Source organism: Syzygium oleosum, unplaced genomic scaffold, assembly GCF_021117445.2.
Source record: "Syzygium oleosum isolate NSW1041296 unplaced genomic scaffold, Sole_v2.1 Sole_v2.12, whole genome shotgun sequence".
Taxonomy (NCBI): Eukaryota; Viridiplantae; Streptophyta; class Magnoliopsida; order Myrtales; family Myrtaceae; genus Syzygium; species Syzygium oleosum.
This window is the reverse complement of record NW_026607496.1, coordinates 7,648,108-7,719,956: the sequence shown is the minus strand read 5'-3', so window position 1 is coordinate 7,719,956 and position 71,849 is coordinate 7,648,108. Positions and strand designations below refer to the sequence as shown.

The window sequence follows — 71,849 nt, the reverse complement described above, 5'->3', positions numbered from 1 at the left end:
CCATGTTGTTGTTCTTGATTTTGACTGGACTTCACACTAGGGAAGCACGTCTGCTAGATTTCGACATCATTAGATAAAGATCACTGAACTGGCGAGTTTTCGTGGGTCATATGAGAGTTCGGACAAAAGCAAAAACTTCCCCTTGGATGTACAAAGGGAAACATCTACTTGCTTTTCTCCCAGCAAGAGTGTTGCCTGCAGACGCATCTAGATTCCGAACAGAAACCCAAGAACCGGCCTTCAATTGATGTATAAGATCTTTTAGTAGATTTGATCTAATCAAAGACCGTGCTCGCGCGCTGTGCGTGTGTATACCATTAGCATTTGCGGAACAAAGATTAATTAAACGGACTTTTGTTGAGGAAAAAGAAGCAGAATTATTGCAAAAATGGTGTTTTGAACAGATTACATTACTGCCTATAAAAGATCAAGAAAAACGATCTGCACAACCTTGTACAGTGAAACATGACACGGGTGGCACTGCTGGGGCCGGTCAGCAACTGGAGCATGTGGGCAATGTCAGGAAAAGATTCATTCATGGCATCAACGATAATCTTTTCTACGGAGACATATTGGGAAAAAGAAAGAAATCTGCAAGTAAATTGTCATATCCACACTTTATTCTGGTGCCAATGTGACACCACTGTAAAGTAAAAGCTAGGAGAAAGCTGATCAAAGAATATATTTCCTGTATTTACTATTTCAGTAAATTCTCTCTCTCTCTCTCTCTCCATCTGTGTGCAGTGGTTTCTGGGCACTGCATGGCAGCATTGATGAATCAACAGGGAAGAGCCAACGAAACCATTTTCTATTGCATGTCACCAGAAAAGCTTCTCTCTGCACGTTGTGTAATTATGCTATTTGTTGATACCTAATTTTTAGCCGACGTGTCATTAAAAGCAGAAAATTCGAAATTATGATTTTCGATAGCGACGGAACCCGTTTCTTGAACAAAAAGTGGCGTTTTTTTAATTCTGTTTGTTGGCCTAGCTTCTGTAAACAATTTTCTATTCATTTCATACAAAAACCCGAAAAGTCAAACGGTTGACTTTCGCGTTGACTTTTTGGTCAACCCTTGATCAAAAGTCAACCCCGGGTCAATTTGGGGCTTTTTGCATAAAAAGATTCCTTTCAAATGCAATTTCACTTTAGAAGTAGAAATTTCAAAAAAATTCAAAGATTTGATCATAAAATCAAGCTCCTAGTGAAAGGCCAACTAGGGTTTGAGGTTTGACCAAAAAAATTGAAAAATACAAAAATCCCAAAAATCATCTTATTTTACATTCAATTTGACTTTGGCATTTGAAATTTTACAAAAATCGATTTAGAATCAACTTTTTCCCAATCTGCGGAATTTGGTTCAAATTGGCCAAAAATGAAATTACTTTATTTCTAGTCATTTTTTAGGTTAGTTTCATTCGTGACATTTGATCTAGAGGTTGTATTACTTTCAATTTTGGAACCAATTTTCTGATTCCAAGCCAAACGCAAAAACCCCCAATTTAGACCCTAATTAGTGATTTTGATCAATTCTTCATGATTTGTGCAATTGAGACACGAATGAGCCTAATTTCTTATATGAAATCCAAATTCGAAATCAAAATTGAAAGATTCACATGAATTTGAGCTAATTCGATCAATTTAGTGAACCAACGATTGAGAAGTCTAAGAGTAATTGATCCAATTAGTGCAATTCAACTTGACCCACTCTAGACTAATATTCAATTTGATGAATTGAGACTCAATTTGGCTAATTGGACTTCAATTAAATTCGTTAGTCTAGCTTGGCCATGCAATTAACTCAAATTCAAGAACAATTGAGCTAAAAAAGTTAAATTGGATCAATTTGTGCATGAATTTCAAATCGGTTCAATCCAATTTAATCGAATTCAATATTAATTGCGTCAATTAATCATGATAGAGATCAAATTGTACAAAATTGGAACAAATGGAACCAAGGATTGAACCAGTTCAACCCGGCCAAACTCGGGACAAACCGGTTCAACCCGGTTTGATTCGAATTGAACCGGTCTGATCGGATTGGCTATTTTTCAGTCAAAAATTCGGCGATCGGCGGTCTATTCCGACCAGTCAAGGCCGGCCACATCCCTTTGAGCCAAAAAATGACAAAAATGCCCTTAACTGAAAATTATGAAAATGCCCCTAAGTGAAATTACCAAAACGCCCTTCATTAAGGATTAAGCAAATTAATTAGATGGTAAGCAAATCAATTATGGCCATTCATTTAAAATTGATCATGACCATCCATAATGCCATGTCACCTATCCTTAGCCCTTAAGGAGTGTTCTTGATCATTAGGAATGCATTCTAGGCTATTGGATCAATCTAAGGGCTATGATTCAAAGTTAAGGAGAGTATATAGACTTTTTCCCTCCAAAATTTTGTAAGGTCTTACATTTTCAGATCTGAATTCTCTCTCTCTCTCTCTCTCTCTCTCTCTCTCTCTCTCTCTCTCTCTCTCTCTCACGTATCTCTCTCCCTCTTGCTTTCTCTCTCTCTCGGCCGCGGGCCTTTCCACCTCCCGCTGGCCATTTTCCGGTGAGTCGCTGCTTCACCGCTGTCCTCCACGACTGAAAAGGTTGGTCACAAGACCAGCTGTTCTTGTTGGTGGCCGGAGTTGCTATGTCCGGCGTGATCTCCTTCACGGCAACATCATCGGCATAGGCGCCGGTGATTGAATCAGCCAGTTCAAGAGGCTGAATCGGCCGATCAGCGATCCTTCCGGTGATCTCGAGCCTCCAGCAACTTCCCTCAGTGTTCTCACGTGGCTGTGGTGGCCAGCTTTCACCGGAAAAGCCACCGGAGTTCAACTTTGAGCTTGATTTTACTTCTTCATCTTTAGATCGCAATTTTACGCCGATTTTCTTACCTTGTGACGTAGATATCGGGAGCTATATTTGGCGCCATTCCGGAGTTCATCGGTGGCCAAAATAGCTCGTTTGAGCTCAGCAACACTCTTGAACAAGGTAGGTATATTTGGATGTTATTCTCTGAAATCGTGTACAGAGAGGCCTGCATGTTCGAAATGCTGATTTCAGCTCGTAAAGGTCGAAATCATGCAAAGTGATGAACTAGAGAATCGTAAAACTCATCTCAAGCTTCGATTTGATATGTCGTATGCCTTAATCGGACTTTGTTTGCTAGGTGAAAATCACTTTGTAAGCTAGGATCAGAATCTGGAATGTGATGTTCTATTCTGTTTTGATGATTTCCTGATTGACGTCATGCTGTTCTACGATTTTTATAATTTTCTACGATCGTTTTTTGAAGAAACTTTCTTCATGAAAGTCATAGAAAACATCCTAATCTATTCATCATAAAATTTTCATAAAATTACAAGCATGTTAGGATAGGACGATTTACAACGTCATTTACGTATAGATCTGATGATAGATGAGTTTCTGACTAACCTTCATGTATTCTTTGATTTTTATAAATTCGTGTGTTCAAAATATGAAAAAATGTTCTTCATGAAAGTTCACATTGAGATCAAGAGCTTTCCATTAATGCTAACTTTATCAAGATCTAAGTTCATTTGGGTCTTCAAAAAGAATTTTCACGATTCAATCAGTATCTGTGTTCAGATATGATTTTCATTCCTCTGAAATCCAAAGTATGTTTCTCCGAATTTGATAAAGTTAGAGTCCTCCTTTGCAAAAACTCAAAACTACAAAGTTGTTCCTTGGGGTCTCATTATGTTGACTGGAAATTTTGAGGGCCTAATAGCAATTTTTAGAGGGTCAATTTGCTAAAAATTTCATATAAGGTCTTCTCGGGTTAAAATTTGATTTGCAAATGAGTCCTTGGTGAAAAATGAATTTTATAAAAAATTTGGAGGACTTTATAGCAAAAACTCAAAAAATTAAAGTTGTCACACACGGATAATCCTAACCAAGGGTGTGCAACCGGACCGGGTTTACTAGGGAACCGGACCGGCCCACCTGAAAAACAGGTTCGGGAATCGGTTCCTGTTGGAACCGGTCCGGGAAACGGTTCTATTTTTTCGGAACCGATTGGAACCGGTCCGGTTCCCGGGTCTAAGTGAAAACCCACCCGGACCGGTTTTAGAACCGGTTTTAAGTTACTGTAAAAAAACCCTAGCATTTGTTACTCTCAGTCGCTCCCTCCTCTTCCAGTTTGCGAGTCCCCTTTCTTTTGGCCCTTCTCAGTCTGCTCGCGAGAACTTGTCGCTACGACTGCTCGCCACTCATCGCCGCGGCTGCTCGTCGCCTCTCGTCGCCGCAACCCAGCTCGTCGTCGCGGCTGCTCTCCGCAACCCAGCTCGTCGTCGCGGCTGCTCTCCGCAACCCAGCTCCTAGCATCTCGTCACCGCGGCTGCTCGCCGCAACCCAACTCGTCGCCACAGCTGCTCGCTGCCTGAGTCGCCGTAACGTCGCTCGTTGCTGCTCGTCGCCGGAACCCAGCTTGTCGCCCCTCGTCGCCGCCTCAGTCGCCACAACCCAACTCATCGCCACTCGTCGATGCGGCTGCTCGCCACCTCAGTCGCCGCAACCCAGCTCGTCCAACCCTTACGCCGCCGCGAAGGTCAGCTCACGGTTTCTCCCCCTCCCCCCCACCCCCGATCCCGCTCCCACTACTATTGTTGTTTTTAGAGCGCGCAATTTCTGTGTGACGGCGAATCGATTTGGAAAAGAGACGAGAACGATCGAATCGCTTGTGACGAGGAAGTGTCGTGAAAGAGCTCGAAAAGGGAAGGGAATTGAATGTTAAGTGCACGTCGCATATTGTATTTCGATACTCTCCCCTTGCCTAATCCGAGTTTCAGTGACCCCAGACCTTGGATTATTTGCCGCCGCTTGAAATCTTGTGCTTTGGTTCTGTTCTCGAAGTGAATCGGCAACGGTGGCTGATGTTCCCATCTTCCCCTTTGCCAAAAAAGCAGTTGAGATGACCTTAGACCAGGCCCCTTCTTTGATTAACCAAGCCTTGTGTTTGAATAGCCTGGCTGGTGAGGATGATTTGCAAGATTGGAGAGGGACAACATGGATCTTTAGATCTGTTGTCACTGCCTGTCGTGTCCTTCATCAAAGCCGCTCTTTTACTTCGAGAAGTTTCCAAGGGGATGGGTTGGGATTTTGGTGTTTAGGAAGAAGGTGCTTGTGGATTGTTTATTTTGCTCCAAATTTCTGAAACCAGAAAAATAAAAAAAACAGATTATCGGGTAGACCCTGGAACCGGACCGGAAAAACAGGGTAGGTTCCAAAACAGGGTCTAGGGAAAACAGGGTAGGTTCCAGGTTCCAAAAACTGGGAACCGGTTGTAACAGGGTAGGTTCCAGGTTCCAGGTCTGGACCCTACCCACCCTGGAACCGATCACCCCTAATCCTAACTTCATAAAAATTTTCACGCAGTTTTGATAAGGTTTGTTATTTTTCCCGCCATTATTTTGAAATCCCTAACAGAACCGGGTCCAGACTATCACCTAATGTAAATTTGTCATTTTCGTGAAAATCGGCGGGGAATCAGAAAAAATGGTCTTCTTGACTTTTGATCCTCATGACATAAGCTTTCTAATGACACCTAAATCACTTCATTTGTACATCATTAGATGGATTAATCACATCTGAACAGAAGTAATCCGAATTAGAAAATAACTGAATAAGTGGTTTCCTTATGAAGCCCACTTTCCATTGCTTGATTGGTTGAGAAATAAGGCTCATGGGCCTGAATGCATGCTTATTTCATTGCTATGCATATGCTTGCTAGATGTATGTTAGGCCCGATGTATGTCAGCGGGTAGCCCATTATGGTCACTTAGAACTTGACTTTAGGGGTTAATCGATATGAGTTGCCATTTTGTGAATGCAAATGGTAGCCCGTTATCGTTAACCATTAATCAAATAATGTCAAATGATTAGGAGGGTGGGTGAATCGAAATGCATGTAAAGCAAAGGCCGACCCCAAGGCCGGTGTTTGATTAGTAAATTTTTTGCACCATTGCTTTTCTTTGATTGTTCCTTTGTGCATTGTTTGTCGTGAATGTATGTTGTGAATCTAAACACTGACACTCAAAAGGCGGTCCATGGAGGGGATAATCCAAAATTGTAAAAGACCAAGGCGATAGACCGATGTCTAATCCGGTCTCAATTTGCATTCACTTGACGGTGGCGATAGACCGATGTCCGATCCGGTTTCAATTTGTATTCAATTCATTCGTCCCCGATCATGTCTCGGGTTTTCAATTTGTATTGTAATAAACACCCGATGAGTTGCGGGTTTTACTTTCTCGCACTTAGAATTAGCTTATCTTTTCAATACTTTGAGTGTTTACTTTACGAAATGTCTTTCAATACAATTGATTGTTTCTTTCTTTTTCTAGACTAAGATAGGATTAGTTTATAATCTTAAATGAAAATACAAAAACAAGATGCATGATCACTTAGTGGACTAAGGCGTTGACGTAAAAATGGTATAAAAACAAATACATGACAACTTAGATAACAACCTTGATAAGTTTAGCGGTACCGAAAGGGCATTAACAGAAATATTAACGTAAGCCAGTCCCCGAACTCATGATCTCTGGTTCTCGCAGAAACCAATACGAAATTTCCGCGTATTGGTTGGGTATTCTAGCCGACCCCTGACCTAGGTTAGTGGCGACTCCTAAAAAAGATAAACTTAATCCGCTGTCACGCGAGGTATGAATTACGGAAGATTCACGTTCATGAATAATAGACTATAAGGATAAACCATTTTTTATGATGTGCCGTATGGACCGTTTTATGAACACTTACCTCTAAACCCGCCTTATCGAGTTCGCCCCTCGAGAGGTAGGTCGCGACACTGCTGAAATATGCGACTGCTGAATCCAGATTCCACTTATATTTACTAGTTATAGGTACAGTTATTCAGCAAAGAGTAGTTGCTGAATATGTTAATAATATCAGCCAAGAGGCAAAATATATTGTAGACTTGGAATGCCATGAGATCCAATCTGGGATTACAGCTTATGTGAAAATGTGCATTTTACTAATCAGCATTCCAGACATCACAATTCAACAATGAAATTGGACATTAAACACAAGGCCCCCATTTTGTGCGGCCGAGCTCAATAGCAATCCTAATTATATCAAGAGAGGCCAAGTGAATTCACTAAAACTTCTCCATTGGAATCATAAGGAAACAATTTCCTGAAACAATTAAAGAATCTGGACATTCATTATCCCCTTGCTAGAAATTTAATCAACGGCTAATCACCACCCCTCCCAGGAGAGACATCATTAAGTATGTTCATGAATCTTATGTGAGCTTTGCATGTGCATAAGAGGAAGTAGGTGACCATGCTTTAGAAGTTGTAACTATCACTGTATGGGGGAATAAGTAGTGGGTCAAATTTGTACACTACTGCTACAGGGCATAACCGGTCTTTGTCATTGCTATCATCGTTTCACGTAGGTGTCACAGTCGCGAGGTTTCATGCACCAAGGACCGTGCAATATCAACAAAGACCCGTCTAGACCCTAAAGAGCTTCCGAAACGTTCCCAGGGACGGATGATACGGTAATTGCGCTGTATTCTAGACTTTTCCTGCATTCCGTAGCGGTAGTTGATAGATGGGGAGATATGATATCAGCCACTCGATCGAATGTCGACCAACGAATATAATCAGAAGGCCTATAATATAAGAAGGGGCGCCCACCCCATTATTTGTAATCATCTGACAATTGAAAACAATAAAAATCACTTCTCTCTCAGAGCTTCTCTCTAGACTTTCTCTCTCTACGATCCGGTAAGCAAGTGAGTGATCGAGAAAAGGCTTGGCTTAGGCGCTCCAATGATCCAAAGAAGCCTAAGTCACTATGGGTCCAATCCCAAACAACCGACCCTTGACAAGTGGTATCAAAGTCAGTAGAGAGAGTCCATCCAAGGAGATCGAGGAGCACATCAACTGGTTGAGATAAACGTCAAACCAAGAACAACTTGCTTCAATTGTCGTGGATGAAAGGGATTCCAAAGAACAGGTTGTCCAAGGAAAAGCTAGTATCGTGAACGGTGAGATGCCCGTTCAAATGGCACATAAGCTGGATGTGCCGAAGCCTAAAGAATTCAAAGGCATCCGGTCCGCCAAAGTGGTGGATAACTTCTTATGGAGCATGGAGCAATACTTTGGTGCCGTTGGAATCCAAGATGGATTGGCCAAGGTAGTACAAACCGCTTCGACCTTCCTAGTTGATAATGCCATACTTTGGTGGCGTAATAGATGGGACGAGACAAAGCGAGGCGCGAAGCCTAAAGAATTCAAAGGCATCCGGTCCGCCAAAGTGGTGGATAACTTCCTATGGAGCATGGAGCAATACTTTGGTGCCGTTGGAATCCAAGACGGATTGGCCAAGGTAGTACAAACCGCTTCGACGTTCCTAGTTGATAATGCCATACTTTGGTGGCGTAATAGATGGGACAAGACAAAGCGAGGCGCGGATCCCATCAATACTTGGGATGACTTTGTAGAGGAGTTTTGGGATTACTTCTTCCCCGAATTTGCTCAACAAGAAGGCCGTAGCAATCTCCATCGCCTTGAGCAACGAGGCATAATCCAAGAGTATATGAAGGAATTCACCGAGCTTAAGCTCCAAATTCCCAACCTTGGGGAGGAAGAGGCTCTCGGAGTGTTCATGGATGGACTGAAGCAATGGGCATAGCTAGAGCTCAAGCGAAGGGACATCCCACGTATCTTGAGGGCGTTAATTGTAGGCGAGTCTCTTGCCGATTTCACCAAGGAGTCCTTGAAGTCCAGAGGGAGTAGGTGGAGATCAGATCGCCACCACGAGGACGATGAAGAACAAGCTGTACGTGGCCAAAAAGACATGGATCGAGACCACAATCGTGGCTGAAGAGACCATGGTGGACGAGAAAAATCATAGGGAGAAGGGTCTTTCAAACAATAAGACCTAAGGTGGAATTGACCTGAGGGGACTACAAAAGCAAGTTCAAGACTACATAGCAATCCCTGTGCTTCATTTGCAGCGGTCCTCATTGGACCCAAAAGTGCCCAAAAAACAACAAGATCTTCTCGCCATAGAAGAGATGATGAGCCGAGGCAATAGAAAGAGAAACGTGAGGTGTGACTCGGGACAGTGAAGGTTCTCAACTCAATCAACACCATGAAGGCCACATCACCGCCCAAGAAGAAGCCCACAAGTTCGTACTTGTCATTTGTTGAGGTCAAGGTACGTGGCAAATCTCCTTTGCCTTGGTCATTACGGATGCTTCGAGCTTTTTCATGTCAAGTAAAGCGGCCAAAAGCTTGGGACTTCACGTGGAGCCAATTGGTCATCGATACAAGGCTGTCAACTCCGAAGACGTGCCAGCCGTAGGCGTTGCCAATGACGTGGAACTCTAATTTGGTGGATGGAAGGGCAAGCTCTCATTCGAGGTAATTCCACTTGATGACTACGATCTCATTCTAGGTATGAAATTCTTTGATACTACAGGGCCATGACAGATTTGAGAACCAATACGATTGTGTTCATCGACCCGGAGTGCCCATCGATGGTGCCAATGATCCATGGAGTGACTGAGACAAAAATCCTCTCCATGATCTGACGCGTGGATGATGGAAGAAGAGTTGAGAAGTCTGTGACCGAGTCCAGCATGGTGCCAAAGTAGAGGTGGTCCATCCTCCTCAACATGAAATGCCGATCCATGTGTTATTCCTAGAAGTGGCGAACTTGCCAACCAACACGGAGGTGGCCAAACCAAAGGAGCCGAGTCGAGAAGCCAAAGACAAAGAAGCCTCGGAAGAATTGGAGGCACTCCAAGAAACCAACAAACAATCCCGAGTCGAGAGCGTCAAGGACGTCTCTCGAATGGGTGGAAGAGAATGTCACGGTCGTGAGGTTTCCATGCGCCAAGGACCGCGCAATATCGACAAAGACCCGTCTAGACCCTAAAGAACTTATGGAATGTTTCGAGGGATAGGCGATATAGTAATTGCGCCGTGTTCTAGACTTTTCTTGCATTCGATAGCGCTAGTTAGTAGATAGAAAGATGCGATATCGGCCACTCGATCAAATGTCGATCAACGGATGTAATCAGAGGGTCTCTAGTATAAGAAGGGGTGCCCTCCTCCTCATTTGTAATCATCCGACAATTAAAAGCAATAGAAATCGCTTATCTTCCGGAGCTTCTCTCTCTGGACTTTCTCACTCTACTCTCCGAGCAAGCGAGTGAGTGATTGAGAAAAGGCTTGGTTTAGGCGCTTCAACAATCCAACGAAGCCTAAGTCGCTGCACGGTCCGATCCCAAACAACCGACCCGTGACACAGGCATGTAATTTACATCTAAAAAGCCATACGCTTGGCAGCACAATCACCAGCAACGCACTAGGATTTGCTTGATCAACAAGTTAAAATTAAGTGCTGGAATTGGATAATCTTTTTCACACCATATAGCAGTGAAGTGGAGCTTCGTGATTTGCTATAAATGAGTCCCTCATTTAATATTTGGGGAAACAAAGCCAGAGTCCTTGTAGTAAACCGTAGTAGCATTTGTAAGGCAAGTGGTCCGAGACTTTGAGTTGGTCCTTAGTTAACTTGTTCTTCAGCCAGAAAAAACAATGATATTTTTACATCACGAGGAAAAAGGAGGAAAACATTGAGGTCCTTGACACAATGAGGCATAGAAACTCTCCTTGATTAGACTTCAACTCGGGGTCTGTGAAGGTCTAATATATTGTTGTCACAAGTGTGGGTAGATCACAAATGATATCACGAACCAGTTCTAAAGAAATACTCTGCAATTCTGACAAGAAAAATACACATTTGAACCAAATGAATAGGCAGCTCCGAACATAGCTATTATGTATGCATAAATATATAGGTAAATAAATTATAAAATTTTTCAAATAGATCGGAATGGAGGTGGATGTATGAAATGTAAAGTTAATGTATAAAGGCTCCGTTTATTTTGTGGAAAATGTGACATTTTTGGAAAATGTTTTCTCGAAAGCCATTTTTCATGAAAATGACAATATTTTTTGGTATACAGCTGAAACCTAAAAATGAACTTAGAAATATTTTATGCTATTTGCTATCTGATTTGAAAAAATTGAAAAATTTTTAATTTTAATTTTATTATTATTATTAGTTTTTTCCTTTTGCTTTTTTCTCAGCCGGTCACCGACGACGGGCCACAGGCAAGCTCGAGCCTTGCCACAAGCCGGCAAGGCTCGCCAGATTCCAACAAGGCCAAGCCTCTCGGCAAGGCTCGGCTTTGCGGCGAAGCTCCGCCTCGGCTAATCTGACGAGGTCAAGCTCGCAAGAGGTCGATCAGGCGAGCTCGAGCCTTGCTTAATCCGGTTAGCTAGGCGAGAGCCTCGCTCGAGGTCACCAGACGTCAGCGAGGCTCTGGTGACCTTGGGCAGGGCTTGAGCCTCGCCCAGCTACCGGCCTATGGTGAGGCTTGAGCTCGCCTGTGGCCCGCCGTGGTGGCCGACGACCGATCGAGAAAGTAGAAAAAAGAAGAAGAAAGAAAAGGAAAAAATAAAAATAAAAATAAACCGTTTTTGGTGAAAGAAAGTGAGGTGAAAGAAGTGGAAAAAATTTTCCCCACTTTTGAATATGTTTTTTCCATTGACGGAAAATGTTTTCCTTGACTAGTTTATTTTCCGTTAACCAAAAGCCGGAAAATCCAAAAAACGTTTTCTTGGAAATTGTTTTTCATCAAGTGAACGGAACCTAAATGTGGATAGATTATAAGAAATCATATTCTTATTTTAAACCAACCAATTTGATCTAACCAACTAAATAAATTACTCCTAAAAGGATCCTCGCGGACAGAATAAGATTACAGTCAATTTGATAATGATCAAGGGACATTGCTTCTTCTGTCCAAACCAGGGAATCCCTTAGATATGATGCAAAATGGATCTTGTCCTATCTTTGATAAGAGATTTCTCTATGGAAAAATAAGAATTGGAGTTTGAAGAAGGGGAAGGAGGAGTCCTCGGCCCGCAACCGATAGAAGAGGACTCTATGATGCGATAGAAAGCTCACATCCAAATTCTTGGTTAGTTAATAGACATGCAAATATGCATATCCAAAACGTATCAGAAGTCCAGAATAACCATAAACACAGAAAATGAGAAAAAATGATAAACATCTGAGGATGATTCGTTCTTTTATGAAACACAGGAAAGGCCAGAAAGTGGGTGAATGGGAACTCTAACATAATTATAATTCATATATTGGACTCTTGATAAATTAATAAGATATTCGTCTCAGCGTTCCTTTCACTAAGGGAAAGTTCTCCATAGTTGTTAGCTGAAAATATGATTACGCTCGAGGGAAACCAAAGTATACTGTGAGCGGAAGCATGTCTAGAAACGGTATGAACGCAGCACTTACTCATCTGGTGCCAACAACCAACCAAGAAGAAGTGAAATCCCAGAGATGAAGACCCTTGTGCCTGATAAGAAAGCCACCATTCTTTTTCTGGTAGCACTTTGTCATCCTCATGCTATATTTACAGTGAAAAACTCTTGATCCTTATAGAAGATGGCTCCAGCTTTGGTTTCAGAGACTGACATCAGATAGCATATATGGGCTTTACTTCTGAATCAGTTTCTGAATGATGGTCTGAGCGCGTTCCACTTCGTGAATACTTCTCTTTCTTTCTCACTGATCGGATTCGTCTATGTTTTAATACGAAGTATGTCATCGTACCAAGAACTCCAGCCATTGTTATTCCACCTATAACTGTCACAAGAATAGCAGCCCACTTATTGTGTCGACCGACAACAATGTATGACGAGGATATAAACGCCACGGTAGTGCACACAGAGGCTAACCACATCAATTTGTTGATAACATGAACAACCCTCCTCTCGGATTTGGTCTCTCCCCTGACGAGAGTGATCTGTACTACCACAACCGCCAAAGAAGTGAAGAGGGCAACGGCATTCGAGATGAAGAAAACCTTAAAAGATAGAGTACTGACTACAACAGCCATCCCACTGTCGTCATCACCGCCAGGAACAGTGAAAATTGCTGCAAAAGCTACTGTCGCAAAGAGGACAGCAACCACGGTGACTGAGTTGGTTGCATTGTTGATTCCGACCCGATGAAGCCTTCGAAGCTCCTTTGCAATTCCATCCACATTTTTATTAGTCTTGCGTGTCTGTTCAAGCTGGGTATGAACATCTTTCTTGATCTCTCTAACAGTTCTTCTGAGCTCATCTCGTGGTTGGTTCAGTTCGTTGGCTCTTATACCACCAAATCTACTTAACAATTCTTTTATCTCTGTACTCTCCTCCGAGAGGGGAAGACCCTCAGCTATATCAAGGGCCGTTTTATGGTCTCTGGTTAAAGCGTTTACATTTGTATCAGGAAGGCAAAGCAGCTCGTTTACAATCTGCAATAAGTATTAAAACAAGGTACTTTTTCTTAAAGTATAAAGAATCGCCAAAAGATGCTAAAATCTGAAAGCAGATGAAAAAGAAATACACGGGCATAACCTGAGTGTGAATAGACAGGTTTCCTCAAAGCTTAGCTATTAGGAAATGGGCCCACGGTATATTTTTTTTTATTGGTAGGCCCATGATGTTATATTTATCATATCTATTAACACTCCCACAAATGTAAGCTGCAATTTTCACGTGGAAGATAGAATGTAGATGTAAACACATAAAAAAGGACCAGAGACTACAACACAATAACAGGACAACTAACAAAATAACAAGTTATTGTTAAGACTCGACTCTTGACTTGTGCTTTGATACCATATGAGTAAATCGTTTTCCCCAAAAGTTTAAGCTAGTAGAAACTGTGCCCACAAGGTATATCTAAAGATTTCTAAAAGTTGGCTATTGAAGGTTAAAACTCCAAAACAAATGCAATCACAGCAATTTGGTCAAGTAGCCTATCTAATACCAAATTTATTTCAAGAAAAGACTATCTCTGCAAGTTGATCGAGTCTTTAGCTATCTTTGGAATTATATGGTCTACTGTTGACACGAATATAACGAGGCAATACAGAAAATCCAGACAATTAATGTAAAAACAGATTTTGGTAATACCAAAGTGTCAATCATTACCTGAGCTCGCTTTTTTCGGGTGGCAACATGTAATGCTGTATTTCCAAATCTATCTGGAAGCATCACTATAGCTGCATCTGCTTCAAGAAGCAACTTCACCACATCACAGCTGACCCCTTTTACAGCCATGTGCAGTGCAGTTTGTCCTTTCTTATCAGTTCTTCTTGCTAGCTGTGGATCCTCGTCGAGCAACGCTTTTACAATGTCAACATGCCCTTGGCGGGCTGACAAGTGCAAGGCATTCTTCCCGTTTGATTTGGAAATCTCTAGCAAACTACAATCTTTAGACAGCAGTTCATTAACTACTGCTACATGCCCTCTCGCAGCTGCAGATACAAGAGGGGTTGCATTTGATGTACCTATCGTCTTGCTCAACCCAGGGTCATATTCCAATAGCAACTGGACAATTGCTGCATAAAAGTGGTCGTTTCACGATAGATTAGAATTCTTGATCTACTTACTTTTCTTTTAAGGAGCAGAAAGTTGGTAATAAACACAAAAGCACTCTCTTCGCTATGAACATTTAGATAGTATTATTTTGCAAAATAGAGCACTCCAAACAGATTTATATCTTCATTATCAACTAAAAGAGAACTGCAGCCTACAGAATCCATTTAGTGCACTGAACATAGTCAGGCTTTGTTGTCATCATTGCGCGGCAAGTGTTTACTTCATCTCTTCCCCAGGAAAGCTCCACTCTCCAACTCCAAGTGGTTGCTCATAAATATGGACTTCACACTCTACCTTCTATAGCACGAGGGATCGTTCCACCTTACAGTTATAAAGCTATATAATGCTTATGTTAACCAGACAGGTAGTCCTACAGGGGGAACAGTGTCTCAGACATCAAAAGCTTTCACTATTCATCATTAAATTATTGCAATTTCCATACAAATACTCAAACACTCAAAAAGCATAGCTAGGTATGGCCACCGACCATCTATGATATGCCATGTTGACTAGATATTGTGTTTCGTACGATGGAAGATGTCACAGACAAGCATGACTCATTTACCACAAAAGGCTTTGCCCGAGGAAGATGATTGTTAAGTGCAGGATTCAAACATTACCTTGGTGACCTTTACTAGCAGCAATATGCAGCGGATCCAAACCAGATGCATTTTTCATACCAATCCCCTCCTTAGTTGAGTATTTCAGCAGCTCTTTTACTATAGCCAGGTGCCCCTTCTCGGCTGCGGCAAAGAGTGCTGTCTCTCCCAACTCATTGACCTCATTGACCACCGCGGACCTTATCTGCGCCACTTCAGCATCAAAATCTGCCCCACTGAGTGTTCCCATCATCTGAGCATCAATTTCACCTAAAATCTGCTTGATGGCATCCAAATCACCCCGCTGTGCAGCCAAGTGCAGCTCAGTGTCATTGTGGCGGCCGGTCACCTGCTTCACATATTTCTTTTTGCCAGCCTGATCAATCCGCTTCCCGGAGTTGGACAAAACCAGAGCCTTTCCAGAATTCGAGACAACTAGAGCCTTCCCAGAATTTGATAAGACCAGGGTCGGTGTTGCCGTCGCCGAAGCTGAAGGAGATGCTGGGATAGGCGAAGATTCCGGGATGGAGAGGGGCTTAAGGTTGAGCCTCGAAACCAACCCTTTCTCCAAGTCCTTCTCCCGTTCTTCACAAATAAGCCACAATCATCAGGAAGAGAAATTACACATTGTTAAAGCATGACCAGCTAAACCAATACATTGGCATTACTCAACTATGGCTAAGAAAGGTTGAAATCCAATTTGACCGAGAAAAAATTGAACGTTTTGAACCAAATTGCTCTGTCATTAACCGCCATTCTCAGCTTACTCGCTGTTTAGGGGGGAAAGAGCGGCAAATCTCAAGGGCTCGATTGAAAAAAAAAGGAGCTGGCGAAAAGTCTCCGATGCGTCAGATTCCCAAATGCCGAACGGAACTCAAGCAAGAGATCCAAAAGACAGAGACAACGATCGACGACATTTTGCCACGGAAGAACAACATCGGCACGAATACATAACCAACATCCTCGTTCCATGGATCTAACCACGCCGCCTAGTCGCGATCAACGGAACGAAACAGACAGAGGATTCGAACGATCATCGACTGATCCGCCGATCGCACGTGAGGACGAGCGTCGTGAGAATCATACCTTCGTAAATTTCGGACTCCATCGGATGATGATGATGTGGAGGAAGACGTAGAGAATCATGGATCTAAATGCCGCCGCATTTTTCCTTCGCGGCGGTGGAGAGGAGGAGGAGGCGGCGGCGGCGGCGGCGGCGGTGGCGGTGGCGGTGGCGGGGAGAGATCGGGCTCGGAGAGGAGGCAGAGCGGAAGAAGAGGAGGCGAAGGCGCAACGAAAAAACGGTGACATATCTCTCTCTCTCTCCCCTTTTCCTTTAGCGCTTTGCCGTTGAGATTCCCTTTTGAAAATTTAAATAAAGAATAAATAAATAAATAAGTGGAACAAATTAATAAATCAGAACGCACTTTTGGAAAAATCAAACAAGGAATAAATATATCAATAAATCGAAAACGTGCTTAGTAAATTAGGACGCACATGGTAACAATTATATTCCAGAAATCAATTTTTGGCCAAAAATAGATTTTTCTATATCTATTCCGTGGACGAGTTTCTGAGCAAAAATATGTGTTTGATAATGACACAAAATTTCTGTTTCCGAAATAGAAATTCGTTTGATAACGACACAAAATTTCTCCCTTCTGGGCGATCGACGGAGGATGGCGGGTGGCGGCGAGGGGCGAATGATGGCTGCCGGCGGCGGGAGGTGGCCTGCGTCGGGTGGTGGAACACGGTGGCTAGCGGCGTAGCACGACGGCCGGAGGCGAAGCACGGCGGCCAGCGGTGGATAGCGGCAGCGGTTGTTGAGGACAGAGGGCGACCAGAGGCGGCCGGCGTCGAGCGGTGGAGTACGATGTCTGGCGGTGGAGGACGTCGATCGGTGATGGGCGGCTGGCGGAGGGAGGCGGCAGGCGGGCGGTGGCCGGTGACGAGAGCCGACTGGCAGGTGACGGCAAAGGACGGCGGGAGGCAGCGGTGGGCGGGTTGCGACCGACGTTGGGCGGTGGCGAATGACGGAGGATGATGGTGGGAGGAGGTGGTAGGCGAAGGACGCCGGCGGTAGGCAATCGACGGCGGGAGGCGACCAGCGGTGGTGGGAGGCGGCCGGCGGTAATAGCGAGTGGCAAGGGGGTGGCCGGCTAGTAACGAGGGCGAGCGATAAGAAGTTTTTATTTCTCATTTCTGTTCTAGAAATAGAAAAGTAATTTTTTTTTTACTTCTGATTTCTGTTCAAAATCTATTTCTGGAATATAAATTTGTTCCAGAAATAGAAAAATAAAATTGCATTGCCAAACAGATTTATATTCCAAACCTGTTTCTGGGAACAGAAAAATAGAAAAATAGAGAAATAGAAATGATTTCATGTGCGCCCTAAATCAATCGCATGGCGTTGGGCTAGGACGGCGTTGGGTTGGCGCCACTGCGTCCAGAGGTATAGCCACCGTGGCAGTGGGCCCGGCCACCCGCCAAGCTAGGTCTTTTATGGTATGCTTGAACTTGGTCAATATAAAATGTCGTACGGCAGTTAATAATATGATTCGAATACCACGTGAATTTAGCAGTTGAGTTGAAACTAATTGTGTCTGGGTCAATTTCGGGTCAACCACGAGCACAATACATGTTGTGTTCGTGTCCAATCCGGTGATTGTGAAATTGATTTGTATTACCCGTTGAAATTCATGGGTTAGTATTGATACGACATGTATATGAACCGTTTTAGACACGATTAGTTAAAAGATTTTTTTTATGTTATTCACTACTAAAATTTTAAAACGATAGTATTACGTTGACCATAAACACGTTTTGATTTGATTTCATGATATTTCTTTTAAGGTTATTGCAACTTGTAAATAGTATCTGTGAAAATTTAGAATTTTTGCATCAGGTTCGTGTTGACGTGTTGATTTCGGGGTAGAAGATTGATATCATGTCATGGTGGATCATGCAATTATGTCAACTTGTCGACCCACTATTTAATCGTGTTACATGGATTGGGACATGCTCGGGTCACGAAAGTAAGCACAATGAGCTATCATGTCTTGTTTGTATTGACTCAATTTGCAGTATACTCTTATGCCAACATGATGTTGAGGCTAACAACGTAACCTAGTGAGGGGCTTGATCAGACTCTCTGTGGATTAAGGAAAACTTTCGCGCAATGTACGTTGCAAGCGCAAGAAGAAGATTATAACACTTATATGCTAGATATGGTGACAACAGATAATGTAAGTGTGCGAGTGAATGATCGCTAAAGATAATGAACCGCGAATGTAAAGCACACGGCAGCTTATAGTGATTCAACTTTGTCACCAAGCTTACGTCCACTCTTTAGGTAATAGGCTTAACACATGTTGGATTTCATTATTAATTTGCAATGCAAGTTATGACAGGCAAGTATTGTTCTTTTCAAATGATAGATCACTCTATCATGACACAACGATTGCTCTTACACTTGATTTTGTTGCAAATATAGAACAATGAAAACCTATTACAAAAAGTATCAAATCATACTTCTTGATTTAACATAGCCAAGATGAAGTACATTCTCAGTAGTTGTTTCTGCCAACCTTTTCAAGCTTCATTGATCCTCTTTTAATAGAAATCGTCAATCATCCCGTTGGAGATTCTAAAGATGATCAAGAGAGCCGTTTGAGAGTAAGTGGAAGCCTATATTAGAATCGGGATTGCCCATACAATCAATTCTTCCAACATCTACAAGTTTCCTAAAATAGAGTCTGCTACAGCTGTCACTTTACTAATTCTTGGTCTAAGGTAAAAAATTGTCATTTGCTTTTATGATTCTTTTCTGGTTTTTCTACTGCGGATTCCAGGCTTGCAATGGCTAATTTTATGTACGATCAATAGTCATCTTTAGATGTACCTCACCATTATCATTTGCGACTTGATATCAACACGATCGAAAACTCATCAGTAGCAAGTGCAGATTATTTGCAAGTTGGTTGACAATCTTCAACGATGGTATTGATGAAATGACAAGAGATTGCAAACTCAATGATCCTTTTGACTTTATCAGTATCCAAAGATCTCCAAGGACACTAAATTGACTTTGGCACCTCCAAGTCACATGAGCTGCTTGTCATATTGGCACTTGTTCTCCTAATTGTCAATGTATGGTTCCACGTCTTTGCTGATATAATAGGAAACATCAACATTTGCAAAATTGTCACAGCATCTGTACTTATCAAGTAGATATTAGTATCAAGGATAATTTTGGAATTATCAAAATTCTAAATGGACGTTTTCCCAACACTTGACACGAATTGCTAACACGAATTGTCACCTTTGTGTTAAACAATAATTTTTAGGAATATTTTTTACTTTCCACTCTTACGCTTTCATGCCAATTTTTAATCAAGTTCATGTACTTTTAGGATCTGTTTGGTAACGTTTCTACTTCTGAGAATAATTTATGTTCAGAAATAGCTTTTTCTAATTCTGTTCCGGGGAATAATTTCTAAGCAAAAAAACGCGTTTGGTAACAGTACAAAATTTCTTTTCCCGAAATAAAAAAAGAACAAAAATGTGTTCAGTAATGTGTTCAGTACGACCTTAAAAATTTCTACTCCCAATTTTTTCATTTAATTATAAAATGTGAGTGGAGACTTAACAATTCTTCATGTTTGGATAAAATTGGACTAGAAATAGAATTATAATATATTATGATATAAAATTGGATGACCTTAATACAATCATAAAGAAAATTACTTCTTATAGACAAAGTAAATACCGGAGGGTGGTCGAGGAAATTGCAGTTTAGGATTTGGGGTTTGGGTCTTGGGGTTTGGAGATTTAGGATTTGAGATTTGGGGTTTATGGTTTTAGGATTTTGGTTTTAGGGTTTCGGGTTTGCGGTTTAGGGCTTGGGGTTTAGTGTTTCAGATTTTGAGTTTAAGGTTTAGGGTTTTAGGGATTCGGGTTTTGGGTTTTGGGTTTCGGGTATAGGGCTTAGAGTTTAAGGTTTTAGGGTTTAGTGTTTCGGGTTTGGGTTTGGGTTTGGGGTTTGAGGTTTAGGGTTCGGGGTTTTGCGGTTTCAGGTTTTAGGATTTGGGGTTTGGGGTTTGGGGTTTAGTGTTTTGGATTTTGGGGTCTAGGGGTATGGTTTAAGGTTTTAGGGTTTCGGGTTTTAGATTTAGGGTTTAGGTATTGAGATTTAGGGTTTAGGGTTTTAGGGTTCAGGGAATAGATTATGTTCTAAATATATTCCCTAGCCACTTTTCTGTTATGGGGAACAAAAAAAATTGACTGACGTTACCAAATGGATTTTGGTTCTCTTTTTGTTTTAGAGAACAAAAGAATAGAAAATCATATAATTTTGAGCATTACCAAACAGGCCTTTAGTTTGTCTTGTCGAGTCCTCTATAAATTTTCTAATCGGATCACTTCCGCATGAAATCTGGTTAGCTATAGACTGCTTCATAGAAGAAAAGTTTGACATTCATGAAAAATTAAAACCTTGAAAAAAGTTAGTCTTTCCACGAGCTTAGCGCATGTTGGAAGGCGATCACGACCATCGCCAACCTTGAAAGTTTGCAATAGAGGCGAGCGATTTCAAGTTCCGTCTAGGTTACATATGGAACCTAGAACCTACCCATTGTAACATATTCCTCATTTTTTGGAATCTTGAACCTACCATGATACCTTAGAACCAAGAACCTACTGTCACAGATTCCAGGATTGGTTCTAGGGTCTACCCAGGTTCCACCTGTATTATTAATTGAACGATTGTAGTAAATCATCACCTTTAATGATCACCACTTGCTATTATAATTCACTGACCACGACTTATATTTAGATACACAAAGAATATGAAACATTAACAAAGTAAAAGTCTCGGTCATAAAATGGAAGCTCATATTAGTCGTTACAAATTATACACTCATCATTGGACTACATGGAATTCCGCAAGATCACACGAAGTCATATACTAAGAAAAACACAAAAATTAGTTCTAGGTTCACCTACCTAAAACCTAGAACCTATCCATCGAAACAGATTCCTAGTTTTTGGAACCTAAAACCTACCCTGCATACCTTGAAACCTGAAGTCGAGCACATTCCCACTAGTCCAATTCTTAGTTTACAAATTTTACCGTAAAACCATGCTCATCACTAGTTTGCAATAGTCAAGACCTCCATTAAAGTCCACATCGAGGTCTCCAAGCTTCATGCATGTTGGGAGGCTATTGTGAGTGAGTGAAACCGATGAAACAACTTAAAAGCTCAAAGGAATAAAATGTATGGATCTAATGTTCAGGTTTTGATAAGTAAGAAATCGAAAGTTCACGTGGGTAATTTTAAAAACTTTAGAGTTTTTTTTGGTTTAAAGACTTTAGAGTTTAGGGAGTTCATTATATAGGAAAATGTTTTCCGCTTTTCAAGTTAGAGAATTCATTTTCCTAACATTAAGCATGTACATTTTCTTTGACGTAAATGATTTTCCGTTAACCAATAATTTACAGCAAACCAGTGCAGAAAATTTTTTCGCTCAAACAAATACACCTTTTAGTCTCGTTCCGAGAACTTGACTTGGGCACTTTGGACCATAGAGCACGAACTGACATCCCAATGTTAAGGCCTAGCTATCGGGGTGCATGGACCTAAGTCCTTAGCCCTTATACCCACTCCATGCCGACTTGGGTCATGACACCGAGACTCGGGACCCCAGCCTCCTGATCCAAGTCATGATGGTTCATACCGAATCTCTTGTTAAAGATTAAGTATCATGTTTTAAGTTAAAGAACCTTAAAATGATTGATAACTCATATTTTAAAGGGATATGTGCATTGGAAGTCCTAAGTCCTTCAAAAAGTACAATTAAATCCTAAAACTTATCACGAAAATGCAGTCGAGTTTTAAAACTTTCAAAAAGTGCAATTAAGTCCTAAAATTTGTCAAATTGATCCAATCAAGTCATTCTGTTGATTGTATTTTTTGAAAGGTTTAGGACTCAATTACATTTTCTTAACAAGTTTTAGGACTCGATTACACTTTTTGGAAGTTTTAGGACTCAATCGCACTTTCATGATAAGTTTTATGATTTGATTATGCTTTTTGAAAGTTTTAGGACTCAATTGCACTTTCATGACAAGTTTTAGGGCTTCTAGTGCACTTATCACTATTTCAAAAGTCTATCTAAATACAAGAAATTAATGAGATCATTTTACTTGAAAATGACACGTCTAGATAATGTCTTTCAATAATTTTCCACAAAGCAAATCTAAGTCCATATTCCCACCTTTCACATGAATGTGATCTTTTCTATTATTATTATTATTATTATTATTATTATTATTATTAAGGTAATAATACGAGTAGTTCTTGAATGGAATAATGACACAAATGGTACGTGAACATTTACCCAATGCACAATGTGATTCATAAACTTTTAATTTGTTAAATGTGGTCCCTGAACTTTTAATTTGTACAATTTAGTCCTTAGACCTTTAATGCACATTCAATTTAGTCCTTGTACTTTATGAAAATGTTCAATATTGTCCAGAAATTTAAATTAATGGAACATCTTCGTATGATTGAGGGACTAAAAATGTCTTATCAATAAAATTTCCACTTATCCTCAATCTAGGCATAGATAACAATCCATTTTAGAACATGTATCAAAAGTTCAGAAACTACATTGAACAAATTAAAATCTCATATGTCATATTGCATATTGAGTCAAAATTCATGGACCATTTGCGTCATTTTCTCTTCTTGAACGGTTGATGGATGGTTGGTTGGTTCGAGGCTAGGCTTCTTCTAGAATATTTCATAGAGAGAGGGCATTTAAGTCATTCCAGCAGGGTTGTTTGTCTTTCTAAAAGTAGAGTTATGTAAATGATAACGTGGCAAAAGATCCGATCCGTAATTGGTACTTTCCCAAAATAAAAAATAACATAAAAAAAAGACACCATTGAATGTGTCATCTCCAGCATGGTTTTCCCCGTGGGCTGATCGTGCACGTGCATGTACGCACAAAACACATGCCCAATAAGCTTGACAACGAGAAGTGGCGATACTCTGTATGTCTCCAGACAAGCTCATCACACGCCCCTTTCTATTTCGAAAGCTGTTGCTCGCTTAACATGGCGAAGTCCTATTCAAAATGATATGAATGAATGACCAACTTGAAATACCTAGCAAAGCAATCGTCGGTCCGATTAATTTTGATGATTACAAAATCCTCACGCATTTGTTATTTCTACCCAATTTTGCGCATCCGCCCATGTTTGGTTGAACGCACATTAGTCGTTCTAACAATAACACTCGATTAGAACCCATTATTTATATGTAGATATAGTGGAGTCGCTGGTGACTAGTCACGAAATCATATTGCAAATTAAGTTTCAGGCACTTGCGTAAACTCATGTTACCATCCAATTCTCAATCACTTGTATGGTTGAGAGATTAGTACTATAAAGAGAGGCGATCGTCTTTATAATCAAGTGGTACTTGGAGAGTTGTCTTCTTATCAACCGACCTTTGTACTTGAATTCGACTAGTGAATTAGGCGAAACTCTCAAACAAGTCACGGAGTGCAGTTAGCACCGATACAGTCGAAGCACCATATAGCAGTTGAGCATTTCTTTATCCCTACTTTCTTTAGATATATTAGCAAATTGGGGCCAATAGTTAGTAGGTCTTGCCATAACCCAATATTGGGAAAACTATCCAATCAGTCATAAACCTATTGTACAAATATTAATTCAGTCTTAGTAGACTGCCACATAAATGATTTCTAGCAAAAATTGACCAGAAGAACTGCAATGAAATTATGCACAAAGGTTTTTGGTATAAATTAGCGAAATTGAAAAGTTTATGATTGAATTGGCATCCGTTTAGGATTAATTGGACAATTCTCTCAACCCCTGCCACTAGCCAAAAAAAATATTTTGCCTTGGAGTAGGGAACAAAGGCCAAGAACCGATTTCTAATGGTGATGGGCCTAGCCCTTATTGACCTCTTATCACCATTGTAACCCTGATGTCGTTACGCCTCCAAATTCAATAGGGAAAATTATCAAAACAGTCTTAAACCTATTACAATTGTGCTAATTCAATCCTAAACTTTTTGCATTTATGTCAATTCAGTCTATTAGGCCAATTTTGACCAGTCGGCGCTGACGTGGACTCTGGCCGGCTGGCCAGCCAACACAGACCAGCCGGCCCACGCATCTGGCTTGTCGCTGGATCGGCGACTGACTAGAGGTTGAAGATGAAGGGAAAGAAAAAAAAAAGAAAGGGAAAAAGAAAAGAAAAGAAAAGAAAACTTAATAAAAAAAATATTAAAAAATTGCCACATTAGCATTGGCCGACGTCCATGTTAGTGCCAGCTGGCCAAAATTAGCCGAATGGACTGAATTAGCACAAATGCAAAAGGTTTAGAACTGAATTAACACAATTACAATAGTTTTAAGACTATTTTGGTAATTTTCCTAAAGGTAATATGACATTGGCCTCCCTCGACTCCCTCATCCACCACATTATCGTTGTCTCCAATCTCCACAAATTCAAAATCGATTGATTCTCAATTCGTATTTGAAGTTAAGATTAGATTTGATGTCATTTGTTCTCGAGATCTAATTGAAATGAATACATTATTTGAACTTATATTTTACTAAGTTGCAAGCACACTAATCAATTCGCTAATGAAATCATAATTCGATGCATATCTACCATTTAATCAGATTCATAACTTATCATATTGATCTTTACCTATCAAATGATGTAATTTTGTCATATTTATGATGTCTATCCTTTTTTATGACAAAATAATACAAAACAACCCTTTACGATCCAATTATGTATAAAATGATATATAAGGATTTCTCATTATATTTAGAAGGTGATTCTTTTGTAAATGAAAACAACAATTTACAATATCTTCCTATACATGAAAATCATATTACGTACTAAAAAAAAAGATTCTTTTTTCATGTGTCGTGACCAAGTCACCTACCTAGTAATCGACAGGTTTCTCTTTGGAGCCGCCTACTTCATCCACTTGGTGGCCTTTTCGAATAAGCTCGAGCAATATCGGTGTTCTGCCTCATCTTGGTTGAAGTTCTAGGCTCGCGGGTATCTCCCCAAATCTGGCACTGCCACTATTGAGGAAGCAATGGCTGCTGAACTGTTACCACCTCAAATGTGCTCCAGTTAGAGGAGGAGTGGAACCGTTGAATGTTGAAGCTATTAGAATAATAGGATCTTTCAATCACATAAACATGAGATCAAATTGATAAATATAACATATTTGATCTAATGAGAGAGATGTCTTCCTGTGGATATGAATCTTCACCACTCTCTTCTATAATGGTTGTGATGGGTGTGTATTTTTCTCTCAACAATTTTGTGAAAATAGGGGAAGCGTGATAATTGGATGCTAACATTCTCCACCAAAGAGAGACTTTATATAGAGAGAGTGATGGGACCAATCCTAGAGCTACCAAATCTCAACTGTCCATCAAGGTTTAATATATGGGTTCTACATGCCTAATTGGATATCACAAATATATGACCCATAATATATTTAATTAAATTTGGCCTATGTCAAATGTTAAATAATAAACTTGATAGGCTAATTAAATTGGGTTGGACCTTGTCAAGTCCAACATTCTCCCACTTGGCCAAAGGTTCAATTGTTGATCTAATTCACGAGGCTTAGCACAAAATAATCAAGCATATACAACATCCCTTAAGTAAAGTCATGTCTGACATTTATAAAGAAAATAATTGAAGCCAGTATCCATGTTCCAATGCCACAGTACCGTTTTCGAGTTACTATCCCAACACAAACATTAAACACAACATTTAATGGCTTAATAGTCACAAACAATAATGTTTCATAATATAAACATGTTCATGGGGTCCACACATAATTATTTGTTTCAAAAAGCATCAAAGGTGCACATATAATAAGAACCAACAAACGATAAATCCAAATCCATTACATGAGGTGATCACAAAATAAATAAAAATACGTCATGTGTCCAAAATCATGGCCTAAACTAAAGGCTATCAATAGCAACATGTTCTCGAAAGAGTGGTAAGCCTTTTGTCATGGGATCTGCTACCATGACTTTCGTACTAATATGCTGGATGGACATAATTTGATTTTGGACTCTTTCTCTCACAACTAGGTACTTAATGTCGATGTGTTTGGATGCACCACTTGACTTGTTGTTCTTTGAGAAGAAAACAGCAACCTGATTGTCATTGTGAATCTTCAATGGTCTCGAAATAGTATCAACTACCTAAAGCCCCATAATGAAGTTCCTCAACCATAAACCATGAGAACTTGCCTCATAACATGCTAGATGCAGTTAAGGACTACTTTGCAGTCTTCCTTGAGATAGGTCCTTCAGCAAGCATAAAAATGTAACCTGATGTGGATTTTTTGGTGTCGATGCACCCAACATAATTAGAATCAAAATAACCAATAACCTCAAAGCTATCTGTTTTCTTGTGGGTAAGCATAAAATCTTTTGTACCCTATAAGTAATGCATCACTTTCTTAGCTATTTTCCAATGACCCATTCCTGTGTTTATTTGGTAATGGCCAATTATTCGAACAACACACGCTATGTTTGTGTGAGTACATACATAAGACTCCCTACAGCAGATGCATAGGGAACATGCTCCTTTTTTCCAAGCCCCAGTTGATTTCTAAGGCATTGTAGCAAGCTAAACTTGTCACCCTTAACAATAGGGGCAATACTAAGAGTGCAATTATGCATATTGAATCTCTTGAGAATCTTTTCAATATAGGCTCTCTATGATAATCCTAAAATCCTTCAAGATATATCTTTATGAATCTCAATGCCCATTACATAAGAGGCTTCACCAAGGTCTTTGATCTCATGGACATCGTCCTCCACAACACCCATTTGATTGCACACAGCATGATGTGACCCCTCAATGAACCCGGTTCGTTCGTCGAGTTTTGTGAATGATGTCCCTAGACCGTGTTGGGCTTTAACTTAACCTTCCAAATCCTCAAATCCTCTTTTGGTCTTCGGCAGTAGTGTCGACCACGGTTTTGAAGTCTTTCCTCATAACTTAGGCTTTGATAACAAATCTCACTGTCAGAGCCGTTGCCCAGTTCAAAGGACCGCGTGGCTGTATTATCCTCGGTCACAAGCTGTACACAAGCTGATTCAAGTACGCTATACCTTAATGGTAAAGCCCATGCACAATTTGCAAGAATATTTGTACGAAAGAATGAACGAAAACGAATCAAGAGAAGATGTTCTACTAAGTTATATCAACCAATGGAATAAGTGATGTACATCAAGGGTGTCGTAATTGGAGAGTTTGAGTAGTTGAACTTTCCAAAGAGCTTTTACAGATATAATCTATTACAGCACGAGTAAATATTACATGTGCTTGATATGGCATCATCTAGAAATTATGAGAAACAAAAAAAAAAGTCTAAAATACAGCAAGACTATGTTTACGTGTACCTGTAATATGATCATGGATAAATGGGTCCTAATCCTCCTAGACAAGCTAGATCAAGGCACTTCGTGAGATTTTGTAACACCCGAGCCCATTCCTAATTTTCTGTCAGGGAAAATTCCAAATAAGAGTTTGAAATGCCATCGTTTTCTCAAATAATGGCCTAAAATGGACCTTATTTCAAATAAGAGCCCGAAGTGGCTATATTAGTCTTAAAGAAGGGCCTAACCTCACCGGCTGAAGGGCATTTTTGTCCTTTATTTTTTTGAATTTTTTTTCCTTGTTTTCTATTTTTTTTCTTTTCTTTTTTCCTTTTTCCCTCATCCCTTCACCGGCCATTGCCGGGCCTCGTCGATGGCTGGTAGAGGTCGCCGGACTCAAGCAAGGGCTGCCCTCGCCGGCGTTAGGCGAGGGTTGCCTTAGGCTAGGCTGGTGAGGGTCGCCTTTGCCGACCTAGCCCAGGGTGGCCCTTGCCGGATATGGTGAGGAACACCCACACCCGGCGCCGGGCCTGAGGTGAGCAGAGGTTGCTGACCATCGACAAGGTGCGGCGATGGCCGTGGAAGGGAAGAGGTAAAAGAAAAAAAGAAAAGGAAAGTAAAGTAAAAAATATATATACTTAAAAAAAATTACTAAAATACTAGGGGTGAGCATAAAGGACTGCCCGGACCAGTCGGTTCTAGGCGATTCTGGGAGTCGACGGTTCAATTATCGGTTACATAAAATTAGAACCGGTGATTTTTGGTCAGGTTCCCATTCCAGGGTATGAACCCGATTGGAACGATTCTCTATATATATATTTTAATTTTTTTAATTTCTTAAAGAACAACCCTTTTAACCTAAAAATCATAATATCCCTCACGTGACTCAAGCCTCGCACCTCGCTCTTCAGTCTCGCTCTTTCCCTCTTACCTCTCAAGCTTCAATCTCCGAAGCTGCACATCATGACTCAAGCGTGGTATTGGGGGGAAGATTGGAGAGAGCAAGAAAAGCGAGAGCAAAAAGGGGATTGGCTCCCAGCTCCATCTGGTCTTGCATTACCTCCATCAAGACCTTTCGACGTCCCCGGTCGGCGCCCGTGGCTCCCATTTCCCGGCCAAAGAGTTCTCTCTCGCTTCGACTCCCCTCACCCTGCGGATCCTCTGATTAAATGCGCATAGGTCAAAGGAGTGTCCGTTTTCCATTATTGATCAATTTGGTGATACTCTTGCACGATTTAGATGACTGCATCTGCATTGATCGTTTGAGATGCTTGCCGGTTTATTTTCTCTCGAGGTCGAGAACTGAGGTTGAGGTTTTGCAAGAAAATTGTCTCCGGTTCTAGATTTGCTTACACCTTGACGTTGTTATGATAATTTGGAATTAGACCGGTACATGGATACTTAATTTATGCCTTTCCGGTATAACTGACCACCGTGTGTTCAATACAATGCTTGACCCAAATCGACACATATTTTGTTATGATTCTGGATTACTTTGAATATAGTAGGAGCGTATTATTGTAAAATGAAATTTGCATACAATAGCGAGAGAGAACAGGAATTCCACTTATTCGATTGGACTACCCGATAATCGGACCGGACCAGGAGCCAATTAGCCCCATAACCTTTCTTCGACGATTGGAATAGTCAAATATTAGTCAGTCGACCAAAAGTCTTTATTTGAGACGATTTGGCCACTTCAGTCTCTTATTCGAGAAAATTTGATCATTTCAAATCTTCGTTTGAAACAATGTTCGCTCCAGGTACTTATTCGAGAAAATAAGGGCACTTCAGGCTTTTCATTGAAATTTTCCATTTTCTAGCAAGAGCACTACTAATGCACTGTGCAGCAGGTTAACTGAAAAAATTCCTTTCCCCGTTCGGTTGCAGCCAGATCACCCGATCCTCCCTATTCTCTTCTTCGTCTTCTTCGTCAATTCAGAGAACAAAAGGCGAGGCACGGTCCACGACAACCACCGACAAAACTTTTTTTTTTTTTTGGTCACCGACAAAACTTCAGCAGCAACAGTTTGTCTTTCCTCATTACAGGGACAACAAAAAGCAACAAACAAAACGCCAAAATCTCCAAAGTCTTCAGTTTCGACAGAGCAATCAATTCCCGTCCAATAACGCGCCACCCAACAGGATGGGCAACGCCCATGGCCACCGCAACAAGCACCGCCACGACCCACGTCCACCAAACGTCGCTTTCCCCAATAAATTCGTCCCCCAACAAGCCCACATCCCCCATGATCATCATAGCCACGCTCCTCCAGATCCAGCGTCCTCGACCCGAGACGGCCGCGCAATGGGGTCTTTGCCGTACGCCCACGTCGACTCCGCCCTCCGGAGCCTCGCCGGCCAAGCGGAGGGGTTCGGCCGCTCCGCCGTCGGCGGCCTCCGCGGCCCTCTCTACCGCGTCACCACTCTGGCCGGTCAGTCTCAAACTTCGGTGCTCGAGCTGAATCGAATATGGCTTGTTTTTCTTTTCCTTTTCTTTTCTTTTTTCTTTTTGTGTTGCTTTCAAATGATTATCATGGTTTTTGTCCGGTTATTGGTATTTTCTACTGAAAGGGGTTTCTTGGCGTGACAAGAAGAAGATGGTATTGAAGAAGACTTGGGAATTTTTTGCTAGGATTAGAAAAGGCCTTGTTCTCATTGTGTGAATATGTTCTGTGTGGTAACATGCTCATTGTCGACTAGCACTTTGTGAGTTGATCAATTCTATGGCTGATGCATGCATGTACCTCTGGTGAATGTGATAAAATGCTTGAAAGTTTGGTCTCTTTACATGTCCCAATGTAGACGATTTTGGCTTATACACCAGGTGTTAAGGTCCTGTAATGCCTAAGTTTGAGTTTAGCCATGGGAAAATGCATTTTAGGAACTATTATGTCGCATTATGTCCGTAATTCCCTTTGATGCATGCCTGTTTGTCTGCAAGAGAGAGGTTATATTTCGCTTTGGTTGTTGCAGATGATGGGCCAGGATCGCTTCGTGATGGGTGCCGCAGAAAAGAACCCCTCTGGATAGTTTTTGAAGTCCCGGGCACCATTCATCTCTCGTCTTACTTAAATGTGTCTTCCTATAAGACTATTGATGGCCGTGGCCAAAGAATAAAAATCACTGGGAAAGGTTTGAGGTTGAAGGAATCTGAACATGTCATCATTTGCAATCTAGAATTTGAAGGCGGTAGGGGACCGGATGTCGACGGCATTCAAATAAAGCCCAATTCAAAGCACATATGGATCGACCGTTGCAGCCTCCGTGATTATGAGGATGGCCTTATTGATATCACAAGGCAGAGTACAGATATCACCATTTCTAGGTGAGTAACTTTCTCCATCTTCGATAAATGGTTTCTGTTATAATTAATCTGATCTCAATGTAATTGATTATTTTTATTCAGGTGTCACTTTTCAGCTCATGACAAGACAATACTCATTGGAGCAGATCCCTCCCACATTGAGGACCGATGTATAAGGGTGACCATTCACCATTGTTTTTTCGATGGAACTCGACAACGACATCCCCGAGTGAGGTTTGCGAAAGTACATCTGTACAACAATTACACCAGAAATTGGGGCATATATGCTGTTTGTGCTAGTGTAGAATCACAGGTGATAATACTAGCCTGTGGAATCTCTATTTCATGCTAATTTAGACATTTTCCTTGTCTTTGTGATATTGGTAGCATGGTTTATTTCATTAAGTAACAATGTTCATGATTTCTCTTCATTTTGCAACCAGATATTCTCCCACTGCAATATCTATGAAGCTGGTCAGAAAAAGCTGGCATTCAAATATCTCACGGAAAAGGCAAGTGCTTATACTTTCTTTTTCACTGTAAACTGAAGTGCAACTAGTAGTCAATTGTCAGAGTGCTTGTACAGTAAGTGTTAGAAATTTCTTGTTTGTGAATACTCATGATTCTTCTCTTGGGAATACTGGAGAATGGTGATACGTCAGTATGAATGGTTTGCGAATAGTTGCTCCCATCCTGGGCATCATTCCAGAGCAGGAGCAAAATGGCTATTTGTTGTACAGAGTTGGCAGTTGTAAGAGTAAACCTTGTTTTACTTTGTGCTAGGTAATCCATAAGTTTCTGGAACTCATTAGCCTGTTACATGACCTTGGCCTCGTTAAGCATTGCGGCTAGTTATATGTGGAGGGGAAAATGTTGAAGCAGTTAGGCAATCAGATAAAGTACAATTATGTTGACGAGAATTAGTTTTTTTTTAGCTCAAAAATATCTATTCATCTCTGATGTTTTTTGAGTTGGAAAAAGTCGTTAGTTTAAGCATAGCCAACATAACTAAGCCAACAGTTTATCCCAAATGCAAAAGAGACAAAGGTTGATGATTGAAATGAGAGTTGACTGAGTATTGAACTGAAGATTCATTTTTTCTTTCAGTCAAAGACTGAAGATTCATTATAGTAGGAGTACCTCCACATTTCAGGTGCCTTGCTTGTGTATAGTATAATTAAAGAGGAAGAAGCAGGAAGGAAAGGTAGTCTAGTACAATGCCAATCTTGAGCTTACTGAGCTTCAATACATTGAATTAGGACAAGGTTCTAACACTTGATTTAACATGGTTGTTAGCTATCTCAATGCATTGTTTAGCTATGGTAAAGCTACGTTGCAAAGAGTCCATTTAAGGGTTCTCTGCCACCTCTTACCATGTTGGCTTCAAATTTATGGGTATTTTTCTTTAGATATGGCACTCATTCCTCTTGATTTTATGCACTCAATGCGTAGACTAGTCAATTATTCAAAGCAAAAGTAAAACAGATTGCATTACAAGTAGTTTTATCTTGGTAGAAGGGAAAGTACCAAAAACACTCCCAACACTATGTTACTCAAAAATTTCTAAAACTACCACTTTGCACCAAGCATTTTGTTTTATATTAATTGCAATTTCTTTTCCGGAAGTACCTCTACCACTTTTCTCATCTTCACCTACTAGAGAATTGTATTCACAAGCTTACTTTAGATCTAGCGCAGCCATCACTGCCCCACCCCATCATCTTGCCACCGTTGCTGTCACAGTATCTGAGCTACTCATTGCCACCGGGGAGAGAGAGAGAGAGAGAGAGAGGCCGGCCACGTGGGTGATGTCACTGGTGCCGGAGCGAGCCGGGTGGTGGCTGGCAATGGTGGGCAATGCTGGTGAACAGTAGAATTTGGGTGTTAGGGCTTGAGACTGATTTGGAATTAAAGTTTTTTGGGTGTTTTGAAGAGCATATTTTAGTCATTACAACAACTTAGGATTTGATGAAAAGTGGGGCTATGGAAATAGGGGATGTAAATTGTTTCTAAGATGAAAAATGAGTAGTTTTTCTGTTTTCCCTATACAAAGTAAGTACTCGAAGAAGACTTCTAAATGTCCTTTGCAGCTTGTCGAATCACCATCTTAGTGGCTAGTGCTGTAAGAATTGTATTGGAGGGTCGTCAAGATTACATATGAGTATCGAATTCATCGTGATTGATAGGGACAATGCTGCATCTTTGAAGCATGCCTGGAATGTTTGTCCTGACTTTCAAGGATCTCCAAAATTTGAAAGTCCTGACCGTGTACGATTGCCACTTTGGCAACCAATCGATGCACGTATCAGATTCTGGAGAATGGATCTCATGGACAGATAAATTCTCTATAAACCTATTCAAAATATCAAAAAAAAAAAAAGAAGATAAAGAACATCTTTGGAACATCCATATAGAAATCAGGATGAGTACATGTAAAAAGATATGCCGGTAGACTTGGCATCACATATGGCTTAGGTCTTTTCACTACATCTTCGAGTTAAAAGACTATAATTCCTTGCACGAAAAAAAAAGATTAAACTCATGGCTTCCTTAAATGGCTTTGAAAGAATATATTTCTCAGATAATTCTATCATATTTACAATTTGCAGAAAAATTGATGACATTTTGTGGTTTTTAAGGAGTCTTCCTATTGCCTCACGAAAAATACGTCACTTGTGCATCGCTTGCAATTAGCATTCCATGTCTTAGTAGCATAATGGACCAAGCGGCGGGCTATATCTTTCATCTGTTACTAATTTAGGACTTGACATCATTACTGGATTATCCTACTTATTTTGGCTACTGATACGAGATCATATGGTATTCCTGTGACTAGCTATGTGTCTGAGACTTGTGATCTCACTTTTCTATAGGCTGCTGACAAGGAAGTCGCAGGCACTGGTCACATAAGATCTGAAGGGGACTTGTTCATGGCGGGAACTCAATCAGGTCTAATGACTGATAAAGCCAAACACTGCGTGTTTCATCCTAGCGAATACTATCCCACGTGGACGGTGGAACCTCCCACAGATTCACTCAAGCAGGTTCTACAACATTGCACAGGATGGCAGAGTGTGCCTCTGCCCGTTGATCACGGAGTCGCTGCATAGCGCGTACCTCACCGTGTTTCTTGTCTTATAAATATCTATGGTCCTTTTTTCACACCCTTGTATTTCAGGTCTAAATTGCAGACAGAGCTTTCTTCTCGCATATACTAGTAGCAAGGACGTAATTGTTGACTGGGGATCAAAATAAAAGTATGGTGTCAAAGTATATGCTGGCCTTGATAAGTTTTGATACAAGCTGTTTCATTTCGGATCCACCAATCAATCTACTTTGGTTTAGCAGAGTAAAATGAAGGGTTTCATGCAAGTAACATCAGCGTCGCGGACCAAACGAAGCGCCATCGTCGTCGTGCATGCAATAAATCTTCACGTGTGTTTGTTTTCTTCCTTCCTTTTTTCTTTCTTTCTTCTCTCTTCTTTTTGAACAGAATACAAGAGCAATGAAAGCATCTATTGACCGGCATTGGAAAGTATTGAACATCACTTGCTTTGGTGCAATGGCAATTGCTGAGATACCCATGCCTCAAATGTCCACATGCCATGAGTGGTGTTCTTGACCCAAGGCATCTAGAAGGGGCACAAGTCAAGTCTTCTAAAGTTAGGTCATTTATGTTTAGAAAATTTGTTTGAGTGGCTACATACTTGCTCGTGACTTGATTTAATATTCGTTATTCAAGTTGCAAACACGGCGGACTTCAAAATATGCATGTATCGGCTAGTTTAATCAAATCCCCGAACTCTTTTCCTTCCTGCAAGTGATTGCAATCTTGTATTTTCTCCCACCATTTTAACTAGAAGCTGGTGTTATTTGACTTGCTGATTTATGAAAACTTGAAAAGGGGAAACTTTCATGTGATCGTTTTGATGTGGAGCTGGATTTCAAATGTCGATGTCCAATTTTTCAAACACTGACCGGGGGTTTGATGACAAAAACATACAAGATCCCATGTCCACATCAATTGCCTCTAACCTACGGCTTGCAGGAAGTCTTGCTGTTCTTGTCCAACTGGCTTTTCAATGCTGCATAATAACGAATTAAACATCAACGTAATGTTGCTTTCATTGTAGGATCATCTAAATCGAGAAGAATCTCGTGTATGACTAATCGAACACGAATGACTTGGAATGTTACTGCTTAGAACCGTGGTCTCTGGACCGGATGCGGTCACACTGATTGAGTTTTGCGAGATCCATATAAGACTCACATGATCAACGGTAGTGATTAATCCGGCCCCTGTGGGCTTTGAGCCAGACAAGTTTTCCCTGGATGAGCGTGCTGGTGCGGGCACAGACATGACGTATCATCTTCTTGGGTTAGGTTTCGTCGCACGATCCCGAATCATTCGGAGCGTTTTAGTCCTTGTTTGGCAATATATAAATCCATAGTCGTCATACAATCGCCGTATTTAATATTTCTAGGACCGTAAACATCCCGAACAACTGGAGGCAAAACAAGCACCTTGTAAAAGTCTAGTGATGGTTGTGCTTTGCCTTTTTTTTTTTTTTTTTTCTCTTCTGCTTCTGAACTGGGAAGAGCGAAAGGAAAAGATTAGCAGGCCAAGTGGAACTTTTGGCAACGTCAAAGGAATGCTGCTGCGATCACGGTGGCCTTTTCACGTAGTCGGCAAGTTGTGGGTCCCCAGGGGGGGGGGGGGGGACCGGGCCACTTCGCGTCGAGAAAAAATTTCTTGTATGGATTCGGATCCATTGGATCGAGTGCATCCTAACCGTTCATTTCGTGGGTCTCACACGAACTCAATGTCGTGGGGCTCGTGTAATGGCCGGTCCTATGGACCGATGTAGCGAAAGAAGGGAAGATTACTAGCCACGGAATTGATCCCCATCAATTGCATCTTTGTCAATGATAGTTATGGGCTATCGTACGCTAGTACAAGCACCGTTTACCGACTCCTCCACATTTTCAATTTCATTGTTTTTTTCATGCACGTCTGCATAAAGACCCGCTTGCCTAAAGATTGATGGAACATCTCGCGAAACCCGTTAACAGTTTACTTGCGGTTGATGAAATATAAATTTTGAGTAATAAGAAACTTCCATGAACGTTTTTTTTTTTATTAACTTTACATATTAAAAATAACATGACAAATCCAATGATTTTTTCATTTTAATTTTTAGGATTAATACCATCAAAAACTCTAAATCGATACAAATGCGACGAATTTACTCTCTCTTAGTTTAGTTAAATTTTACCGTCAAATTGTTAAGTCGGATGACACGTGATAGTTGATGGGTGTACCAGTCTGGGGTTTTACCTTCCTTTCGTCACAAGTGTACTGGTTTGTGATCTTTCTTGGTATTAATCCAATTTAATGAAAACTAACGGAGGATAAATTTGTCACAAATGTACCAGTGTGGGGTTTTTTTGTGATCAGAAAATTAATTTAAGGTAAATTTATCAAAAATGTAATAATTTTGAATTTTTCGTGGTATTAATCCTAAAAATATATAAGAGCCGTTGGACGAGGATGGGGGTAAACAGAAGGCAGGGAGGATCGCAGATACCTGCGAATCTTGATCGTTGGCAGTTATACCATCGTTGTCAATCGAAAAACTCGTAATTAATCTATACGTATTTTATTCACAATATTCGCTATGGAAAATTAAAAATAAAAAAAGGAAAAGTATGGGGAAAAATAAATAAAGAAAAAGTAAAAAAAAAAGTCTCTTCTCAACGAGACCACGATGGGTGCCGATTCGACGACGACGTCGAGGAGGAGGACGCCGACGAGGTGCTCACCGCGCGATCGCCGCCGGTCCCGCCGAACAGCTCCGACAGGTAATTTTCCAGATCCTCAGGGGCATATCGGACAAAAAGCCCCGCGTTCCTCTCCTCCCCGATCGCCGCCTTGTGCGCGTCGTAGAACTCCCGGTACGCCGGCACCAGCCTCCCTCCGACGGAACCCAAGATCTCCTCCCGGAGCTTCGGGTCGGGCACGACCCTCTCGCTCTGCTTCCGGCACGCCTGCCCGAAGCTCGTGTTGAACCGCCGGAACCGCTCCTGCGCCTGCGCCGGCGACGGCGGCGGCGGCGGCGAGGAGCCCTCCGGCAGCGACGCGAACACCTGGCCCCACGCCAGCCGCTCGTAGTTCCCGGTGAACTGCCTCACCTTCCTCTCGTGCTTCGCGACCCACTCCTCTCCCAGCAGGTACTTCAGATTCGACGCGCGGACCTTGGAGACGACGTGCTGGAGGTTGTTCGCGAGGAAGAGGTAAAGCGTCGCCACGTCCTTGTACCGCTTCGCCTTGCCGTCCAGCTTGCAGAGGAGGACGAGGATCAGCCACGCCAACCGGCGCGAGATCGCCGGGGCGTCGTCGGACTCCAGCGCCTCGTCGAAGTACGACTCCGGCAGCGACGACTTCGCCGGCCGCGGCCAGTCGGCGAATACGTCGCCGATGATGTTCCCGTAGTCGGCGAGGAGGGTGAGGTAGTTCATCGTGCGCACCGTGAGGGCGTGGACTCCGCCGCCGGCGACCGCCGGCGACGACTTGGGGGAGTCCTTCTGGACGGCCGCCTCGAAGTTGGAGAGCAAAGCGCGGGCCGACTCCCCAAGCCGGTCCAGCGAGGCGAGCGCCTGCGACCGGACGGCGGAAGTCGACTCGAAGGCGAAGATGGACTCGATCTCCGGCCAGCTCTCGGAGATCGTCGAGTACATGTCGAGGAGGCGGAACATCTTCTCCTCCGATGACCTCTTGCTCCTCGCAATGAGCTCGGGGTATCCGAATAGCAGCATCGCCCCGTCCCTCGAGATCTCAGCGAAGCAGGACTCGCGGATGGAGTCGGACGACGCGAACACGTGGTCGCAGAGGATCCTCTCGCCGGTGAAGAGGCTCCGGATCGCAATCTTCACCGCCTCCAGCCAGTTCTTGACCTTCATCTCGAGCACCTCCCAGTCCATCTTGGCGACCTGCGAGGCGCTCAGTCGCTCCACGCCGAGCCGGTAAATCCCTTCGTCCACGATCGACTTCCGGATGATGTTGTAAATGGCGACGCACTCCTTTCCGTAGCCGGAGGCGATCATGCATTCGGCGATGGACCGGAGGTCCGACATCGCGGCCGTGGAGGCCTCCTCCACCTCGGCGATGGAGTCCCGGGCGGCGCCGCACGCGTCGTCGTCGCTGTACTCGGAGATGCTCGACCGCGCGGAGGCGCGGGACGACCGGGCCGAGACCGACTCGGGGTCGAGGTGTGCCCGGTTCAGGGACAGTATCTGGTAGAACTCCTTCTGCAGCCGCTTCATGGCGATCTCCATCAGGAACTGAGCATGGACCAGCCTCTCGTCGGAGGCGGAGTTCGCCGCCGACGCCCAAGCGTGCATTGACTTCTGGAGGTTGTTGACGCATGCGATGAACTGGGCGGCCTCGCGCTTGCTCTCGTAGAAGAGCGAGGTCACGCGGGCGTACGACGAGGTGTCGGGGTTCCACTTCATGATGAGGAGGGCCGCGGACTCGATGACCTTGTCCGCCTCGGCGGCGGCGGCGGCGGCGGCGGCGGCGGGGACCTGCGCGGGCGGGGCGGGGAGGGCCGGGGAGCCCCGCGCGGGGGAGGCGAAGGAGAGGGTCCTGGGTTGGAAGCAGATGCTCCTCATTCCCTTCCTCGGCATGGCGGGCCTCCTTGAATGGTGTCGTCTCTGCTGATCTCTCTGGTGAATTCCGTGAGCTCAATTGCCGGGGTTTGAAGGAGGAGGAGGAGGAGGAGGAAGAGGAGGAGAAAGAAGAGGAAGAGGGGGCCGTAAGAATGGCGTTCGGAAGTCGGGAGTGGGGAACGGTTTATATAGAGAGAGGGGGGGAGGAGAGACGGAGGGCGGGGAACGCCGCACGAGTGGGAACGCTTCGTGAAAACTGAAAAAGTAGGAATATAATAACAATCTTGAAGATTTGGTTTGGCTGGATGCACCTGCACGAGACGGGAGAGCGCGGAACGTGGGGGGTTTTGACTTTTGGGACTTTTGGAGCTGCTTCGGGTCAATGTAATGGACACACGTGGCGCCTCCTTAGCTCGGTTGCGTGCGTCGTGGGAGCACCCCGCCGTGGACAGCTGTTTTGGACCCCTCCCTCTCCTATTTCGTTTCCTTCCGGTGCCCTTTGGTTTCCCCAGTTGGAGCACGATTGGCCCGCCCCGTAGGTTTTTTTTTCTTTTCTCTCTTTTTTTTTATTTTTTTAAAAATTAGCAGGTTAAACGATACATCTCACTAACGATCTATGAACTTTGGCTTAACTTAACGTATGATATCATCCCTGAACTTTCAATCTGTTCAATGTGATCCCTGAACTTTTTGTACATGTTCAATTTAGTCCATGAACTATATGAAAATGTTCAATGTTGTAATCGATGTCTAAGTTGAACATGCACTAAAAGTTCAGTGACCATATTGAACAAATTAAAAGTTTAGAAACCGTATTGCACATTGAATTATAGTTCAATGACTATATTGAATTAATTAAAAATTCATGGACTGCGGTGAATATTGAGCTAAAATTCATGGACCATTTGTATCATTTTCTCAAATTTTGAAATATGACGTGCTAGTATATTAATAATATTTAGAATTTAATTGGACATGACTACACTTTTCCAACTAAATGAGGCATACTCACACGCCTCTCCCGATTGTAATTGCCCTTTTTGTACCGCCACAAATGTCTTGTCATGTTGCTTGGATTATAGGCAAAAGTTTACGGAAACTGTTTGCACATTGTATGATGGCCCAGGTGCAGGATCTCTTCAATCTCGAGCAATTCCCATGTGTTGGCGCTCTTCTTCTCGGCGGATTATCGAATTCTAGATGTTCAAATTATGGGTATGCAAAATGGACTGTCCAAATTGAAAATCGCTCGGACCTGACCGAACTGGTCCGGTCCTCGGTTCCCCGTTTCACCTTGAAACTAGACCAGACCGAGAACCGATCACTCCTATCTTTTTTTTTTTTTTTGGTTGAAGATCACCCTTAGTTCAAATCAACTATATATAAAAGTTTTGGAATAAGTGCACTAGAAGTCTTAAAACTTGTCCTTACCAAAAAAAAAAGTCTTAAACTCTGTCGCGAAAGTGTAATTGAGTCTCAAACTTGCAAAAATTGCAATTAAATCCTAAAACTTGTCAAATTTGTGCAATTAAGTTCTTCCTTTGACTCCGTCCAACTTGGTGCATAGAAAATGCTAACTCAGTTGATCCTTATTTTGAAATGCTTTTTTTTTTTTGGTCCTGATTTTTGAAATGCTTACTATGAGACAATTTCTTATGAAAGCATTAAAAGATGAGATATTAGCCTGTGAAAAGTCTTATACATGGCGATGACGTGGCTAAATCATGAAATATAAGGCTAAAACAACGTAGTTTTGACATAGATTTGAGTTTTAATATAAATTTTATTTTAATTAAATTTAAAAAATAAAGCTAAATTTTAAAAAAAGGGGAGGGAGCTATCAGTGAGGGTTATTAGCCCTTGGCTAGGGCCCAAGGATCCCTGCTAGCCATCCCCCACCCTCACCATCCTTCTCGGCGAGGGTGGGGTGGCGGCGGCTGCGGCGAGTGTTGAGTCCTCACCACCTGTTTCCTATAGGGGTGAGCGTGGTTCGGGCGGGCGATTCTCAACATTGAACTGGGAACCGCCCACTAAAAACCGGTTCCGAAAAATTAGAACCGGAAACTGCCCGTTGATTCCATGGACCCACCTGGGAAACGGACCGCCAATTCTCGGGTGGATCCATGGAACCGGTCCCACCAAGTTTCATGTAAATGGAGGTGATCAAGAGTGAGAGAGAGAGGAGATAAATGGCTAAAGGCGCAGCCGTGAGTTGATAGAAGTTAAGAGTCAAACTTTAGATTAGGGATTTTATGGTTTTCATTTTTCTAAAAATGTTTCCTTTTTTTTTTTTGGTTTGAAAATTTTCTAAAAAATTATATATATATGTATATATATTGCCGGTCCGATCCAGGTCGGCGGGTAGGCGATTTCACGCCTAGAATTGGGAACCAGACCGGTACACACCGATTCTAGTAAATTAGAACCGGGAACCGGGCCGGTCCTCACGGGAACCGCCGGTTCCAAACTGGTCCGGCCTGGTTTCGGGTGATCAGGACAGTTTCCAATTCATTTGCACACCCCTAGTTTCCTGCCCTTTCTTTTTGTTCTGTTTTTAAAATTTAGGTTATCTTTTAAATTGAATTTTGATAAATTTTATATTAAAAATTATATTTGGGCCAAAACAACGTCATTTTAAGCTTTCACAGCAATAGTTAATGTTAATTAAGCTTTTATTTTGTCCATATGAAAATACGGTTTATTTCAATTTTATGGGCGATAATAATTAGGACCGAAAATTTAGAGATTTTTTTGGATAAAGCGAAAATTTAGAAATCACTAACCATATAATAAGTTCATTTTAAGCTTTCACTGCATCACTAAATGTTACTTTTTTTTTAAAAGAAAAATGGATTTAAAAAAGTCAAGTAAACAGCAATTCTTGTTTGATTTGAATAATTTTCTCAGACAGAGACATAATACAACTTTCTTATATCAACTATTTATCTGACAAAGCTTTAGCTGTTAAATCGGACCTACAACACTAGGAAACACACTTGCCCAAAAAGTTTAATAGGTTGACATTTATCGTTCCTTATTTAACGACCCACTGTAGATCCGACAAAACTTTAGCTATATTAAAATAGGACCTATCACGATATGGGCAATACACTTGCACAAAAGTTGATAGGTGGCCTTTAACAGTCCAATATTTAGCTAACCCTTTTTTTTTAGGTGATTAATTTCAAGGTAGATAGGTTTCAGATCAAGAACTTGAAACATACCTCATTAGAGCAGGTTCTTGATTTTTGGTACTGGAAAACAAATCAATTCCCTTATTTTAGAATTGAACCAATCGGTTTCAAGGTCGAGAGAACCGGAAATAATTTTAAATAATATAACAACTATTTTATGAAAAAAAATATGTAATATGTTAAGACATTGGTGGATACCACATCCTTTCTAGGTTTAAAATCCATGTCCGTAATATTTATGCTTTTTATACAAGCTAAAAATCAGTTCTCATTATTGACTGAGCAGGGCTAGTGTTTTTATAAGAAATCTTTGGCCAACCTTCCTGCAAAAGATCTTTTTTAACATCAAATAGGTTAATTCTAGATAAAAAAAAAAGGGTTAATACCACAAAAAATCCCAAATTAATACACATGTGATAAATTTACCCCAAACTAGTACACATGTGACAAATTTTCCTTCCGTCAATTTCCATTAAATTTTACAGTCAAATTGTTAAATTGGATGACACGTGGCAGTTGACGACAGTACTAATTTAGGGTTTTACCCTTCTGTTTGTTACAAATTTACCAATTTATGATTTTTCGTGGTATTAATTTAATTTAACGAAAGGTAAATTTGCCACAAGGGTACCAGTTTGGAGTTTTTGGTGATCAAAAAATTAGTGTGGGGGTAAATTTATCATAAGTATACCAGTTTGGGGTTTTTCGTGATATTAATCCTTAAAAAAATGATAACTTCAACAATTTATTTGTCCCTCACGCTCCTTAAATTCCAGGAATTTGTCGCTTCAACAGTCTAGTCAAGGCCGGGTCCCCAAGCTTTTTTCCTTAAGAACCTACTAGTACCTGTGTAAAGCTGTCCGGAACCGATTAGGCAAGGCTAGTTCTCTTCGGTTTTCATATTGCCCCGATCTCTCTTCGCTTCTAAGCAGCCTAAGAATGAGGCGAGCAAACGATCCAAACTTTAGGATCTCCATGTGTGTCAAGCGTCAATACATCATTCTATTACTTCTATGTTACGTCTTCGCTTCTTTCTTAATTCCATCCTTTGCTTGCATGGCAGAGTTCATCTTTGAAAAGGATTCCCAGGACCCCATAAATCAGAGTTCGCTCTCAAATTAATTGTGCAAGGAGAGAGTCATTCGTGGAAAAATTGATAGTCCCCCGCGTATAATCAATGTAGTAGTTTCACACGCCAACATTTTCATAGTTCAGAAAAATATTTATATGGAGAATCAGATTATCTTTACCATCCACACCACGCTCCATTTAGCTCGCGCGTTCAATTTCTCAAGCAAAGCATACAAATCACTTTAGGGCAACAACTGATTTCTGCCAATTGCGGCCTATCGTCGGGAGAACATTGTCAACTCCCTATCAGCTTATGCACCGGTAGTTAAAGCCATTGAATTTACATTTGAGAGGTTTAGGGTTTTTCTGGTTGACGTGACTAAATTTTCTACAAAGTATACTTTTAGTATTTTCAATAGCTTTTTAGATTCATTTGTTCCAATCTTTCTACAGGTTTTTAGCAAGAAAAGAAATTCATTCTGAGTGGCAAGCAAATATTAAAATGCTTCATCGACCTAAGCTTCTACTGCTGTGTTATTAGTCCCAATTAAGATTTTCATTGTAGCTAAATTGTTCATTGATCTAAAGTATAGTCTATACAAATAATGAGAGGAGAACTGAGTCAGTTGTGTTTATAACTTGATAAAAAAAATTTTATTTCCACTTTCTTTTATCTAGTTAGTACCAATTGTCGCCGAAAATCGGAATTTTTTTGGTGGAATTAGTCACATAATGTAAAATATCTTCGCTCTCACGTCTAAATACAAGTCTATAGAACATAGAAAAACAAGATGCAAATGATGCGTTTTCGCGGGATCAACCAAATCCCCCATCAATGGAAACGCTCGCCCGTGGAATGAAGCATCGGCATCGAGCAATTAATGTGCTCGGATGTGTGGATCTCACGTAACCCTTTTCTTCACGAAGTCTCGTACGAGAGAGAAGATACATAAGAGAGACGCCTTTCACTTTGATCGGTCCAACGAGTGACGTCCACAGAATTTTCATTGAAGGGAAAAGAAGAACGAGTGGTAAAAGTCTCTGTCCCTTGCCTCTCGCTTTCAACGCAAGATGTTTGAAACGAGAGATTAACACAAATTTGTCCTTGTAGATTTCAGTTATGACGCCTTCCCTTTGGTCTAGTCTTCTTCTCTTTATTTTATTTTACTCCTCTTTTATCTCTTCATTCTTTATGAGGCAAGGACGTCAGCGAATAGGTCACGGAAAAATGGAAGATGATGGCTAATTAGCGGCTAAGCGACAAAAACACTCGGACCGCAGAATCAGCGATGACGAAACTCCATTGGTTGTGCGGGTTTGATCTTTCCACGTTGAACATGATTTGGGAAGAGCTTACTTGTCTCGCAACGTGCTTTCGGAATTTTCTTCCTAGTTTTTGCACGGATCATGGTTGAGAGAGCGGTCCTTACAGTAGATTGTCAATCATGCGCGTGAAGATAAGTTGTTAATATTATACTCAAAAGATGGAATGGGTAAAGATAGTCATCATCCCCAAGGGCTAAAAGCTCCAGAAAACTGGCCACGAATGGTGTTATGACTGTGGTTATTTTGTAAATGAAGTCGTGATTTGATATTTAAGCATTTCATTGCTCAGGCTCACACGTAAGTTGGACTTTAATTTAAGACCAAAGCGTGAAACTAGTTATGAAGAGAAAAATAAGGTTATGCAAAGATTTGAATTCGGTATTTTTTTATTATGATATTATTTGTGGCACCACTGTCAACTGATTAAAATAATTAAATTATTAGATATAGGCATAATTTAATATTTAAATGTTCTGACAATAACATATTTGAACTACTTTTCATCGTGCATAAATTGACCATTACACTTGAAAGATAGAATGCGGACGTGATCACGTCAACAAGAAAACGAGGAAACGTGAAAATTTAAGACTCTAGAGGTTTAGAATTGTCCAAAAGTCTGCAAAATAAGTGATTTGATGGGGGGGATTTATTGTGAGAGGGCTATGGTGGTGATTGCCTAACAATATCATTAAGTGGCCATCTTTTGTGGAGGAAACCAATGGTAGATAGGTGGCCACGTGTCAGGGAGACAAAGGCCAATCATGGACGGCAACGTGTCAGGCGGATATGACTGAGACCAGGCCCACTATAAAGAGTGAGGGAATATGCCGAGCTAACCCTAACGAGTCTTGCTCCTAGCCCTTCAAGTTAAAACTCTCTAAAACTTCCCAATCGGACAAGAATAACCCAACATCCTGTCACCTATCCTAAATCAATCTTGCACATAGCAATGCTTACTCGAACTAAACCTATAACAAAAATCCATAAAAATGACATATGTTAGTAAATTCAGAAAGAAAAAGTACATTTACTCTTCATAAATATGAAAGGACAAAATTATGCATCTACAAGAATTAGATTGATGCAGGAGCATCAGGTTCTATCGAACAACTCTCAAGCTCAACTTAGGTCTCGTTGATTGATATAGCCCAATCCTTACTCCCACAAGCAAATGCCAATTTCGGCTACAAGTTGATTTGATGTGTTCAAGATTGATGGATGTTCTGGTCGATTTCCTGTTGAATGATCTTCCAGGGTGGCTATTCGGCTTCCAAGGCTGGTGAACAAATTTGGAGAGTCTACTCCTAAATTACTATGATTTTGGTCTTAGTTAAAAACATTCAGTCGTAGTTGTCATGCATTATGTCCTAGTTATTATACGTTTTAATTGCATTGTCACTTTCCAATCTCAATTTTTATGAGTCTTTAGTGTGATGATGGTTTCAGTCATAATTATGTAACCGTCCATAGTCATTATGATTTCTTAGGATTTTTTTTTGGTCGGAAAAAAAAATGTCTTAGAATTTCAAAAGTCATTTTTGTTTTCCTCTATTTGCACACACAAGACTTGAATTTGATGTGTACATGAGATTTTCCTCGAATGAGTGAATATCTATCCCTTTATCTGGTGGGTGTTTTGGTCTTTTATGCCTATGTGGTAAACTTCATTTAAGGGTTCTTTATCTTGGCTAGTGGCATGTTTCTTTATGTTTTTATGGTGACCTTCATCTATTCAAATATCATTTTCCACTCATACATATTCATTTGAAACCTTTCCATCAACCATTTCCATTAAATACTTTTCCGAACATTTAACTCGGAAAAACCAATTTTCCTAATCTATCAATCGCACTAAAAGTACACGTCAGGACATCATTTGTAGCAGATGCACGTGGACCAGCGACTATTCCAAATCAACATGGAACCTTAAGCCAATGTATCTGGAGCCTCTAAATTGACCGTTTGCCGCTGTGAGCCTGGGACTTGCAATGTGGATGAAACGACCTTGGAAGATGGTGTTAGTAGACTTTTTGTCTACTGTGCCCAGCCAAGAAGTTACTACGTTCTTGTAACTACTAAACCATTATGAGAGTAGTGGGCCATTTACAACACAATGTCATAAGAATTGCACTATTAAAATTGATAATTGATGTGGAAGTCTTAAATATGGAATCGCGAGAGGGGTTAGAAACTTTTATTGTAGTCTACTATCGTATTTCTTAGTCGCAAGTCATTTGCTTAATAAATGGGTCAAACCTTACTATATATTCTATTCACTTCAAATCATCATGTGGTCCTATTTGACGGCTTAATCCGCACGCTGTGACGGATTATTGGAAGAACGTAGTCGTACCGAATACTGCAATAGTCAGGTCTCCATTACATCACCATTTCCTATAGAAAACTACATAGACAACTGGTCAGTTTTTACCTTTGAATGCAGAATGCACACTCTCACCTCGCCTCACCAGTAAAAGGAGAGGCTCCTCTTGCGCTATACTTCGGTAATTTTGATGCGACAAATTAATCGCATTTTGCCTTTTAAACTACGGAATTGATTAAGAATCCCAAATGGATGAGATTTATATGTTATGTGAAATATTTGGATAAGACCTGATTAGATGGTAACTCGTTGCGGGAATTCAACTGATAAATTGATCATATTGCCTCTTGGGAAGTCGTTCAATCGATTTAGAAAGATGAGTGCATGTCGAGGTAAATTTTAACAAATAAGGCGTTGCCTTAGATAGTGAAAGAGTTTATTTCTCTTTGTTGAGTTTTGACTTTTAAATTGGTGAAAATGGCATTTTGAACCTTGCACATTTGTTTTAGGGCTTTTTGAAGATGGACTATAAAAGGAATGTGTTGCGCAACACATTTCTATCCTTAACCTCAACATTCTCTCTTTTCTTTGTTTTTCCTATCTTCTAGTTAGATCTTTAGATCTTGTAGCTCATCAAATGGTTTTTTGACCTTTTGAATTATACTCTTATACTTGTTGTTGAAGATTGTTGAAGATAGTGAAATCCCTCTCTCTCTCCGTGGTTTTTCTTGTCTTGAGTTTCCACGTATATTTTTTGTCTCATGTGGATTTAATTTTGCTTTCATCCTTTTGCTATTTGTGCTTCGATTGTTCATCTTTTGATACTGTTACGCAACAAATTAGTATAAGAGCCAAGGAATTTCGATCTTTTATTCGAGATGGCATCTATCAAGTTCAAAGTGGCACCCTTCGATGGCCAAAATAAATTCGGGCTACGGAGCATCAAGATGAATGCGTTGGTGCGTCGGGAGGATTCGGTTAGAGCCTTGGACAGGAAGTACCTCGACAACATGACTCCGGCCGAGATCGAGGAGATGGAAGAGAGGGTGCACAACACCATCCAATTGTCGTTGTCCGACAAGGTGCTTTGTGAGGTTGCCAATGAAGAAACGGCTTCGGGATTGTGGAAGAAGCTCGAGAGCCTCTATATGAAGAAATCTCTTACGACAAGATTATTCTTGAAGCAGTGTTTTTACACGCTAAAGATGCAAGAAGGTATTCCTATTCAAGAACATCTAGATGAATTTAATAAGATCATAATGGATATGAAAAATCTAGATTTAGAGTTAGATGATGAAGACCAAGCCCTAATTGTGTTATGCGCATTACCGAGCTCGTATGAGAATTTTGTGAATTTCGTGCTATATGGAAGGGAATCCATAACTCTTGAAGATGTGAAGGCCTCGTTGAATTCCATGGAGATATGTACAAAGTTGAAGGCAATTGGTAGTGGTGATAAAGCCAATGGCTTAGTTGTTAGGGGAAGGTTAAATCATTGTGATAGGCGCAAAAGTAATAAAGGGCATTCGAAGTCTAGGTCGGGCCGAGACAAGAGCAAGGTGGAGCTTACAAATTTGAACACTATAAATATGAGTGTCCTTTACTCAAGACTAAGGGGAAGAAGTCGATGGAGAGTTTCGAATTAGCTAATATGGTGAAATATAACGAGTCAGCTGATGCAAATAATGTTCTTATTATTTTCGTCTACGGAAAGTCGTGTTGACGACAAATGGATTTTGGACTTGGCATGTTCATACCACATGTGTCCAAATAGAAATTGGTTCCACACATATGAGAAAGTCAGTGGTGGTTCAGTTTTTATGGGTAATAATGCAGTTTGCAGGATTGTGGATATTGGTACGATGCAAATAAAATGTCATGACAAGATAGTAAGAACTTTGATAGACGTTAGACACATCCCAGATTTGAAGAAGAACCTTATTTCATTAAGCAGTTTGGATTTCCCTATATGCATGTACACTAGTGGAGGTGGAGTTTTGAAAATTTTAAAGGGCTCATTGATTGTGATGAGAGGTAACAAGAAGAATAGCCTTTACGTTTTGCAGGGAAGTACCGTTGTGGGTTCTTTAAGTGTATCATCCTCTTCAGATTATGAGAAATCAATGTTGTGGAATATGCGGTTGGGCCATATAAGTGAAAGAGGAATGACTATCTTGAGTAAACATGGTTTACTCTATGGGAAGCATATGGTCTCGCTTAACTTTTGCGAGCATTGTATTTTCAAGAAGCAGCGCAGAGTTAGTTTCAATACTGAGGTGTACTCAACGAATGGTACAATTGACCAAATTCACTTCGATTTGCGAGGACCTACGCAAATTACATCTAAGGGTGGTGCAGTTTATCTTTTGATATTTATTGATGACATTTCTACAAAAGTTTGGGCTTATTTCTTGAAGCGTAAGAGTGACGTTTTTTATACGTTCAAGAAGTGAAAAATATTGATTGAAAATCAAACTGGGAAGAAGATAAAACGTCTCATAACAACCAATGGACTTGAGTTTTGCAGAGGTGAATTCGACAAGTACCGTGAAGATTTCGGGATTGTTCGACATCGAACAGTTAGGCATACTCCATAACAGAATGGGGTGGCGGAGCACATGAATCGGGCACTTTTAAAGAAAGCTAGGTATATATTCTCTCTAATGTTTAACCAGACATATCACGAGAACAATCATACGTTTGGAGATAGCACTCTCTCAAGATGACTTTGCATCTTAAGGCAAATCTTTGTTTTCACAATGTGTACATGGCTTGTCACAGTTGTCTTTCGTAGAACACCTTAAGGCTGACTGATGACCATCATAACGAGGACTTAGACAATTGGACCGTGACGAGACTCCCTCAGCTGATCCACCCGTCAAGGCTTATCCTCTTCCTCGTGCAGCGGAAGACACATATGTTAATAAGCTCTCAATAACATGTCCGATCATGAAAAATTGATGCCAAATAGGGAGAAGAACGCTGCTACTTCTGAAAAGTAGGGTTTTGACATTTGGACTTCGTTGAGCTTTGAGTCAACAAACGTGGAAGATGTGGCGCCTTCTAGCTCGGTTTCCTGTGAACACCCTGCCGAAGACCCTTTTTTTGGATCCCTTTCTATTTCGTTTCATTCCGAAGTCTCTTTGGTTTGTCCCGATTAGGGCATGGTTGGCCTGCCCCGAGTCTTTTTTTTTTCCTTTTCATAACTAAAATAGAATGTCATACATTCGAAACACGACGTACCGGTACATTAATAATATTTGAATTTTAATTGGACATAATTACGCTCTGCTAGCCAGCTGAGGCTTACCCACACGCCCCTCTTGATTTTAAAACAGCTTTTTGTGTCGCCACAAATGTCTCTACATGTTGTTTGGATTACACACAAAAGGTAAGGGATTTGCACGCTGTACGACGCCCTAGGTCCGAGATCTCTTAGATCTCCAACAATTCCCATATGTCGGTGTCTCTTCCTCTCGATTACCCAACTCTGGTACATTAACATTCAAGTCGGCCATATGTATGCAATTCTGAACTTGTCAATGTCGATAGAGGTTTGTGATTTGTGAATGTGCACTATTTATAGGCAGATTAGAGGGTTTTTTCATTTTTTTAAAGTTAAAGCCATTTGTCAACGGCTAGAAAATTGTGGTCGTCGGTCGAGGGCTATATTTTCTATTTTTGAGTGTTACAAATAATTAAAAATTTAATTGTGGAAAATTGATGTAAAACACTCATTCAATTTAACATGATGAAATACAAATACTGGAAAAAAAAATTTATTTACAAGTGTCCTAATAACTATTTAAAACAAATTACCTCCAAGAGAATGCCTAATTAATTTTGGGCAAAAGCACACTACAAGTGCCATAACTTGTGTACGGCGATCACTTTAGTGCCATAACTTTTTTTCGGATCACTTTGGTGCCAAGTCGGAGCAAAAGAGATCACTTTAGTGCCAATTTGGCCGGAAATCCGACGTGGCATTTTTTATTAATTTTTGACGCCGACGTGGCTCACCGGAGGCTGAGTCAGCGTGTACAGTCAGCATTTTTTTTTAAAATAATTTTTTTCAGCGTGTACAGTCAGCATTTTTAATTTTAAATATTTTTTTTCCTTTTTTTTTCTTCTTTCCTTTTTCTTTTCTTTTTTTTTTTTGCTTTTCTCCCCTCGCCGGCCGGTCGCCGGTGGCCGGCCAACCACCGGCGAAGCCCGAGAAGGGCTGGGCGAGGGCGGCCTTGCCCATGGCCGGCGAGGGGCGGCCGACCTCGCCGACAACGGGCGAGGCCGGCCCGGCGAGGCGCCCTCGCCCGCAGCCGGCGAGGGTCGCCCTCACCGATCCGGCGAGGGCGACCCTCGCCGGCGTCGGGCGAGGAAGCCCTCGCTGGGCGGGCGAGGGTCGCCCTCGCCGAGATCCGACGAGGGCGACCCTTGCCCGCGTTGGGCGAGGAAGCCCTCGCTGGGCGGGCGAGGTCGCCCTCGCTGAGTCGGGCGTGGGCTACCCTCGCCCGCGCCGGCGAGGGTCGCCCTCGCCGGATCTCGGCTAGGGCGACCCTCGCCGGCGTCGGGCGACCCTCGCCGGCGTCGGGCGAGGGAAGTCCTCACCTGGGCAGGCGAGGTCGCCCTCCCCGGATTTGGCGACCCTCGCCCGCCCGGCGAAGGCTTCCTTCGCCCGACGCCGGCGAGGGTAGTCTTCGCTGGGCCGGCGAGGGCGGCCTCGCTGGGCCGGCGAGGGCCGGCCTCGCTGTCGCCGGCGAGGGTCGGCCGCCCTCGCCGGCCATGGGCAAGGCCGCCCTCGCCCAGCCCTTCCTGGGCTTCGCCGGTGGCCGGCCGGCGAGGGGAGAAAAGAAAAAAAAGAAGAGAAAAGAAAAAGGAAAGAAGAAAAAAAAAAAGAAAAAAAATATTTAAAATTAAAAATGCTGACTGTACACGCTAAAAAAAATTATTTAAAATTAAAAATGCTGACTGTACACGCTGACTCAGCCTCCGGCGAGCCACGTCGGCGTAAAAAATTAATAAAAAATGCCACGTCGGATTTCCGACCAAATTGGCACTAAAGTGATCTCTTTTGCTCCGACTTGGCACCAAAGTGATCCGAAAAAAAGTTATGGCACCAAAGTGATCGCCGTACACAAGTTATGGCACTTGTGGTGTACTTTTGCCATTAATTTTGTGTCTTCAGCACCACGTCACTAATTATGATTCGGATGATAAAGTGTGGTTGTTGTCCTCTCCTTCTTGTTGGGCATGTTCAATTAGAGTCAATTCTTCCAATAACCAATCAAGCATGAAAACAACCATTTCTATATTTTTCTTTCGCAATAAAATGGACATAGTGCCTTCCAAAATAAGTTAGCTAGTATTGAAGTTGGACTCCGGTTGTACCGTAAATCCCAATGAAGTCACGAACCACGCTGGAAAGAATCGAAAAACTCGAAACTCTACTCTTCCAAAACTTCAGAATGCCGATGTTGTCTTTGCCAACTCTTTTAATGTAGTTGAGTAGTTTGTTGTCCAGTACGTCTCAACCTCATTGGTATTAGATGACTAAGTGAGGTCTAGCTAACAACTCTCAAGCTCAAGTTAGGTCTAGTCGATTGATCCAGCCCAATCATTACTCCTGCAAACAAAGGCCAATTTTGGCTACAATTTGATTCAATGGGTTCAAGTTTGAAGATGTTGATTCTATAGGAAAGTGTCGATTCGCTGGACTAGTTATCAATTTTATGGTTGCCGACTAATTACCAATTTATTGATTTACAAGTTTGTTGTCAACTTCGAGGCTGCTAATCGACTACCTGGTAACTGGAGGTTATTCTGGTCGATTTCCATCGCCATTGGTTGATTTTCCAAAGTCGTTATTCGGCTTCTAAGGCTGGTGGACAAATTTGGAGGGTCTAATCTTAAATTAGTATGCATTTGGTCTTAGTTAAATGCATTTAGTCCTAGTTATCATACATTAAGTTCTAGTTATTATGCATTTTAAATCTTAATTTTTATGAGTCTTTAGTGTGATGACGGTTTCAAGAGTCATAATTAGGTAATTAACCGTCCATAGTCATTATACAATTCTAAGAGTCATTTTCGTTTGTCTAGAAGAGTCTCTATGAAAAGAGGTGCAATCACATCGTGCACGCACGAGACTTGAATTTGATGAGTACATGAGATTTTCCTCAAGTGAGTGAATATCTATCTTCGGAACTTTGGTGGTGAACTAAAAGTTCTTTATCCTTGGTTGGTGGTGTTCCTTTATACCTTGTTCGTCAACTTTATTTATCCCAAAATTCTTTATCTTTGGCAGGTGGTTTGGTCCTTTATGCTTAGGTGGTGAACTTCATGTAAGTTCTTTATCATTAACTGGTGGCATGTTCCTTTATGCCTTTGTGGTGATATCTATCCCAATTTCATTTTCCACTCATGTACATTCATTTAACACCTTTCCATCAACCATTTCCATTAAACACTCACTCTTTCATACACTTAGCCCGGAAAAGTGAATATTCTTAATCTCTCAAATCGATCACACATCACAGATGACCGAGAGTCCATGTCGCACTAAACTTACACGCCGTGACATCTTTTGTAGCATATGCACGTGGACCAGCTACAATTCCAAATCAACATGGAACCTTCTAATTAACCTTAAACCAAAGCCAATGTACCTGGAATCTCCAAATTGACCGTTTGCCGCTGTGAGCCTGTGACTTCCATTGTGGATTAAAGGACCAGAGAAGATGGTGTTAGTAGACTTTTTGTCTATTGTGCCCAGCCAAGAAGTTACTACGTTCTTGTTACTCCCAAACCATAATGAGAGTGGTGGGCCATTTACAACGATGTCATAAGAATTGCACCATTAAAATTGATGGTCTACGATTGTATTTCTTCGTCGTAAGACATGTGCTTAATGCACGGGTCAAGTTTACTATATATGCTATTCACTTCAAATAGTCATGTGGTCCTATTCGTTGGCTTAATCCACATGCTGTGACAGATTATTCTAAGAACGTCGTCTTACCGCATTCTTCAATGGTCTGGTCTACAGTACATCACCGTTTCGTATAGAAAAATGCCTAAATCCTAAGGTCTCCATGGTCTACGGCAGGTCAGTTGTTACCCTGGAGTGCACGGTGTACACTCTCGTCTCGCCTCACCCGTAAAAAGAGAGGCTCATCTTACATCGCACTATGGTAATTTTCATGCGTCAAATTAATTGCATTTTGCCTTTAAGAAACAGAATTGATTTAAGAATCCCAAATGTACGAAATTTACATATAATGAAAAATATTTGGATACTCTCTAATTAGATGGTAACTGCAGCGCAGTACACCTAATATGGATCAAACCTAAGAATCAAACCGTTAATCCTTTTGTCATCATGCCAATTTAACAATCCTCCTTTCGATGTTAGCCTTTTTACATAGGAGCCACGTCAAATTTGGGTGCCAATAGGACCTTTGCACAATTCTAGCACCACCAAGTCTGAAAAAGGGTGTTTCTTATCGATTTAACTAACTTGGCAAAAAAATGAATATTTGACTTTGCTGGCTCGGTCATTCGTTGCTTCCAAGGAAGTATAACGACCTATCCTTACGTATTGATTCATAAAACTTTGCCGTTCAATTCGGTGATCAATGTATACAGTCCAATACGAAATTACTGAGAAAAGTAAAATAGAGTTTCTTGTGACTCGTTCAATGTAAAAATAGAGTGTCTTGTGACTGGTTCAATGACTACTAGTCTTACGACATAATAGTCTGATTAAACCTATGTAAATGGAAGTTAAATTGGAAAAAAAATGCTATATCAAACCAACACATGTGAGTCTAATTAGGTAAATTGTCCAATTAGTCCTAAATTTATTATTCGAATGTCAATTCAGTTCTAAATTTTAACGTAGTCATTTCATTCAATTTTCTTCGTACAATGGGTTTGAGACTAAATTAACAAAATTGAAAAATATATGATTAAATTGACATACGTATAATTGATTTATGATTGATTGGGTAATTTTACTCAATCTTATGCATACGGGGGATTATATAATATGGGTTCTATATTATATTCGCTTTATTTAACGATACACGTTGCTGGGGTTTATATGCGATAAATACAGGCCGCACATTTTTTTGTGAAAGTGAGGCATACCAAGTCCTGTCAGTCCCCAACAGAGTCCAAAGTCAGACCGGCGAGCGGTCAATAGGAGACCACACCACGCAATCAAGCAGATGGGATTCGTTGCACAATTGGGGATACTTGAAATTTTCTCTTGTTGATTTGGCAGACCAGGAGCTGGTCCACGTGGTATTGGTATGACAAGTTAGACTGCCCCACTTTTCCCATTCGTCAATCGAGTTTGAAACACGAGTCTTTCTCAACGAAAGAGACTACAAAGAGATTGGGAATTTTCTCATCTCATGAGCTTCCGGAAATTTTCTTTCGTTGATCTGGCGAGGGCTTGCCACGAGCAAGGGGGCCCTTGTCCTAGGCGAGGGAGGAAATATTCCGTGGTTATAAAGCGCCACGTGACGTGTATTTTTTTGCAAGCATCCAATAATAGGCCGACACATGTTCGCTGAGGTGGAATAAAAATTAAAAAAATCAATTTCTCTCATCTTCCTCCTCCATCCTTCGTCTTCCTCCATCCCAGCTTGACTATGGTGAAAACTCAGGCAGCGCCGACAATAGTGAAGGGAGCTCGCCGTCAAAACTCGCAGCCATGGATGATGAAAGAGCCTGCTCTCCGGCTCCGTCTTTTTGTGTTTATCTCCAACCTCCAGATCTGGAATCGCATCCCTCGTCCATGGCCGTCATTACCTTCGCCTGCGTCGCTCTCCAAATCTCCAGATCTGGCCATCCATGGCCATCATCACCTTCGTCAGCGACTTTCTATCAAAATTGGCTGGAAGGATTCAATTGGTAAATTGTAAAAAATGGTTAAGAATAAATTGGCCAAATTAAAAAGTTTACGACTGAATTGATACAAGTATAATAAGTTTAGAACTTTTTTGGTAATTTCGCCACCCAACTTGTCCAACTTATTTTTGTAACCAACTGTGCGAGGTATACATAAAACCTCCATTTTCAAAATAATGTCATCTTACTTTTGTGAAGAAAGGGGCGTAGACCAGCCGACTTAGGAGGGTCCATTATCCATTATTAAACAAAAGCATGCCCATTTTTTCCTTTTTTGGCACCAATTTCTCATGGTCGGATATGTAATTAAACGCTTATGAATATGTATGTCTTCCGGTGCACGAGGAAGAAGACAAGCCACGATGGATGGATCAGCTGGGAGTCTTATTACAGTCCAATTGTCTAAGTCCTCGTTGTGATTGTCATCAGTCAGCCTTAAGGTGTTCTACAAAAGATAAACATGACATGCCATGTACTCATTATGAAAACAAAGATTTTCCCCAAGATGCAAAGTCATCTTGAGAGAGTGTTATCCCCAACATTTTGATTGGTCTAGCGAAAAGTATTGTTCTGTTCATCCTCACACTCTTTTTCCTAAACGGTTTGGACCCTCTCAATTTTATGAGAGAACGTAGACAATAGGTAAATTGGTGAAGAATGTCTTGTCGTCTTACAAGATGCGAAAACCCATTTGAGCTAGGTTAGAGGTTAAGATATGGACATGTATGTATGAGTTAGGTGCTTGGCATAGATTTGATTGTTCATACCAAAAGTGTAAAAAATTTCCATATTGTCTCACGCTCCCAATCTTTGACTCACTTCTTACTTGATGACCCATGAGATTGGCGCAGTTATTACTATTAGTTTTTGGTCAAAAGATATTTCCATTCATTACCAAAATGATATTTGAAACGATTCATAGGAAATCTCAAAAGTCACCATAATAAGGCAAGCTCGTAAAATTTCAAAACAAACCAAAAATGAGAAATCAAGATACATCATTAAAGTATGGTTGACAAAAATAATCACATGCTCATCTTTCAAGAACATATCCACAACTGCATCTAAGCGAAAGAATCGACAGTCGATCACCGAATCACACATCTTCATCAATGATGAGCATTTACCGGGATTTCTATCTGTAGTTACGGTTTTGCCTTTTGACGGGTGCGGCAAGGTTCGGCGTCTCCAACACCACCACCGTACGAAAATAAGATAAACTTGTTGAACAAGCTCAGATCTGACACTTGTGAGAACAAGTTAGCAAGTGTGAGACTCCGAAGCTTTGAACAAAAACACATTGAACTAGCACAAATTTGACACCAAAGCTGCTGTGAATACTATTGAAACTGGAGGTAGAGTATTTATTCATTAAAACTCCTAAATCTAGAGTAAGATAGGAGAGAAAATCTCTTCGATCTAATATCGGGAGAGCAAAACTCTCAAATCTGAAATTAGATTAGGAGAGTAAGGAAAGAAACAAGAAGAAATAAAACGGAAAACAACGAGGGAGGGGAGGGCGAGATCTCGGTCAAATCCCTTCTCTCCGTAAGTTGAAGAGAAGAAGAAAGGCTAAAACGCAAGAGAGGGAGAGAGAAGCGCCCGGGGGGGGCGGGGCGGGGCGGGCGGTCGGTCGGGAGGGAGGGAGGGAGGGTTTGTGTAAGGCAAGTATTCCTTGTTATACAAAAGAAGACCAATAGATCTTCTGCATCCATAATGTTAAGAAAATAACAAACATTAATTACTTAAAGTTGAACTTTACTTTTTTTACTTAAGCAGTTATGTGGTGTCCGAATTAGCTGGTACCTAGACCAGTCCACCTCGACTGGTGATCTTATTGGCACTCCACATCAACCTAATGTATTGAGGATTCCACTCCTAAATTGCTCCCAATAAGGTTTCGCAACAAAATCACAACGACGGAGCAAACTCCTTCACCATTTAAGTACGAACCTTTCTAAAGCGAATGAATGACTTCCCATGGGCCAATATGATCAAATCACCAGTTGAATTGCTGCAACAAGTTACTGTCTAATTAGAGGTTATCCAAATATTTAAACATAATAAGTAATTTCCTCCATTTCGGACTCTTTTTAGATTCTTTTTCTTAAAGGCAAAATACAATGAATATGTCGCATCAAAATTACCAAAGTATAACGCAAGAGGAGCTTTCTCTTTTGACTAGCGAGGGAAGGGGTGAGTGGGCACCGTGCACTGAAAGTTTATAAGTGACCAGCTGATGATGTATCGGAGACCTGACCAATGCAGTATTCGGTAAGACGACGTTCTTCGAGTAATCTGTCACAGCGTGTGGATTAAGCCATCGAATAGGACCACATGATGATTTGAAGCGAATAGCATATATAGTAAAGCTTGACCCGTTCATTAAGCACATGTCTAACGACGAAGAAATGCGTTCGTAGACCAAAGTAGAAATTTCTAAGCTCTCTCGCGATTCCATATTCTAATACTTCTTCAACAACTATCAATTTTAAACGTGCGTTTCTTATGACATTGTGTTGTAAATTAGCCAACGACTCTCTTAGGGGTTTATTAGTCACAGGGACGTAGAAACGTCTTGGCCGGGCACAACAGGCAGAAAGGTCTCCTAACACCAGCTTCTCAGGTCTTTTCATCCACATTGGAAGTCACAGGCCCACAGCGGCAGGCGGTCAATTTAGAGACTCCAGATACATTTGGCTCTGGTTTGAGGTTAATCAGAAGGTTCCATGTTAATTTTGTGACAGTGGCTGGTCCACGTGTACTTGCTTGGAAAGGTGTCATGACGTGTATTTGTAGTGCGACATGGATTCTCGGTCATCTACTATGTGTATAATGCATAATTTTGTCCTTTCATATTTATGAAAAGTGTTCTACGTCTTCCATCTCCCCAGTGAGAGCTCTCTCTATCCATGGTGATAGCCAAACCCTAACAGCTAACCTTACTCCCGTGAAACCCTTAGGCAGATTTGCTTCCATTGCACCCTCACATAATCGCCAATCTACAGTCTACAACAAATCCTCTTCCATTACCATAAGAACCCATCGATTACCCCTACATCCACACAATGTAACCATCATAACCCCACCAAACCCATGGACAGACGCAACACCATCATCACCTCTGGAGTCCTAGTTACCATATCCATTTCACCCATTCCACGCCCTAAATCACAAAATCTAATCCTTCCCCGTTAAACCCTAATTCCACTTAATCCATTGGCTCCTGAGCTCCCTTCATCCTTCAAGTTTATTGCCGTGAATCAGTGCTACTCGCCTATTACAAAAAGTTCTACACAAGCCCCCTGGTTGCAGGAACAATAGATTGAAAAGGTAACTGGCGATCAAACTGGAAGTGGAAATTGTCATCCCTCTTGGTAAGCATACGGCATTGTCTTCTGAAGGTTTCACATACATGTTTAGAAACAACGGAGTGAGTAGAATGGAAAAGGAAAAGTTAAAAGAACGTAGACTAGCAACCCTTTGTAATCGAATGGGGAAAATGTGGACGAAGAAGTCTGTAGCCAATGTGTTCAAGGAAATTCCTGAGGAGAAATTGGAGGCTTGTAATTTGACTTTACTCGGCAAACTCCACTCTAGGCCCAATGTTAATTTTCAGGCCTTCCTAACTACTATGAAAAAGGCTTGGAAAACGGACAACGTGGTAGTTGATCAACCGCAACAAGGTCTGTTCACGTTTACATTCAGATCGGAGAGCGACAAGAAGAGGGTTTTGGAAGGTAGCCCATGGTCCTTCTCAAGCAACTTACTCATCCTTGTGCAACTAAACCCCAAAATACCAATTCACCGCCGTGTTTTCACGCATTGTGCCTTCTGGGTACAAGTTCATGGAATGCCGGTAGCAAGGATAACTAAAAACTCTTTGCAAGAGGTGGCCTCTAAGATCGGGAAAGTCATAGAGATAAAGATGGAAGCAAAAGAAGGTGGCCTGTGTAAGGTGGGGAAAGCTAGAGTTCTTCTAGATTTGGCACAACCTCTCACTTCAGGGATCATGGTGAACTTTGAAGACGATCAATATTGGGTTGATTTCAAGTATGAACGTCTTCCCCATTTTTGTTACTCTTGTGGGAAGATGGGGCATTTTACCACTAATTGCGAGGAAATACCTTAAAAAGAAGCTGAAACAAGAGAAGTTAGTGAAGGAAATTATGGCTACTGGTTAAAAGCGGAAGCACATGAGGCTAGCCCTTTTTGGAAACTATTCCACGGATAAGAGTTTATGGAATCGGACGAAGATGAAATTTTTCCGGAAACCCCAGACCAGGATGGTGTGATGGAGGGTGTACTGCCCATTGCAGTGGAAGAACCTAATGGATTGAGAACTATGGAAACTCAACAAGAGGACAACGCTAAACTGAAGGGTAAAGGAAAAGAGATAGTGGTCAGGGAAACTCGAAGAAAGAGGCATCAAAGCACCCAATTCTTACTCTCAGATACTCCAAGGATGGAGGCACCTCCTAAACATAATGTCGAGAGTTATTTGAAAGGGAAGGAAGACCATCAAACCCCAGCATCAAAGAAGTCGAAAAGGTATGAATCGTATAATTCTCAAGGGGGTAATGTCCACAATGTAGATGCTACTCAGCTTCATGAGATCCCGATTTCAATTGAAGATGGCTCAAAGGAATGAGCTTTGGTGGCTAGCCCTAATAAGCCACCGGGGGATATATGAAGATTATGAGCTGGAATTATCAGGGTCTGGGTTCTACCCTGACATTCCAGCACCTGAGAGCCTTAGTGGCTCAAAAAATACCCAACGTAATATTTTTAATGGAAACCAAAAATAAAAGAGCAAGGGTGGATGGAGTTAGACATAGACTCAATTTTCAGAATTCTGTGATAGTCGACCTAAAAGGTTTGGCTGGAGGATTAGTAGTTATGTGGGATGAGGAGGTGACGATGGAGGAGGTGGAAAGCACGGAGAATATTGTAGATTTAATATGCAGGGATCTTAGTAGCGGAAAGAGAATGCATGTATCTTTTCTCTATGCACCAACTAACTTTCAGGAAAGGCTCCTCCTATGGCGAAAGCTGAGATATATTCACCATGAAAACAGACTCCCTTGAATATGTATGGGTGACTTTAATGAGATACGGCATCAGTGGGAGAAGGTAGGTAAAAGAGAGGAGGATTATTATAGATTGGTGGCTTTCCGGGATATGTTAAATGATTGCGAACTCATGGACGTAGAGAGTAAATGGTGTGCCTATACGTGGGCAAACAATAGAGACGGTGAGGAATTGGTAAGGAAATGACTAGATAGGGTGGTATGTAACATGGAATGGAGGGTGTTATTCCACGAGGCGGAAGCTTATGCGCTACCGGCCATTGGCTCCGATCATAGCCCATTCTTATTATCCCTAGCCCCACCCAAGGATAAGAGGAAAAAGGAATTCCGTTGTGAGGCTTATTGGCTAGATGAACCAGAATGTAGAGACATTGTGGAGGAGGCATGGCATGACCAGGCAAACAATAATGCAGATTTTGTGAGTAAGTCCAGAAAAGTGGTTGAAGCCTTGACTAGGTGGAGTAGGAGGAGATTCTCAAATGCACATAAACAAATACAATTCTTGATGAGGAGATTAACGAACATGACAAATAGCTCGGACGAGGGAAGGGGAAAAGTGGTCATTCAACAAATCAAGGAGCAAATTGAGAGACTATGGAGGCAAGAAGAGATGTATTGGAGTATGAGGTCCCGAATCAGCTGGTTAAAGTGGGGAGATAGAAATACCAAATACTTCCACGCCACCATGATTCAAAGAAGACAAAGAAATAGAATTTCTATGCTGAAAATGGGGGAGAATAGATGGAGTAGGGATCCTTTAGAGCTCAAGTCACATATCCAATCATTTTATCAGGCTTTATATGAGTCAACAGGACACAGAAATTTCCAACCAGTGATTGATCAATGCCCATACACTCCTAAAGAGGGGATGAACGAGGCCTTAATGAGAAGAGTGTCGATTGACGAGGTGAAAAAAGCTGTGTTCCAAATGGGTGCAACCAAGGCCCCAGGACCGGATGGACTGAATGGCCAATTCTATCAGCATAACTGGGAGAGTATACAGCATGATATCTACCGTTTGGTGGATAATTTCTTCACGTCAGGTGTGCTTGACCCCACCCTAAATCATACTTATATAGTCCTTATTCCTAAGGTGGCGAACCCAGAGTGCATTACTCAATATAGGCGAATTAGCTTATGTAATTTCAGTTACAAAATCATTTCCAAAGTCATGGCCAACCGTCTAAAACCTTGGCTTTCTGAACTTATTTCCACCGAACGAAGTGCATTCGTGAGTGGGAGGCAAATACAAGACAACATATTAGTAGTTCAGGAAGTACTCCACCAGTTGCGTACTAGGAAAAGGAAAGAAAGTTCGAAGCAATACTCAAGCTGGACATGCAGAAAGCTTATGATAGAGTGGAGTGGGATTTCCTATGTGCTAGTATGCTGAAAATGGGCTTCAGTAACAGATGGGTTCAGTTAATCAAGGAATGCATATCTACGGTTTTTTTTTAGCGTCCGAGTTAATGGGGAATCCCTATAGGACTTCCAACCATCCCGGGGCATAAGACAAAGGGATCCATTATCGCCGTACTTGTTTATTATTATGGCCAATGCCTTATCGTCTCTATTGAACAAAGCAGTTGAGGAGGGCAGCATCAGAGGTATAAAGCTGAATAGGTGGTGTCCAACATTATCACATCTATTATTTGCGGACGATGCAATTTTTTTCTTGAATGGAACAGTCCGTGAATGTCAGAATTTGGCAAGTATTTTGAACCAATATTGCTATACTTCGGGCCAGGCTATCAATTTGAACAAGTCAGGTATTTTCTTTAGCAATGGATGCCCTGAGTTACTGAAGAGGAATATGGCGGAGCAGCTATGAGTTCCTATTATTGACAAAACCGGCAAGTATTTAGGCATTCCAACAGATTGAGGGCAGTCAAAGAAACAAATGTTTGCCTGGATATTAGCAAGAGTTAATATGAAGCTAGAGGGGTGGAAGGAAAAGCTGATTACCAAAGCAAGGAAGGAGATCGTAATTAAAACTATCATTCAAGCTTTGCCACAGTATGCAATGTCCATTTTTAAGATTCCTATCTCGATTTGTAGAGCGATTGAGCAGAAGATTTCCTCCTTCTGGTGGAAGCAAAGTGCAGACAAAGCAGGTATCCATTGGAGAAAATGGGAACTTCTGAAAATCAGGAAAGACGCGGGTGGCTTAGGCTTTAAGGACCTGATTGCTTTTAATAAGGCAATGCTAGGAAAACAGGTCTGGCGACTAATACAAGCACCGAATGCCCTTTGGAGTCAGGTACTAAAGGGAGTCTATTTTCCCCGTGGTGAGTTTTGGCAAGCCAACAAGGGCCATCGCCCATCCTGGGGGTGGTAGAGTCTACTAATGGGTAGAGACATAATTGAGGCATATGCTAGATGGAAAGTAGGGGACGGCGAAAAGATAAAAATTAAAGAGGACAAGTGGCTCCCTTCCGGCAAACTTGTAGGCCCCTTGAACCAAGATGTACCAAAATTCGTAGCAGAACTGATTAACCAGGAGACTCATGAATGGAAATCACAATTGATTAAGGAAGTTTACGAAGAAGATGTGGTGCAAGAAATACTGACAATCCCACTAAGCACAAAACCCTCGGAGGACACTTTGGTGTGAACAGGGAACAAAAAAGGAGTCTATTCAGTTAAAAGTGGTTACAATAGGTTATGCTCCCAAATTTCGCAACAACAGATGAATTAGGCATCGTCATCATATCAGCCTCCCAGGAACTTATGGACTAAAATATGGCAAATCCCAATCTACCCCAAGGTTCGTCATTTCTTATGGACCATATGCACAAATGTTCTACCGACAAAAGAAAATCTGTACAGAAGAAAGATGGCACCTGATCCTCTCTGCCCGATTTGCCGCCGAGTCCCGGAGACTCCCGAACACCTCCTCCTCCTTTGCGACTGGACAAGAAATGTTTGGTTAGACTCTCGGTTAAATCTAGACACCTCAGCTACCAAAATCTCCAGAATGGACAAGTGGCTTGCGGATTACCTGTCGTCGTGTGACACCCTTTCCTCGTCGGAAGACCCTCCCTCATCGGCGATCTTGGCCGGCATTATCTGGTTGATTTGGAAGGCACGAAACGCCTTGGTATTCTAGCAGCGCAAACCGAACCAATGGAACATAGTGGAAGAAGCAATTAGCGACTATAAAGTGTTTGAGAGGTGGAACACTAACAAAAAGGAACGAACACAAAAGGTGAAATCCTTAATAGATCGTTGGTCTCCGCCGGCGAAGGGGAACCTCAAATTGAACGTCGACGTAGCTTGGTGCAGTGAAACACGAGAGGCCGCAGCTGCGGGAGTCCTCTGGATTCAAGATGGACTCATAATTTCTGGGTTCGCGAGGAATTTTAAAACCCCATCAGCTAGCGCGGCGGAAACTCTTGCTCTACGTGAAGGACTCTCTTTCCTGTTGAAGCTTCGAAGTCAAAAGGAAAGGGAAAGTGATCTGTACAGTGACTTCTTTGATCTGTGCGTGGAAGTGGAGTCTAACAGCCAAGCATGCGTGAGGTGGATTTTGGGCCAAGAAGAAAGTCTGTGGACCGTGAGTTCAGTGGTCGAAGACTGTCGAAAATTGATGGCCCAACTAAAAGGGGTATCCTTAGCCCATTGTTCCAGAAATTCCAACCAGGCCGCGGATTGGGTGGCGAAGACCCAGCGTACTAATTCCTTAACTCCAAACTGGATTTCTAAACCTTCCTGTATCCTGTTGTCTCTCTTATGTTATGATTGTGGAAACTCATGTGAGTCAGTTTCAAGTGTCTAATGAAAGCTAAGCGTATTGTTGACCAAAAAAAAAATATTTATGAAAAGTAAATATACTTTTCCTTCATATAATTTCCTGAATTTACCAACAAATGAGCAAAAGTACACCAGAAGTGCCACAACTTGTGTACGGCAATCACTTTGGTGCCATAACTTTTTTTTAGATCACTTTGGTGCCAAGTCGGAGGAAAATAGATCACTTTAGTGACTCCGGCCAAAATTCCGGCCAAAAAGCTGACCTGGCATTTATATTTAAAAAAAATGGTCTGACTTGTACACGTGGAAATTATGTGGCTTTTTTTTCGAATTTTTTAATTTTTAGAAAAATAATAAAAATTAAAATAATTATAAAAAAAGTTGCAGTAGCGGCGAGGGAGCCCTCGCCGCTGCTGCCGCCAACCCACCACCGCCAGGAAGGGCCGGCGGTGGTGGGCGCAGTGGTCGGCGAGGGTCGTCGGCCCTTGGCCGGGGCCCGGCGACCCTCGCCGAGCCCAGCGAAGGCCAGATCTGGCGAGGCGAGACCTCGCTTTCGCGACCCGTGCGACGGCGAGGTTTGGCCTCGCCCAACGAAGGCGAGGTCGCGCCTCGCTGTCGCGACCCGGGCGACGGCGAGGTCGGCCTCGCCTTTCTGGCGAGGCCGGACCTCGCCGTCGCCTCGGGTCGCGACGGCGAGGTCTCGCCTCGCCGGATCCGGCCCTCGCCGACCACTGCGCCCACCACCGCCGGCCCTTCCCGGCGGTGGTGGGTTGGCAGCAGCAGCGACAAGGGCTACCTCGCCGCTGCTGCAGGCTTTTTTTTTAAATTAATTAATTAATTTAATTTAATTTAATTTTTTTAAAAAAAGTACACGTCAGCGGGCTAAACGGCGTCGTTTTTGGTTTTTAATGCTGACTGGACTTCTCCGACGAGCCGTGTCAGCGCCACATCGGATTTCCGGCGAGCCACGTCAGCATTGGCACTAAAATGATCGTTTTTCAAAAAAGTTAGCACTAAAGTGATCCGAAAAAAAGTTATGGCACTAAAGTGATCGCCATACACAAGTTATGGCACTTCTAATGTACTTTTGCCCCAACAAATGTGATTATTGGGGACTTGTTATGGGTTTACCTTACTTGAACATTGCTCTACGCAAGAATGAATGAGGATAGGGTGGCAGGATGTTGGGTTATCAATATCCGATTGGGATGCTTTATAGAGTTTTGACTTGATGGGCTCGAAGCAGGATTTGTTAGGAATGACTTGGCGTATTTCCCAATTCTTTTTAGTGGGTTTAGTGCTAGCCCGTGTTCTCTTGACACGCGACAACTTAGGATTGGCTCTTGCCTCCTTAGCACGTTATGACCTATCTACAGTTGGTTTCCTATACCAAATTGCCACATGGCATGATCTTGTCAGCAAATGACTATCGTTGCCCTCTCACTATAAACACTCCCATCAATTCACTCATTTTGGAGATTTTTGGACAACTCTAAACCTCTACACCCTAAAAATTTGTCGCGTTTCCTCATTTTCTTGTACAATCTATCTTTCAAGCGTAACGGTCAATTATTGCACGATGAAAAGTAGTAAGAAATATGTTGTTATTGCAATATCTAAATATTAAACTCTGTCTATATCTAATAGCATTAACTTTTTGAACGGTTGGTAAAGGTCCCACAAATTTATATATGATATCGGAGCTGAAAATCCTGAGTTCAGATCTTTCCATACCATTATTTGCCTCCCCATATATATTTCCATGCTTTAGCCGTGGATCAAAGTCCAAATTACATGTAAGCTTAACCGTCTGAGTATCATATCACGATTTTTCATTTTTAGGTATAATTAATGCCATTGGAATGATGACCATCTATAATTAATAACTCACCTTCACGCGCATGATTACAAAACTATCTTAACGGCAGCTCTCTAAACCATGATCCGTGTAAACGCTATGAAGAAGATTCTGAAAGCACATTGCGAGACTATGTAGTTTCTTCTCTAGTCGGCTGTGCTCTTTCATGTGAAACGATGAAAGATTTAACGCGCAAAAGCAAAGAGTTTCGTCACCGCACCGCCGATTTTGCAGTCCGAATGTGGTGTCGCTTAGCTGCTAAATAACCCTTATTTTAAACTTTCCATGATCTATACGCTGACGTCCTTGCCTCATAAAGAATGAAAAGATGAAAGAAGAGTAAAATAACATAAAGAGAACAAGACTAGACCAAAGGAAAGGCGTCATCACTGAAAATCTACAAGGACAAATTTGTGTTAATCTCTCGTTTCAAATATCCTGCATGCGTTGAAAGCGAGAGGCGAGAGGCGAGAGGCGAAGACTTTTAACACGCGCTTCTTTTTCCTTTAAATGTATATTCTATGGACGTCGGTCAGTTGGACCGACCGAGGGAAAGGCATCTCCCTTATGTATCCTCTGTCTCATTACGGGACTTTGTCAACGAGGGTTGCATGAGATCCACACATTCGAGCATATAAATCTCTAGATGCCGACGCTTCCTTCCAAGCACGAACATTTTCATTGATACGGATTTGGTTGATCCCTCACGCACGCATAATGTGCATCCCGTCATTCTATACTCCATAGACTTGTACGTAACTATCGAGAGCGAAGACATTCCACATAAAGGAACTATTCCGTAAAAAAAAAATTCCAATTTTTCGGCAACAATTGGTGTACTAGATAAAAGAAAGAGAAAAGAAAACTTTATCAAGTTATAAACACAACTCTCTCATTCTGACCCTGTTCCCCTCTTATTATTTGTATAATTTGTCCTTTAGATCAATGATCAGTTTAGCTACAATAGAAATCTTAACAGGGATTAATAACATAGTAGTAGAAGTTTAGGTCGATGAAGCATTTGAAGATTTGCTTCCTACTCAGAATGAGTTTTTTCTGACTAAAAAGCTGTAGAGAGATTGGAAAAATAGTCTAAAAAATTATTGAAAAAAAAATAAAAGCATACTTTATGGAAAATATACTCGCATCAAACAGAAAAACCCTAAACCTCTCAAATGTAAATTCAATTGCACCGTTTTATTACACCCATACCCTTGCGGGCTGAAAAGTGGGGCCGCGCTTCGTGGTATCGAGGTGAACTATGACAGATGCAGAAGAATTGATACAACTAAATCGCAAATATGACGTCACGGTGTTTGTACTGGGAATTTAGGGATGTAATAATTATTATCTTGGAGGATGTCTGACGGTGGGATTGACTATCCATGCATAAATTGACAGAGAGTTGATACTGTTCTCCTAATGATGGACGCAATAGCAAAACCATTATTTGTCCTTAAGTGATTTGTATATCTCAATTGAAGGACTGAATGCACGAGTTAAGTCGGATGTGATATAGTCAGTAACGACAATGCAATTTGTCATTTTATTTTTGGGAGCGATCTCTTCTAAATAGATTGGCGTGTTTCTTACTGTTGGGAGAAAGTACCAAAAAATTCATAAATCTATTGCAGTGGTACCAATTCAATTCTAAACCTTTCAATTAAACAATTTAATCCTAAACCTTTTCGTATTCGTGTCAATTGAGTACATCTAACCAATTTTGGATAGAAATCGCTGACAATGACGCTAGCCTATCCTACATTGCACAACCGACGCTGACGCGGACAAATTTTACAATTTAAAAATATTTTTTCATAATTTTTTTATTATCTACTATTATTTTTTCTTGTTATATTCTTATTTTTTTTCATTGAGACCAGCAAGGGCCGCGAAGCCCTTGCGCAAAATAATAATAAATAATAAAATTTAAAAAATTTAAAAATTGTAAAATTGGTTTACCTCAACGCCGATCGTGTCACGTAGGACGGACAACATCCATGTCAATGATCTCTAGCCAAGATTGGCCGGATGGACTCATTTGACATAAATGCAAAAAATTTAGGACTAATTGGTACAAATGTAATAAGTTTAGGACTTTTTTGAAACTTTTCCCCTTATTGTTGATAGTTAAAGTCAATCTATAAACTTTTGTGCAAGTGTATTGCCCATGTTGATGTAGGTCCAATTTTAATATAGCTAAAGCTTTGTCAGATCAATAGGGGGTCGTTAAATAATGAACTACAAATGTCAATTTATCAAACTTTTGTGCAAGTGGGTTTCCTTTTGTTGTAGGTCCAATTGAAAGGAAAAGCATAAAAAAAAATCTTAAACCTATTATATTTGTGCCAATTCAATTCTAAACCTTTGAATTTTGTCAATTCAGTCCTAACCCAAATCCTGGCAAGGCCCGACACCCTTGCTTATTGGCCCTAACCTATGGCCGGCGATGGTCAGCTGGCAACCTTGCTGGCCTACAGTTGTAAAAAAAAAAAACAAAGAAAGAAAAGAAAAGAAAATAACAAAAATAAATTCAAAAAAATATATTTAAAAAATTAAAATTTATCCACGTCAGCATTGATCGTGCCACGTAGAATGGCCAACGTCTATGTTAGCGCTTTCCTGCCAAAATTGAATTACATTAGCAAATCGTTAAAATATTTATGACTCAATTTGTATAATTGAAAGGTTTATGACTGAATTGGCACAAGTGCAATAGATTTAGATTTTTTTTTCATAATTTCCCCTTCGGGTGAAATTTGCCCACCGTCTATATCATGTCTCTATCTCAAAGAATTGTAGAATCAAATAAGAACGTCCTTCTTTTGAAAATCAACGAAATTTTCCTTAATAAAGAGGGTTGGAATGAAGATTGAAAAAAAAAAAAAGGGGGGGGGGGAGAGGGGGCGCACCCGTTCACAATTTAATAATTAACTGTTAGAGAGAATACTCAAAATGGACTTATTATATTGTTATCGTTTTCAAAATTTTCACTTTACACTTACCATAAAAAAATTCACTTTACATACGTTCATTTCTAATTAATGTCGCCCATGAAATTGATGAAAACCGTATGTCGCACCGATGATGGACAAATAAAGTAAAAGCATTTCTTGTGAATTGACCATTAGAAGTTATCTCTATTAAAAATATAACATTATATCTCAGACTTACTAAAACTTAAGATCACAACGCACTTATTTGCAGCTTCCAAACCACAATGAAAAAATAGTATATATCAAGAAAAAATAATAGTAAATAATAAAAAAATTCAGAAAAAATTATTAAAAAATTATAGAAAATGTCTACGTCAGTGTTGATCGTGCCACGTAGAACAGCTGGTATCCACGTCGGTGATTGCCGACCTAAATTGGCCGGGTGGATGAATTGGTAAGAATATGAAAATGTTCAGGACTAAATTGGTCCAATTAAAAGGTTTAGGATTGAATTGGTACCAATGCAATAAGTTTAGGACTTTTTGGTACTTTTCCCTTAATTGAACACTTACTAATATGTATGTCTTCCACTGCACAGGGAAGAAGATAAGCCTCGACGGATGGATCAATTGGAAGTCTCATTATAATCCAATTGTCTAAGTCCTCGTTGTGATTGTCATTAGTCAGCCTTAAGATGTTCTACAAAAGACAGCCATGGCATGCCATGTACACATTGTGAAAACAATGATTTGCCCCAATATGCAAAGTCATATCGAGGGAGTATTATCTCCATACATGTGATTGGTCTCATAATATGCTTCGTTTTGCTCATCGTCATCCTCTTTTTCTTAAAGGGTTTGGACCTTCTCAATTTTACGAGAAAATGTACATAACGGGAAAATTGATGAAGAATGTCCTTGTCATCTCCAAAATATGCAAAAACCCATATGGGATAGGCTAGAGGTTAAGATATGAACGTGTGTATGAGTTAGATTTACAACGTAGATTCGATTGTTTACGCTTGTATTATACACACCACAAGTGTATAAATTTTCCATTTTTGCTCATGCACCAAGTCCTCGACTCACTTCTTACTTGATGATCCATGACATTGGTGTATTATTAAAAGTCAAGCATTTATCCGTGATGCGGAATTTATTAGTGGTGCGTTTCTGGACCGATTGGACAAACAGAAGTCCAAACGGAAAGCGAAACGGTGATCTGATTAGATGGTTTTTTTTTCTATTATTTTAGTAATTTTTTATGAGTTAATTTTAAGGGTCGTTTTTGTAATTTTTCTATTTGATGTTTATTAACTTTCCTATTATGATTAGGTTTCCAATTCAGATTAGGTAACTTTCCTATTATGATTAGGTTTCCTATTGTAATTAGGTTTAACCCCTATAAAAGGGTGTTTAGGGTTTGTTTTGAAGGGAACATTATTATCATCAATATTGAATTTCGAGATTTTTCTCTCTCAGCAAGATTTTGCTTGAATTATTCGATGAACGCTGCGTTCGGTGGTATCAGTGCCAATGGCGACTGGCGGTGGTCTTCATGACGATGCTCACGAGACTGGAGCCCCAACCCTTGGGGAGACTCGCTGCAACGTTTAGAGCAGCGTTTAATGGAACGCTTGGATCAACGACTCGATCAAAGTCTTCGTCGTTTCGAAGAACGATTTGACGAGTTAACAGATCGGTTCGAAGGTCTCAGCATTAATGTGAATCGGAATCGGCGGAACGACAGAAGGCCGGGTGCAGATCTTGCTCGCGGTGATCCTGTTGATAGGCTTGTTCCTGTCCGCAGATTGCATAACCCTCTATTTTCAGAGAGTTCGGAAGAAGAAGAAAACGATTATTTTGATGCGGAACGTGCTGATTATGGCGGCAGATGTTGTCATGGAGGATTTCAAAGAGGATATGATCGAAGAGATGGAAGACGACGTTATGACGATCATGAAGGTAACGACTTTAAATTGAAAGTCGATATCCCTTATTTTAATGGTAGTCTGGGTATAGAAGAATTTCTGGATTGGCTTGCTGATATAGATAGATTTTTCGATTATATGGAGACCCCTGGTGAGAAAAGGGTGCGCTTAATAGCCTGTAGATTAAAGGGGGGTGCGTCTGCATGGTGGGAGAGATTGCAGAATAAGAGGGAGCGAGAAGGGAAAGATAGAGTTCGAACTTGGACTAGAATGAGGAGACTGTTGAAGTAGGAATTCCTTCCACCCGATTATGAACAGATTATGTTCCAGCAGTACCAACATTGCCAGCAGGGCAATCAGACTGTGCATGAGTATACGGCCGAATTTATGAGATTGGCGGAGCGGAATAATTTATCAGAGACGGAGGGACAGCAGGTGGCCAGATATCTTGATGGTTTGAAACCCTTCATTCGAGATAAAATTGGAGTGCAGTTTCTGCGAAATTTAACTGAAGCCAAGAATATGGCGATGAAGGCAGAATTGATGCAGCAAGACAGGGGAAGAAGAGGCTACGAAAATTATCGAGGTAGCAGTTCGAGCAGTTCGGTAGAGAAGAGCAGTTTCAATAATCGCTTTAATGCAGGGCGAAATCAAGAAGATAAGGCGGTAGAAAAGCACCCTATGAACGATGTGAGGGATAAGGGAACGCAAGCACAGAAAACTGCAAACCATAACCCTTATGCTAAACCAGCCGCGATAAAGTATTACAGGTGTAATCAGCCTGGGCACCGATCTAATGAATGCCCTCAAAAAAAGACCGTAAACGTAGCAGCGAGAGAAGAGGAGGAGGATGGATATTGCTATGCGCCGGATGGTAAGG

At 41.4% G+C, this 71,849-nt stretch overlaps 4 protein-coding genes and 1 long non-coding RNA gene across 6 annotated transcripts; 2 read left to right on the top strand and 3 right to left on the bottom strand.

Annotated features, from left to right (window-relative positions):
* Positions 1-12,204: 12,204 nt before the first annotated feature.
* LOC115672357 (ankyrin repeat-containing protein ITN1) lies at positions 12,205-16,470 on the bottom strand. 2 transcript variants are annotated; one of them, XM_056316796.1, is made up of 4 exons: positions 15,797-16,470; positions 15,145-15,708; positions 14,075-14,484; positions 12,205-13,392 (listed from the first exon to the last, which is right to left on the bottom strand). In XM_056316796.1, the coding sequence occupies exons 1-4, from the start codon at positions 15,867-15,869 to the stop codon at positions 12,568-12,570; spliced, it is 1,872 nt and encodes a 623-aa protein (XP_056172771.1). In that variant the 5' UTR covers positions 15,870-16,470; the 3' UTR covers positions 12,205-12,567. The 2 variants fall into 2 exon arrangements, with proteins under 2 accessions (XP_056172771.1, XP_030450013.1); XM_030594153.2 differs by having other exon boundaries at positions 16,210-16,470.
* Positions 16,471-29,633: 13,163 nt separating this feature from the next.
* LOC115672327 (probable pectate lyase 4) lies at positions 29,634-34,226 on the top strand. The gene is made up of 5 exons (XM_030594111.2): positions 29,634-30,032; positions 30,574-30,925; positions 31,007-31,217; positions 31,348-31,416; positions 33,778-34,226. Exons 1-5 carry the CDS (start codon positions 29,744-29,746, stop codon positions 34,012-34,014), a joined length of 1,158 nt encoding a protein of 385 aa, XP_030449971.1. The 5' UTR covers positions 29,634-29,743; the 3' UTR covers positions 34,015-34,226.
* A 2,236-nt stretch (positions 34,227-36,462) lies between these two features.
* On the bottom strand, positions 36,463-38,701 carry LOC115672242 (exocyst complex component EXO70H1-like). The gene has a single exon (XM_030594013.2). It carries the CDS (start codon positions 38,588-38,590, stop codon positions 36,659-36,661), a length of 1,932 nt encoding a protein of 643 aa, XP_030449873.2. The 5' UTR covers positions 38,591-38,701; the 3' UTR covers positions 36,463-36,658.
* Positions 38,702-58,904: 20,203 nt separating this feature from the next.
* LOC115666256 (uncharacterized) lies at positions 58,905-59,534 on the top strand. The gene has a single exon (XM_030588017.1). The coding sequence runs from the start codon at positions 58,905-58,907 to the stop codon at positions 59,532-59,534; it is 630 nt and encodes a 209-aa protein (XP_030443877.1).
* Positions 59,535-62,992: 3,458 nt separating this feature from the next.
* On the bottom strand, positions 62,993-63,986 carry LOC115666257 (uncharacterized). The gene is made up of 2 exons (XR_008817656.1): positions 63,494-63,986; positions 62,993-63,394 (listed from the first exon to the last, which is right to left on the bottom strand). It is a non-coding gene; the product is annotated as an uncharacterized LOC115666257 (long non-coding RNA).
* Between the last annotated feature and the right edge of the window lie 7,863 nt (positions 63,987-71,849).

Excerpts from the sequence above, each read along its gene's own strand:
- LOC115672242 (XM_030594013.2), bottom strand. The coding sequence starts at position 38,590 with ATGCCGAGGAAGGGAATGAGGAGCATCTGCTTCCAACCCAGGACCCTC.
- LOC115672327 (XM_030594111.2), top strand. The coding sequence starts at position 29,744 with ATGGGCAACGCCCATGGCCACCGCAACAAGCACCGCCACGACCCACGT. Across the intron at positions 30,926-31,006 it reads ACAGATATCACCATTTCTAG|GTGTCACTTTTCAGCTCATG; the intron begins GTGAGTAACTTT and ends ATTTTTATTCAG. Across the intron at positions 31,417-33,777 it reads TCAAATATCTCACGGAAAAG|GCTGCTGACAAGGAAGTCGC; the intron begins GCAAGTGCTTAT and ends ACTTTTCTATAG.
- LOC115666256 (XM_030588017.1), top strand. The coding sequence starts at position 58,905 with ATGTGGACGAAGAAGTCTGTAGCCAATGTGTTCAAGGAAATTCCTGAG.
- LOC115672357 (XM_056316796.1), bottom strand. The coding sequence starts at position 15,869 with ATGACAGAGCAATTTGGTTCAAAACGTTCAATTTTTTCTCGGTCAAAT. Across the intron at positions 15,709-15,796 it reads TTCAACCTTTCTTAGCCATA|AACGGGAGAAGGACTTGGAG; the intron begins GTTGAGTAATGC and ends TTATTTGTGAAG. Across the intron at positions 14,485-15,144 it reads TGCTAGTAAAGGTCACCAAG|CAATTGTCCAGTTGCTATTG; the intron begins GTAATGTTTGAA and ends ACTTTTATGCAG.